This window comes from Pteropus medius, unplaced genomic scaffold (assembly GCF_902729225.1).
Source record: "Pteropus medius unplaced genomic scaffold, Ma_sr-lr_union100, whole genome shotgun sequence".
NCBI classification, from domain to species: Eukaryota; Metazoa; Chordata; class Mammalia; order Chiroptera; family Pteropodidae; genus Pteropus; species Pteropus medius.
The window spans coordinates 14415965-14477265 of record NW_024355205.1 but is presented as its reverse complement, the minus strand read 5'-3'; the positions used below and the strand labels follow the sequence as shown (position 1 = coordinate 14477265).

General features: G+C 43.3%; 1 protein-coding gene, 1 long non-coding RNA gene and 1 pseudogene across 4 annotated transcripts; 1 reads left to right on the top strand and 2 right to left on the bottom strand.

Annotated features, from left to right (window-relative positions):
• Positions 1–5982: 5982 nt before the first annotated feature.
• Positions 5983–35311, bottom strand: RARRES1 (retinoic acid receptor responder 1). Its single transcript, XM_039857536.1, has 6 exons — positions 35015–35311; positions 18206–18268; positions 15666–15849; positions 13006–13142; positions 7005–7067; positions 5983–6924 (listed from the first exon to the last, which is right to left on the bottom strand). The coding sequence occupies exons 1-6, from the start codon at positions 35294–35296 to the stop codon at positions 6775–6777; spliced, it is 879 nt and encodes a 292-aa protein (XP_039713470.1). The 5' UTR covers positions 35297–35311; the 3' UTR covers positions 5983–6774.
• On the bottom strand, positions 21566–21684 carry LOC120599226 (uncharacterized; annotated as a pseudogene).
• Positions 35312–38303: 2992 nt separating the features above from the next.
• LOC120598715 (uncharacterized) lies at positions 38304–48447 on the top strand. Of its 3 annotated transcripts, none has more exons than XR_005651724.1 (3): positions 38304–38813; positions 40669–41922; positions 47620–48447. It is a non-coding gene; the product is annotated as an uncharacterized LOC120598715 (long non-coding RNA). The 3 variants fall into 3 exon arrangements; XR_005651722.1 differs by having other exon boundaries at positions 38304–39870; XR_005651723.1 differs by lacking the exon at positions 47620–48447 and having other exon boundaries at positions 38304–39870; positions 40669–43966.
• Positions 48448–61301: the final 12854 nt, after the last annotated feature.

The following is a 61301-nucleotide window of genomic DNA, read 5'->3' as shown; positions in this document are numbered from 1 at the left end:
ACATTTTCAAGGGACTTGCTAAGCGCTTTAAATGCATTATCTAATTTAGTTTCACTACCCTATGAAAGTAGGTACTATTATGTTCATTTTGTCATAGAGGTGACAAAAGTGCAGAGAAGGTAAATGACTTGTCTAAGATCACACAGCTTGCTCAATTTTCAATCAATAACTTAGTTATTATCATTTATCATCCCAAGTACATTTCCCCATGAAAATGTCTGTTGCTACAATGGCATCAAGTCTGAAAAATGTTGTTGCTTTGGCATTTCATCAGTATTTCATGCTATTCATGATGATGTAGAATATTGCTCCTGATAAGGAAATACTTTCGTAGACCTTAGTACGGTTCCTATGGCTTTGGCCAGCAGTCAAAGATATTAGTACTAAGATGGATAAATTTTGATGTTTTTAACTTGTTAAACATTCTGGTTATAAAGATAATAGTGTCAGGAAAGAGCTTTGGTATCCAGTCCAACACCAAGATTTCATAGGCAACGACACAGGCCCAGTTGGTTGGAGTAAGTAGAGTAGGATCACATAGGGACAGATCCAGGACCAGAATTCACACCTCTTGCTAACTTAGTTTGGCTACAGTTCATAAAGACCACATGCCAACCAAAGTCTAGCAAGAAAGAAATTATAGAGAATATCCATAAACGAGGATATTTTTATGCTACTGTTGTGAAGGATAATTGTCGGCCAATATAAGGAAAGACAGTCTTGCTTGTGTTGGAGTGGTAGCAGCCCTGGGCAGTGTTGCCCTGATTCCCATCCCGGGTGGTACTTTATTTTTTATTTTTTATATTTTAATTTTTAGGCGAGGCAACCCTTGGTTGACCTCACAAATTGCAAGGACCTTGTCAGCTTACAGTCCCCTTATTTTTTTATTTATTTTATTTATTTTATTTTTTACGCCTATAGCAGTTGGTCTTCTTAGGTGGTTCCCCATCCAAGTACTAACCAGGCCCGACCCTGCTTCTAGGCGGTGCTTTAAAAACCACCTGAGAAGCTTTAAAAAGAAACACACAGGCCAACCCCTAGATAATCTTTATCTCTGGCTCAAGATCAGAAGCTTTCCACATGATTATAATACACAGGTAAGGTTGAAGACCACAGTGGTACTGCCCTTACCCCTAAGACATGAAAGGGAAGATTTATTCAGATATGTCTTATTAATATTTTTAAATAGGTTTTTAATTATAGTTGGCATACAGTATTAGTTTCAGGTATACAACAGTGATTAGAGATTCTTATAACTTACAAAGTGATTACCCCGATAAATATAATACCCATCCGATACTGCATGTAGTTATTACAATATTATTGACTATATTCCTTATGCTATACTTTACATCCCCATGACTATTTTATAACTACTAATTTGTACTTCTTAATCCTTTCCTCTTTTTCACTCACTCCCCCAAAACCCCTCCCATCTGGCAATCCTCAAAATGTTCTTGGTAAGAGTTTGTTTCTATTTTATTTATTTCATTCCTTAGATTCCACGTGTAAATGGAATCATATAGCATTTGTTTTTCTCTGACTTATTCCACTTAGCACAATACTCTCTAGGTCCATTTATGTTACTGCAAATGGCAAGATTTCATTCTTTTATTTTTATGGTTGAGTAATATTCCATTGTATATGTGTATCACCTCTTTATCCATTCATCCTTTGATAGACACCCAGGGTGCCTCCGTATCTTGGCTATTGTAAATAATGCTGCAATGAACATATGGATGCACATGTCCCTTCAAAGTAGTATTTTGGGTTTCTTCAGATAAATACCCAGAAGTGGAATTTCTGGGTCCTTCTTTGTCTCTTGTTATAGTCTTTGCTTTCAAGTCTATTTTATCTGGTATAAGTACTGCTACCTCAGATTTTTTTTACCCTTTTCATGAAATGTCTTTTTTCTTCCCTTTCAATCTGTGTGTCTCTTTTGATCTGAAGCGAGTCTCTTGTAGGCAGCATACATAAGGGGCTTGTTTTCTTATCCATTCAGCCACCCCTATCTTTTGAATGGAGCATTTAATTCTCTTTCATTTGAAATAATTATTGATAGATATGTAGTTATTGCCATTTTATTATGCATATTTTTGATACATATTTTTTTCTTAAGTCCCTCTAACATTTCCTGTAATACTAGCTTGGTGGTGGTGAACTCCTTTAGCTTTTTCTTGTCTAGGAAGCTCTTTATCTGTCCTTCAATTCTAATTGGTAGCTTTGCTGGGTAAAATATTGGTTGTAGGTCTTTGCTTTTCATCACTTTGAATATTTTGTGCCAACCCCTTCTGACCTGCGAAGTTTCTGTTGAAAAATCATCTGACAGTTTCATGAGAGCTCCCTTATGGGTAACTGCTTTTCTCTTGCTGTTTTTAAGATTCTTTTTCTTTAACCTTTGGCATTTTAATTATGATGTGTCTTGGTGTGGGCCTGTTTGGGTTCATCTTGTTCAGGACTCTGAGCTTCCTGGGCTTGTATGGCTATTGCCTTCACCAGATTAGAGAAATTTTCTATCATTATTTCTTCAAATAGGTTTTCCATTCCTTACTCTCTTCAACTCCCGTTATCCCTATGATGTGAATGTCATTATACTTGATGTTGTCCCAGAGGCCCCTTAAACTAGCATCATTTTGGGAGGGTTCTTTTTTCTGTTTGCTGTTCCTACTGGGTGTTTTCCGCTACCTTCTAAATTGCTGATTTGATCCTTTGCTTCATCTAATCTGTTGATTACCTCTAATGTATTCTTCATTTCTGACTGGTTCTTTTTTGTTTTCCATCTCTAGTTCTGTTGTCTCTTTAAAGTTCTCACTGAGTTCCTCTACTCTTTCCCTAAGCTCATTGAGTATCCATCCTTATAACACAAGTTTTAAACTACATCTGACAGATTGCTTATCTCCATTTTGTTTAGTTCTCTTTCTGGAGCTTTGTTGTCTTTCATGTGGGACATGTTTCTTTGTCTCCCCATGTTGGCTGCCTTCTCATATTTGTTTCTATGTATTAGGTAGGGCTCCTAAGTCTCCCAGTCTTAGTAGAGTGGCTTTCTGTAGTAGGTATCCTGTGGGGCCCAGTGATGCAGTCTTTCCTGGTCACCTGAGCCAGGTGCTCAAGGTATGTCCCTTATATGGGTTGTGTGTGCCCTCCTGTGGTAGCTGGGCCTTGGTTGCTGTTTTCATGTCAATAGGAGGGATTGACCCTTGGGCTGATTGGTTGTGAGGATTGGCCCGTGAGGAGCTAACCCTATGGAGCAAGATTCACTAGCAGGGCTCTAGTGCCTGCTCTGTCTGCCCTTCAGTGTGTCCTCAGTTGCAGCTCTTGGTGGTGCTCTGGCTCTGGCGGAAGCAGGCCACTGGGTATGCCAGCTTAAGGGCCTTTTGGGAGGAGCCCAGCTGCAGGCCAGGTTCAGCCACAGCACTGTTTGGGAACACCTGGCATGAGCCACAAAGCAATCTGCAGATGGCCTCCACCTGTGCTGGGCTTGAGGCGCCTCTAGAGGCCAAGCCAGGAACCAAGGCAAGCTGCCACTACAGGGTTTGAGGCTGCTCAGCAAGAGGTACAGGCACACTGAGGCCAGATATTGTTTTTTGAGTTATGTGAACTTTTGAGAAATTTTAGGAAAGTCTGCAGTATGAGCTAAGAGAGGCCATTTGTATGGAAAAACCCCCTCGAAGCGGCTTGGCTGGACCTGCAAGTTCAGGGGGCGGGATCTCGGAATCACCTAGGCAGGGCGACCGGTGTTAACCAGGTTGATGGAGACTCAGATGTGGCGGTTGCCTGCGCACACTGGGAGATGGAAGGCTCAGGAAAGGAACAATGGATTCTTCCAGCATTTCTGTCTTGGAGAAAGCTGCCTCTCTAGCTCTCGCCTAAAACCAGACAATTCAGTTCCTCTTCTGTGTCCCTGGAATTCTTCGAGCAGCTCCCCCGGCACTGAAGCTCAGAGTGAGTGAGTCTGTCACTGAGTAAGTCTGCATGGGCCCTTTAAGAAGAATGTCTGTGACTCCCGCAGCCTTCTATCTCACTCGACCACAATCTCTGCTGGTTTTCACAGTCAGAAGTTGTGGACCCTTCTCTTCTTGGCACGAACACTGGGCTGGGTAGTCCAGTGTGGAGCCAGGACCCTTTGCCCCTCCGGGGGGACCTCTGTAGCCAAGATAACCCTCCTGAGTCTCAAACACCACAGTTTGAGACCATCCTGTTCTGCATCTCTATCCCTCCTACCAGTCTCAAGGTGGCCTCATATGTGTCCCCAGTTGTAGAACTTCTGTTCAGCCAGACCTTGGGTGACTCCCAATGATGGTTGTTCTGTAATTTTGTTTTAATTTTGATGTGGTTGCAAGAGGAGGCGAGCACAGCGTCTGCTTTCTGCGCCATCCTGACTGGAAGTCTTATTATTTTGTGTAGTGTTAAGAGTTTGGGCTAGTGGTTCTAAGTTTGATAACTTTACCTTTGAAGACACACAGTCAATTTTTTCTTATTCTTGTCCTTGCGCACACTCAGATTAATTATAAAAATCACTAAAATTTAACTATGAAGTTTAAGGATTTTTCATATTTTAATATTTTTGAAATATGGATGAGTGTTATTGCCAATAACACTAGGCAGTAACCAGGTAGTAGTAAATTGTGACATGTAGGAATACATCCCTTTGTAGAAAACAACTATTTGCATTACTAAAACTATAAATTATTCAATTAGAACTCTAATTACTGCTTAAAGTATCTTCAAATAAATAACTCTGGAATGTATCATTGAATAGTTAATTGTTTCAAAACAATTTATTGTCTTCATCCATTCATTTATCCATTCAAATAAGTGCCAGGCAGCATGTTAGGTGATCGTAGCACTTCGAAAGCTAGGAAAGGTCAAAGAACAGGTTCTAAGCTGAGAAAAAATGGTGTAATAAACATATGTGATGAAGAACTAACATTCGAGGGCAAATATAGAAACTTCCAACTGACTTTCAAAAACAAATTGTTAAACTTGTAACAATTTATAATTTAAGTAGGAAAAATGAAACAGTAGGATCAAGTGGAATGTAGACAAAATCCTGGTACTATTTTGTATGTCTTAAAATCCTGAAAGCTCTAAAGAGGCTAAAAATATGAATGTGATGCTGTGTATGTCATTAGTTCAGAGCGATAGAGAAGAATTTAGGCTCATTATGAAAAGAGGGTTTAGGGAATTTAGAGTTTCTCATTTTATATCAAGATAGATGAAGTAATTTTTCTCTGTTGTTAGCTAGCAAAATCAGTAGTAGTAAAACTCAAATCAGCAATTCTAGAGTTTGTGCCAGAAAAGATGTTCTAGTGGTGATAGTATTGAGAAATTTTTAGTTGGTTTGACTTTTGTGGGTTTTGTAAATTTATAAATTAGGTAATTGTTTGTTTGTATGTTGTTTGTATGTGTAGAATTCCCCTTCATAATCTATTATACTGAAACAAATCTGTTAAAGGGTTACCTTAGAGTCTTATTTGTAAGTCTAATCTTACTAATTAAAAATGCCTTTATGAGGATGAACTGAGACTCTGGAAAACTAAAACCCCATTTCTAGGCCTTAATGTGACACTAAAAAAGTGATTAAAGATCACAGGACATTGAATATGCTATTATAATGCTCTTGGCGCCTTTTTTGAAGATTATTTAGAGAACTTCAGTTTGAGGAGTTTATCATTTGGTTTTGGCATGATTTAATCATTATAGATTGATATTTTAGAAAAAGCATTTTCTCTGCATTATCACATAGCTGGGAGATCTGACGTTTTCTTTAAATGATTGTTTCCAGTGCTTCAGAATGCCTTTTACAGTTTTTAAATCAAGTGGATGTTGGAGAAATTAATGCAAAGGGTTGCAGTTTTAAAAAGAAAAATATATAAAATGGATCTACTGAAAAGTAACAATATCATCCATCTTATTTTTATTTTGTAAAAATGCACATCTTTAAAATTTTCCTCTTCAGTGTAAACTTTTCCAATTTTCTAATAGTGTAGACTCAAAAGCGTTTGTTTTTTTGTGGGTTTTTTTTTTTTGGTATATTTTAAGGCTAATACTTGCTGACCAATTACTTATGGCCAAGGAACTTGGCTAAAGGTTTTTAGACACAGAGATAAGTATTCCATTAAATGATACTAATTTTGAGAAGCAAATGATGGCCACGTTTCCAGGATCAATTCTTCCTACTTTAGGAATGTACTCCACTGAATCTGATTTTAGAACAGATTGTGTTTGCTTTTATAAATTACTTAGGCCAACACTAGGTCCACATTGTCCTTATAAGTGAAAATTGAAAATACTTGATATACTAATTTTCAGTTATTTCACTGTTCCATTTAATACATGTTTGCAGACATTCGCCTTTATCTGTGAGACACTATATTTTTATTTTTAAAATATGAATTAAGCAATATTAGGAGTTTGTTTAATTGCAGGTTAGTACAGATTTTATCTACATAGACAAATCTAGAAGCACATTTAACACATTTTATTTAGAAATGTATAAACATTTAGTTAAAAGTAGCTATCAAGTTAAAAAAGAATACTTGCTTGAAATCATAAAATATAGTAAAATTCCTTTTAAACATATAATATTCCTATAATTTGCTTTCGTTGAAATATATTATCTTTAAAAAAGCCCCAACATCTTTTAACTTTTGAGTATCACAGGCTTTCCCTAATTATTAGAAGGCCTTATACCTTAATTACGTAATAGAATAATGATTTAGGCTACTTAGTACTGTCATTTTGTTTAGAATTTGGAATAAGCATATCTTCTTTTCAGAAATTACTAAGCTCTGTCGGTGCCACAGCCGATCCTTCTTCAGTTCCAGAGGCTTCTTCTGGCGTCTGTCGCTCTTGACAGTGGTACTTCACTTTAAGTGCTTTGCTAGGGTACCAGACCAAGCGAATGCGACAGGGAATGAGTTCCTAGAAATAAGAGTTCAAAAATACTATCATCTGCAAAAACTTCTGGCAAGAACAATTCTATACATAAGTTTGTGTTTTACCTGTGTTGAGAATTCATGGAGTAGAACAGTATAATCAAATTCAATTGCATCATCATTTGTTTTCTAGAGGAAGGAAAAAAAGTGAGTATAATTATTAATTGTAGGTTTATATTAGATCAGAATTTGGAAGGCTTCTCTTATATAAATTCTTGTGTTGAACGGATGCTTTGACTCTCCTGCCGCCTCTTTGATTTTAGCCTCCCTTCCCTTTGGCAGTATCCTGCATCAAGCTACCGAAGTCATGTATTCTTACTGTTGTTTTGTCACTGAGTTCTATGAAAGTCTAGTGGAATGGCCATCACTTTTAATCATATTTATGGGTTTTGATGGAGGCTAAGATCAGTGGGGATAGGGAGAATCTTTTTGACAAGCTTAGGAATCTAGATACTGTATACACATCTCAAGCTGACATGTTAGCCCTGATAAGCCAGGTAATAAGACGGGCAGGGCAACTAGTACTTCTGGAATGCCACCATTGTGCCGGGTTCTGTGCTAGGCACTATATACATGTTTTTCATTGTGATTTTCCTGACTGCCTTGCAAGAGTATGTATTATGAGCCTCGTTTTACAGGGGAGGGAACCTGAGTATACAGGTGATAAGTGACATAACAGGGATTCAAACCCAGATCTACTGACTCCTCACTCATATTCTTCATGCTCTACCACACTGCCCCTAAAACCAGTGCACTAGATATTCATAGGGAGGCTGGCAGTCTTTTCATTTCTCTTAGTCACTCGATTTCTCTTAAGCTTTACTAGTGACTAAACAAATTTCCTATTTTGTTTTCAACACTTCTGGTTTGTGGTGGGGGTGGGTGGGGTAAGCAAGGATGCTTATCCCTTTCTAGTAAAAATGGAAAGAGAGAAAAACAAACTCAACTTGGATTATAATTTTAACCACCAGGGTTTTATTGAGACTATTAAAGAATATTAAAAAGCAAAGATAGACAAAAGGAGTAGATAATTAAGTTTTGTCTTCCCTTTGCTTACTTCGATGGAGCTTTTGACAAGCCATGAAATTTCTAGCAGGTGGGGAGGGTGCTGGAGGGAGAGGAGAGAAGTGAGGGCCTGGATGGATCAGAAATCGACTGTTTTTCTATGGTGTCTGCATTGTTGGGCAGGCTTCCCTCCTGCCTGGCAGTGAACGTTCAAAGCAAACCTCCGAGGCAAAAGCTGCAAAGTCAGAGAACTCATGAAAGAAAAATCAGTATCTCTTCTATAAAGTAACAGTTTCTGGAGGCCTCAATGATCAGTTGGGCATTGCTGGGTTTGGGGCTGTACTTAGCCTTGCTCGACCCTCATTTGGTGACTCTCTTGACCTTGGAAGGAAATGGTTATCTCAAGATGGCCCACACCAGCAAGCTGCTGCGTTGTACGATTTTTGTCTCAGACTTCTGTGCTGCCTGCACTATATCTCAAGACCTGACTGTATTTCTATAATTTAAAAATTGGTTTTACCTAAAAACGTAAAGTGTTTTTTCAGGTCAATGCCTTCGTATTCAGTTTTTGAAAATACTGAAGGAAATCATATGGCAGTCTCCAGATTTTTGGCAAAAACGAGGCAAGTCGTGAAACAAATGATGGGACTCCAACTCCATTTGACAAACTATCCTGCTGAATATACAGAATGCCACCCAATTTTTTCATAGGAAAATTTAGATTATTATAAATCTTGGAAACCATGCGCCATTTAATGAAAACCTTTCTCGGTAAAGTTATTGAAATGGACCCTTACATTTCCATTTTTATGGATTCTTCTTCCTTCAGGAGGATATATCCTTAAACCAAATAAAAAAGCAGTGCATATTAAAGAACCGCGGAGGGGACAGTACACATCCCAGCCTGGTAAGGTGTTCCAGGGCTGGACTGCCCTCGCCAAGTCCAGCTCTGCCAAGAAGTCATTATTTTTAATATTATTCAGAAATACTCTCCTTGGCTTCTAGTCAAGTCATCACAAGTGCCAAATTTGTATAGTCCAAATTGATGATTTACTGTTATGTTTTCTGGTAGCTCACACTTTCATTTTCCTAGAGACAGACTGGAAGTGTTAACATTTGTTCCCTTTTACTTACTTGTTACCCACCCCACCTTCCTTCGCCACCAAAAAGAGAACGGTCCTTAGCAGAACCAGTGTGGTTTAAGTAGAGAGTAAGAAAGCTTAGGTTCTTAATATATGCTATCAAAAGTAGATTTCTTAGCTGAATAAATAAGGTAGATAAGATGGTTTCTATCATGTATCCTTGGCCAGTGGGGGCCCCTAGTTAGGGTATGACTTGAGCTGACTGATAATGATGTGCTACAGGTTAGATAGTGTTAGGTGCTGACAATATCTGGTAATGATTGATAAGAGTTGGAACAATGCTCAGTTTTACTTTTCTCAGTTCATATTAAAGGCTAGGAGTGTAGAGAAAGTCCTTATCCTTTTTTTTTTTTTTCTGTAGCTAGAAATATCTCCCCTGCTCTTGGCATAGTCCTTAAGGTATTGAGAATGACATTCATTCTTTGATTCTAAAGCAATAATTGCGCCAGCAAGATGGGTCTCATTTTATGTTTGTATTCGGTCCTTTCTTTAGAACTTATATATTTTTTCGGTCCTTTCCTCAAGCGTTGCTCCTTTGAGGCTGTGAATTTATAAGTCTGCACTTCCTTACACAGTTGCACTGAAAGGTGAGTTTAACCCTGACTCTAAATATAGTAATGCCCACCCAGAAGGCATTTGGAAAAACTAAAATCCCTGTACTTGCCTGAGCTACCTTGGGCCTCAGAGCTCCTTCATCCACTTCCTGCTACTGTGCTGGGCAGCCTTGGTTTTATCAGCCCTACTATTCTGCTTCTAGGCTTGAGGACAGTGCCTAGATTTTAGTGATTTTTTAAAATTGTTGCTTGTTTTGCTTGTTGCGGTGTTGCTTCTTGGCTGAAAGTTCACGGGAATCTTCAGTGGACAAGGAATAGCAGAATTTGCAAATCTGTAGATATGTCCATACTTTAAGAGAACTCTAAGCTGAAATGCTTGTCAATCTTGAAACCAAATTTTCCAGTCGCTTCAGTGATTTAGATTTATGTGAGTTTCAAGGGCTTCAATAAGTTGGTTAATCCTCATTTAATAGGCCCTGAGAGATGAAGTGATTTGCCATGGATGACCCAGCAAGTCAGCTGCATATTCATTTATTATTTATCTAAAACCCAACTCCACAAGATAAAAAGAAAAAAGAAAAAAGGAAAAAAAACTAAACTAAAACTCCTAAGTCGTGACTTTGCTTCTGATCAATTGGCATCTTTGTTTTCTTAACTCCACAATTACATATGTTCCTACTTTCCCACTCAAAGGTTGGTTGAGGGATATTAATGGACAGGTGATGGACTGTCTAGGATGAGAGAGAAATAAGGCTGCTGTTTCTGAACTGTAGTATGTCTTGGTGATTAGTCTGGTAATATATCATGTACAGCTGAAAAACAAACAAAAACCACTGACATTAAAAGATCCTAATTTTTTCTCTATTGTCTCTGTTGATCTGTTCCTATTGAATTTTCTTCTCACATTCATTACGATTAGTTTTAAATGATCTTGACAGCATTTTCTATACTGTAAAGAAAAATTTCCCTAACTTTTCAGTTTAAGGTAAAAGCCTTTTGAGGATATATGTGATATGATCATCTTGGTAGATTAAAAACAGAGAAAAAGAGAGAGAAAGTTTGATCTAGTTACACAGCAACAATAAATAGTAATTTCTATTAAAAAGCACACTCTAAAAGGAAAGAAATATGTCCATTTAGAGGAGTACAGAGAAAACCTATGTTTTTAGTTGTCTGTTTTACAAGTGGCCTTTGGCAAGCATACCAAACTATTATGGGTTTTACTAATGTGGACTTGATACTGGCAAATCTTCACACTCAGAAGATACTCTCTGATGAGCCATCTATGGGTGAAACCATCACTTCACACGCCAATGAAGGCAACGATTTTAGAAATTTGTACTTATGGCTGGCTCAGCTTGCCTCTCTCAGAGGAGTCGATTTTGCTTACTCTGGAAATGCTCCACTCTCTACATCACACTTGCCTGACAAAATCTCCAACCCCAGCTAAATCCAGCTCTCTGCCTTCTCCATGTGCACAGCACAGAGTGACTGGTCCTCCTCCAAGTTCATGACCACAGAACTTTAAGGGGCCTGCTGTGCTGCACGATGCTCAACACCTCTCTCAGCTGATGACTTGGCCTCGTCTTTCACTGAGAAGACAGAATTGGTTAGAATAGAACTTCCGCAAACTGCCAACCACCATATCTACCTCCTACGGGCACCTGGGGCACTCTTCTCTGCCTTGCCCCAGGTGACCTCTCCCGTTCCTGTCTGAGAGCATCTCCTGGATTGATCTTATCCTCTCTTGCCTACTCAGAGATATTAACTCCATCACCTCTTCCTTCTCTTTCCTACAGGCCCTACTTCGCCCCTCTCTACTGGATTTTTCTCATCAACATATAAATATACTGTTAAATCTCCCAACCTAAAAATACAACAGGAAACAAACCTTCTTTCAACCCTATGCTTATCCATCCCCCAGCTATCACCCCCTCCCTTTCTTTTACTTCCCTTTCTATCCAAAATTTTTTAAGAGAGATGGAGCATCCAACTTCCTCTTCTCCCATTCTTTCCTGAACCTACCCCGGTGAGACTTTGCCCACACTGTGCCGGGGAGATAGCACTTGATAAACTTTCCATTGACTTCCAACTGCCTAAATCAAATGGTCAATTCTCAGTCCTCATCTCGCTTGAGTTTCCAGCATCATTTAACACAGTCTGTAGATCCTCATCTTTGAAACTCTTTTCTCACATCCTCAACCTCTAAAGTTAGAAGTGCTCCAGGACTCAATCCTTACACAACTTCTTTTCTATGTAACACTCATTCTGTGATCTCCACTCTCGTGCCTTTAAATTCCATCTACATGGTAATGACTCCAGCCCAGACCTCTTCCCTGAACTTGAGACTCTTATATCCAGATGACTATATAAATTCTCTGCTTGGTTAAAGAATTTAGTATGCCCAAATCAAGCTAATTTCCTCCAAAATCTGTTTTTCCTATAGTCTTCCCCAATTAGTAAATGAAATCTCCCTTTGCTAAAATCCTATGAATCATCCTTGACTTTTCTCTTTCTCTGCTATCGACATCCAACCCATCAGCGAATGCGATTGGTCTATCTTCAAAATGGATCCTGGATCCAAACACTTCTCATCACCTTCACTGTTACCGCCCTGGTCCAAGGTACCACCAGGCCTTGCCTAGGTTATTGCAATACTTACCTGGTCTTCCTGCTTTCACCCTTGTCTCACTACAGTCTGTTCTTATCAAAGCAGCCAGAATGATCCTACTGTAAATCAGATCATGTCACTCTGCTACAAACCCTCTAATGAGTGCAAGAGAGGTCCTTTTAATGGCCTCCAGGTCTTACATGAGCTGGTCCCTTCCATTCGATCTCACCTGTGGCATACTCCCCTCATCACTCAGTTCAGCCACTCTAGCCCCACTGAGATTTCTCCAGCCCATCAGCTACATTGCTTCTTCAATCGCCTCTGCCTGAAATGCTCTTCCCTCATGGAAGCACGGCTCACTCTCGCTTCCCTTAGGCCTCTGCTCCAGTGTCACTTCTGCTCAAATTAGAGGGACCTTATTTAGACTATATCAGTAGTAATTCTGAATATACCCTGGGTTCCCTTTTTCCTACTTATCTCCATAGCACTTACCACCATTGGATACATAGTTCCTTTTTATTAGTTTACTGTCTTCTCTTCTCTCACTAGAATTAGTCTCCGTGAGGGCAGCTACATGGTGTTTTTTTTTCACGGCTGTATCTTCAGTCCCTAATACAATACCTGGCCCCATTGCAGGTATTCAACTATTTATTGAATGAATAAAATGCAGTGACAACTCTCACCATGAAATTAGAAATTCACATCAATCAAATCTAAGAATCTTGTAGCACAAGTTACTTTTCAGTTTTTCTTACCCATTGCTTCACACTGCTGAGCTGTGCCATGTAGTAATGTAAAAACTGCGTTGTCTTTTCCCACATCACATAAGAGCTGCCAAGAAAAGCTAAATCCCAGATGGGTCTCAGAGAGGGATCAATATGACCATGACTATCTGAGAGGGAAAAAAAAATTGTATTAAGGCATTTTGGGGACCAAATTTCGGAAGTTTCAGTCATGAAATAAGGGCTTACATTTAGTCACATCAGGCATCTTTTTCACAGCAAGATCTTCAGCAAGATTTGTGTGTGTCTACACTTTATGGAGATTTATATGCTTCAACCTGCCTTGCTAAATAAAGCCACTACAAAACAGTTCCAGGGCTATTTGCTGTACTATATAAATGTAAAGTAAGAGTTATAATAATACTCAAAGTTATTCTAAAATCTTGTTAGCTGAGGCATTTTATAATTACATTGAAACATCTATCCGTTATCTTCACCACATTACCTTCTGGTTTGGGTCTATGGTCAAAGTGATGGTCTTTGTCCTTCTCTGACCTTTGGCGTTAAAGGTAATAAATGTATTAACAGCATCTCTACCACTTTTTTTGAACCATGAAGATATCAAGTGTTGTTGTTTTTTTTCCCTGTGGTATTGTTTTTGGACCTGCAATCTTTTCAATTCAGCAAACATTTGTACAAAAACGAAATTCGAAAACAAAAAAACAAAAACAAAAAAAACCTACTTAATATCAGCTATTGCTGGAAGTAAGGACACAGTGATTAATAAACGATCTCTTGTGACTTTAAGGAACTCAAATATTAGCACGTAATTTATGAGGTAACTATTCATGGACTTGTGAGAAGATAAGTTAGTTATACTAAATACTAGAAGGACATTTGAAAGTATAAATGCTGGTGGCACTGCTCTAGAGTCAGGCGACAGGACGTTAGCCCGCTGTTCCCTGGTCCTCAGTATTTCCTTTTGTGTGTAGTATGCTTGGGCTCATCAATAGGAAGTTTATTTCATTAGAAAAAGTAAAATTTATACTCATAAAAGCCAGACAACTTTTTTTGTTTTTTAGGGGAAAAACAGTGTGGAGCAAGGATATCCCGAAACGGATTAGAGTATCTCACTTATTGATTGTAGAGAAACTGTACTGCAATGGTCCCCTGCCTTGGACTGATTGAATCTGCTGAGATTTTAACCCAGAAGGAATGGCCACAGTTTTGATTCACTTTTATCTAAAACCAAACCTTTTCGGTTTTAAGAAGATAATTTTATATAGAGAGACAAGCTAAAAATAACACCATTAAATGTCTCCACTGAATTTAAAGTGACGAGAGAACTTTTGTTGATGAAAAAGTGCCTTTTATTGAAAAACTGTTTTTGAAGCTTTATAGTAGCCACATTGTTAGGTTGTCGTGGAATGACCCTTGTAGGCATTGAGGACTGATTAACTGAACATGATCCAGTTAACCTGCACTATCAAAAAGTGTCCCAAATCTAATGATCCTGTGGCAAATATTCAAAGAAAAGCTCCTATACAATTTCTAAAATATGTGTTTTAAGGAGACTATATATATATAAAACCCTATTTCTCCAATTAATGCTAAGGGGAGAAAAAAAAATCCAAAAATAACTATAAATTTTAAGTATTCATCATTAGCCCATTTATTTCAGGCAGTGCTCAATATAAACAAATTCTATAATATAAGATTTTGAATTGTTCTTCATAATTATTTGAAGCAATATTTAATCTGAGTCATCAGAGAGCTATAACAAGACTTATCCAAGCTTCTGAGTTTTAGAAACACAAGGAGCAGCATTCCACCCCCAGGTTTTTGAGACCACTTAGTCTGCATAGTTGATGGTGCACAGGTGCACTCAGGAGTGGAGACCATAGGTCTCCCCATGTTGACATGGATCTGTCCAGTCTCTGGGCAAATGAGTGAACTGTGGGATGGGAAGAGCTGTAGCAGTCAGATGTCAAGCTTAATACCCAAGTGCAAGTCCAGAGATGACTTTTGTGGTTTTGAAAATTGGATTTGCCGGTAAGTGCGAGTCTCAACGGCTGCCCACACACTCTGCTGAGTGCCAGAACGAATGAGCCCTGCTTCGCTTCAGCTGAGTCACTGCAAAGGTCAGAGCTCATTCCACATCAAATGGCACCACTGCCTGTTAGCTCTGGACCTAAAATAAGATAAACTTGACTCCACTGCAGCCTCCCAGCAAGGCACCGAGACAGTTGGCTAGCTCGTCTCTGGTGCAGAAAGCTGTGATGGGCACAGTGGAGGCCCTCGATGGTTATCTTATCACCTCGAGTTTTTAAAGCCACCACCAGAAACCTCTAGAAATGTCTTCTCAGGTTCTGCATTCAACCCAGAAAACTGCACTCATTCATGCATGTCCTATTACAAAGACCTCCACCCGTTCCTCGAAGATTCACCTCTTGCCTGGCCCTCATCTGGGATGGGAAGTGGGGAGATTTAAAAAGGTACAGATACGACATTGCACTGAAGGTGAAGAACAGGAAAATGATTCTTCTGAGTTTTGTTTAAATAATGAGGTCTACCACATTCTACAGCTGGATTAAAGTGCCATTTGTGGGATAAAAATTTTAATGATCGTTCTTTTTAAGATTTAGTAATTACATATGTTCCTGAATATAGAATTTCCAGATACTGGTTCATACCGGGTATGCCGACTACATCCAAGGGGTTTTTAAGTCGCTTCATGTGCTGGTACAGCAGGTGATCTTCTTGCTGTCTTCTGCTCTTCTCAACGAACCGTGTACAAGTGACATTAACGGCAGGTCTGGGTTTCTCACTCCTGAAAAACACTTGAGCAGAACAATTCCCCAAACGTTCTTCACCTTCCTGAAATAAAGATGAGGGATCAAATAGATTGGTTTAAATAGAATTAAATAGATTTCTTCCTTATCCCTCCCCAGCCACCCCAGTACATAAACTAAAGACACACAAGACAGAAGTTCCTTGGACGTGGCCGGTACGTGCTGGCATCGATCGATGTCGTGGTCTTTGTAGGAAGTGATTTTTGTGCTCATAGCTGAGCGCGATAGTCCTTCACTCTTTGCTGTCACTTAAACTGCTGTCTGATGGTGCCCTTATAAAATAATGATGGGCTTATTTCAAAGAAACACCATCGATATCTCTTAAGCATTGCTTGGTCTGAACTAGGATGGTGGGTCCACCACTGTGCACCAACATAATGCTCAGGCGGACCTCAGACTTGCTAACTTGAACCAAAAGATGAAGCTGGTTCCTATTAACAAAAACGACATCTTCATGCTCACTTGTAAACTTGGTCTTATTCCAATTTTACGATTAAGACATTAAAGTTAAAGAGGAGCCTGCTCCATGTCTCACACTAGTAAGTGGGAAACCGGTACTTGAGCTCATGTCTGTCTGACATCAAAGCGCTGGCTCTGTGCTAACTCCATTTCTGCTCTCAGATCTCATCTGGAGGACGTGGAGGCAGAGGTCACCCAAGTGGGGCTGATTTAACTATCTCAGTGACCAAGGGATGTTTGTTTGCTTTAACATCCAAATGTACATGTACTGAGAATCCTGACATTGCCCTTATCTTCCAATCCAGGGACATCTGGAGCTGGACAGGAGATGCTTCAAGCAGACATCAAATGTATGACTCATTTCTAGGACAGGGTTTCCCCATCCCTTAAGAAAGGTCACATATTCCTTAACCTGACCATAAAAGCCAGGGAACCTATTCCCAGGAAAATTGTACAGGTCAGTCATTTAAACTGGGTAAAGTCCCAATTAAAACGACGACCAAAAATAAACTTTAAAAGCCCACAAGGAAACAAACTGTAATCAGAATTGGATCTGTGTATTAAGCCCATTTCTAGAACTAACTCAAAAAAAAAAACTGAAATTGGCTTTCCAACAGGCAACCCCCACCACCACCACCACTACCCAGTGCCTGTTTTGAATTTTGAAGGAGGGGCAATTTCAGCAGTACAATCCTAATGGTGCTGCATAGAGAAAGAGGTGAAGGGAGCATCAGAAAGAGGCTTATCAAAGGCAGAAGACGGGGCTGGTTGCTACGCATTCTCCTTTGATGTCAAAGCCATTTCCAGGGATGAGAAAACCAGGTATCTCCCCCTTTTGTTTTCCCTTCCTCCCCCCTCCCCAGTCAGCGCCACAGAATCAAAGCGGTCATCTGAAGATGAAACAACCCCCTCGCCCTGGAAATGGAACATTGCAATTAGCTAGCTGTGCTCTTCAGAAAAACATGTTTTTGGTCAAAGTAATCTAGTAACTGTTTTCCCTTTGGTTTTAATCTAACACTTTTAGTTTGCGACACTAGAAATCAAAACCATCTTTCTTATGCTTTAAGGACATTTTTAATTCTTAGGTTAATTAGCGAAGTCAGAGTATATTATTGTCTTGTTAGGACTTGTTTCTGAGCACTGGGTAAGCACTCTTTCTACCAGCGGCACTGGGCGCAGGGGTCAGAGCTTGTCCTCCCCCCCCGCCCACCCCCAACCCTGCCACCAGGAGACATTTCAATGCTGGATGTGGGATGTGGCCTGCTCATCCCTTCTGCTCAGCCCCACACAGAGAATTCAGGCTGGTCTCTGCTCCACCTACTTGGCTGCCTCCCAGCTTCGCCCAGCACACGGAAATTCATCTGGCTCTAATTTCTGTATGAATTTTCTGTTTACTCTCTTCTTGAGAACAGAGAAAAGGAAATTGGCACACCATGGCCCACCTCATCAGAACCGTAGCAAAATAAATGATGCCTGTGGCATGCGTTGGTCCTGCTCTGTTTTATAGAATGCTTCTATGTACGGAAGCTTCTGGAAGTGGTCTCATGCTATGCCCTCCTGCTAACAAGAAATGTCACCAGCTGACGGGAAGAAGAACAGGTTGGCATTTGAGACTGAGTTGTTAGGTGTTAGGGAGGGGTACCAAAGGGAGCTGTGAAATTCCCTCCCGGGCGAAGGAAGAAGGAAGTGATGGCTACGTGGGCTGGTTTAAATGCAACCCTGCAGAAGGCCATGGTGTCGAGAAAGTGAAATCTTGAGTTCTTGCCTAGCTCTGTTGTTCAGTGCTTGAAAACAAAAAGGAAACAAAAACGGACAAAAACAAAACGAAACCTATAGGTCACTAAACAGTAACATTCTCACTTTTTAAAAAATAAATGCATACAAGTTGCTCATAAGATACTTCGTGAATTACAGCAGCTTACCTCTGGGTTAAAGCATTCTGTGGTGAACGTCAGGTCAACTTTACATTCTTTCTTTGAATTAATCTGGAATATAGAAATTGAGTCTTAGCTAGTGGACGCTCTGCTAACATCTTCATAGCCAAGAACCACACTCTTGGGATAACATGACACGCAAATGGAAGCTGTAGCATTTACACCTAAAAAAAGTGCTGTTTTAGAAGGGGGAAAGATCTCATAGTTTGGTCTGATCATGCCATTTCGCCTGCTAGTTGACACCTACTCACAAAGCGGGAGGTTGAGAAAGGCAAACAGTTGTCTTGCGGCTAGAAGTTGATTCTGAGAGAGCAGCAGGCTAGGAAAAGGACATATGTATGCATGCAGGGCCGTGGAGTCCCTTCGCTCCCCAGCTGTTCAGTGCCTCTGCGTGCCCGTGCTTGGCCCTGGGCTGCTTCAGTCAGGGAGACAGACTCTCCCAGTGCTGCTCATGTAGAACAGGGGAGCCGGCAACGAAGGTGAACCCAGCAGTAAATCATGGTTTTTCAGGTGGTGATAAGTGAAGAGAGGGGTTGGGGCAGAAGTGTCTACTTTTATTAAGGTGGTGAGGAGGAGGGACTGTTCCATGATGTGACCGCTGTCCTCCCGGACTGAGAGCTAGACCTGGGCCAGAGCAGAGGTCGCTTCCCGTAAGTCCCCCGAGAGCCGATCACTTTCCCGGCAGCAGCTGGTTCCTGGAATAGGCTGTTGCCCCGAGCGAGCACACAGGCGGTTTCCCTTAACCGTAACGAGCCACTGCTCCGGTCCCCTCCATCCTGCCCTGTTCTGTACAGTTCTTCAGCACCTGCCAAGTGGCGTGGAGGATATGCACTTTGTCTTGCCAACGCCTAAGACTTCTTCCCTTAGAAAACTCTGTCAGTTGCCAGACGGGAGTGGCCTGCCCCTTTCTTCGCTCTTTCCTCGCCCTCATCTTTTGGAGATAGATTTTGGAAGGCGCCTGGGGGAGGAGATTTCAGCTGAGATCTAAAGGACAGTAGGGAACCAGGTGTAGCAGGTGGGACCTACAAGTGAGGCCCAAGGTGGGACTGGCCCACAGACCTGTCGACCGGGACAGGGTGAATTACCAGCAGTGAAAGAAGTCCTCAGTTGTCAGGGTCCCTCCTCCCCATGAAGCTTTCACAGGCAGGTATACTTCTAAACTTTGGAAATGCTTATTTAGCCTTTTTAAACTTTTGAATTGATTCCCATGCATATTTTTAGAGTATACACACCCATATCCTAAAGCAATTTAAACTGTTTAGAAGAACTTTATATTATTTGCCATCATCTTTTTCTTTTTCTTTAAAGAACATAATGATCATTCAGTACGAGGAGTATTTTCTAGAGAAGAGAACTTTCTGCTGCATGAAGCTGAAGTTATTTCATATCATCTTAATTAAGTTAGACTCTGGAGATATCAATTTCCGTTGACTGTTAGCCCAGGAAAACAATAACCAAAGAGGATTATCTTAAATAGACCAGATATCATCCATTCCTGTTATTCTTAAAAAGTTCTGGGAAACTGGAGAATGGAGAGATTGGATTCCCGTGGCAGTTGTTTATGTAGAGAATACTTAAACACGTGAACGTAGAGATGTTGTGGGGTGCTACGGGGGGTGGGGGCGGTGGGGAGGGTTGCAGAACGCAGCACAGGAGCAGTTGGCTTAGGGCTCATTTTCAATCTTGTCACTGGTTCTGGAATAAGTTGAAACATTGATTTCTATGTACAAAATTCATACACATAAGTCCATCTTCTCATTCACTGTTTGTCAGGCACCCAGGAGATAACAAAGAAATGTAACTTCCAGTCCACCCTTCCCAGAAACCTACTTCTAAGGTGGGAACGGGCAAGTCACCAGCCGCATACTACAGCTCATTCGTCTAGCCAAATGCAGTCGTACGTGCAAGGTGCTAGGTTAGGGAGGCTTCCTAGAGTAGGTCTGAACTAACTCTCTGAGAAGCAGGTGCTGGCCTGGCAAAGGTGTGAGAATGGAGTGTGGGGGCTGACGATCCAGGGGAGGCCGTGAAGCTAGAAAAAAGGCTGTCTGGAGAGGCTGACTCGAGATCAGGAAAGGCTTTTTTTTTGAGGAAGAGGACTTGAACTTGATCCCAAAATCTGTGGTAGCCCCCATAAAGTAAACCTGACTGCAGTGCTCAGGGTGTTATGAAGAGTAGGATGTGACATAAAAAGGGCTAAGACAGTGCCTGGGTCAGGGTAAAAGTTCAATGTCTGTTCACTATTTTTATCATTACTAAAATCTATAGACATAAGGGAGAGGATGAACTGTACTAGAAACGAGAGTCTGGCCCAAGTGCGAGGTTTGGGAAGAAGAGTAACACGAATTCTTATCAAGGTTGCTTTCGCTGCATGACAATAGCTAGACGAGGCAGCTCCCCACAGCTCCTGAAGCTTGGTGTCTTCACCATCCCCACCCACATTAGAGGAGCACACAGAACTGGGGGCCTGCTGCCTCTGCCACCCTCCGCCACACTGGCTCCCCCAGACAACTAATACTCATAGAACGCAGCACTTCCACTTGCCAGCAGGTTCTAAGCCTTTACCTGCTGACTGCAGCCACCCCAGGGCCCTCCCGCCTGGCAGTCTGCCGTCCACGCCCACTGGGGCCCCTGAGTGCAGGGCACTGGGTCTGCGGCGAGGCCGGTCATGAGAAGAGGAGGGGAAGCAGAGCGGGCAGGCGCAATCTTTGGCGCTGGGGGACATCGGAGACATCCAGGAGGCAGCTGAATGTCTAGAAGTAGATTCAGTACAAGTAGTAGTTGAGGCCACGGACTAGGATGCTATCTAGGGAAGCATGTGTACTCCAAGAAGAGCCCTGAGGGCCACCAACTGTCACATCAACATTAAATCGCTTATTTTCTATACATGAGAATTCACACCGTATATGAAAAAAGGCTTCTAGGGAAAGTAACCTCACAGGGTAATCTGATCACAAAGTCCTAACTGGACAGGTCATGGTGAGGAAGAGCCCCGTTGGGACCCCCGTAGTAGAGGCCTCACGTTTCCTGACCCTATAGCTTAACAATAGATTGTGCTGTGCGGCTTGATCCAGAGCTTGGAACGTCCCCTGCCATACAGAGTTGCCTTGAAACTTATGATTAACGCCTTTATGCTCACTGATCACAATCCTGGTCTAGCATTCTTTCCAAACTATGCCCACCTTTGTTCCTGGGTTGCTCACGCCTCTGGAGGACCACATTGCCAGAGGAACGGCTCCGTAAGCACAACAGACCCCCCAGAACTGTCATGCAGCCCCTAGAATAATGCCCAGATTTTCCCTTAAATACCCTAAGCCAAACTGAGAAAGGAAGGCAGTTGTTTCTTTTAAACGCCTACAGCACCTGGTCTTCCTAAATGGTCTCCCATCCAAGTACTAACCAGGCCTGACCCCGCTTAGCTTCCGAGATCAGACGAGATCAGGCACGTTCAGGGTGGCATGGCTGTAGATGAGGAAGGCAGTTTTGAAGGTGTTCACCTGCTGCCTCCTCAGATCACCGGTACTCTGACAATAAACACTTATTCTAAATATCCCAACTCCTGTGTCAGTCTATTGGCTGAGCAGCACAGACAGCTGGCACCCGGACTCAGTTGCCCTCTGGTTTCAGCCATGGATAGTCATGCCCTGGGCATATAACTTTTAGTAAAAGGTTTATCAGTCTCTTAAGTAAACCCTGTCCATTGTTTCTGTGCATCTAAGTTAATGCACCTTTGAAATATGCCTTAACCACCCTCAAGAGAGCACATAACCTCGTTAACTATCCTGTATTCCAGGGGTCCCCAACCCCTGGGCCATGAACCAGTACTGGTCCGTGGCCTGTTAGGAACTGGGCCACACAGCAGGAGGTGAGCGGAGGGCAAGCAAGAGAAGTTTTATCTGTATTTGCAGCTACTCCCCAGCACTAGCATCTCAGCCTCAGCTCCACCTCAGGTCATCAGGGGTTAGATTAGGAGCACCAGTCCCTGGTGCCAGAAAGGTTGGGGACCGCTGCCATAATCCAATTCCTGCCTTGCTTTCTCTGACCTCCATGTAATCTTGCTTACTCTCCCTCCTTGATTTCAAATGCATAAAAGAAACTGCAAAAGTTTCAGTTAGGAGTATTTGAGATCTTGCTTCCAACAGTCATTTTGGCTCAAAATAAATTGAGATCTTGCTTCCAACAGTCATTTTGGCTCAAAATAAATTGATAAATAAACTTACAAGAATTCTCTACAGGTTTGGATGTTTCTTATGTTGACAACTAAAATAGTCTATTAAATTAATGATACAATTGTGCTCATTTTAAATAGAGTCCTTTGAGATATTCTTTGACTCAACAGGTTTTTTTGGAAACACAAGGAGGCAAAGTGAGGTGCCAATACTATTCTTTGTAGAGAAAGAGAATCCCACAGCACATCCTGTGAGCTGAGTCAAAATGGAGCCTGTCCTTTTGAAATGTTCTTTTCGTCGCTGATTTGATTTCCTTATTTTGTTTTAATTGGGCAATCTTAAAAGCGTCTACATTTTATTCAAAATAAGATTTTTACTGTTTTTTGGTTGTGCTATATCTTTTATCAAGATGCAGCCTTTTTATCTCCCACAAAGGCCTCCCCTTTCTCCCTTCCTCTGAGTCACAGATTCCCCGAGGCAGCTTTGCTGGGTCTCCTGAGATAAGCAGAGCGGACACAGCCCCCGGGTAGAGGCAGAGGCAGCTCGGCCACGGCCTTCATCTGGGACGAAGTGGCTCGTGACCCCGCAGCTTTAGGATCATGTTTCGCTTCAGTTAAAATTATTCTACGATAAAGAAGTCTTTGTTCTTCTGCATTCACTTTAGGATTTGTTCAACATGTAACCCTTCTGAGCACTGTGCCAGGAGCAGGAGTACAGGGAACAAAACAGTCACAGCCCGGCCCTCAGGGCAGTCAGGTGGCGGAGGAGGACTACAAATATATGGTTGCAAATTTGGTTATTTGATTATAAATGACTTAAGATCTATGAAAGGATAACTGGAGGATTGATCTAGTCTAGGAATTGGAGAAGCGACATTTGAGCTGAACTCTGAAGATTAAGAAGGAACTGGCTTTGGGGATTATGGAGGGGGACAGGGGTGGGGGGGGCCCAGGGAGCAGCCATCAGGGCCAGAGAATCAGGAGGAGGCAGACGGAGGCAGCGGGCCCTGAAGGCTATGGTGAGGGTTCCGTCCTAAGAGAAATGGGAAGTTGTGGCCAAGAAGGAACGATTTTGAAACGATCCCTCTAGCTGGAGCGAAGAGAACTCGTGCTGGAGTGAGGAGGTGTCCAGACCAAATGCAGTTTGTAGTAGGCTAGTTGACTGGGCAGGTGAACCTGGGTGGAGACCGTGGAAATGGAGAGAAGTATGTGGTGGACAGATAGGAGTCTTGCCAGAAGGGAAACAGCGAGGAGTTATGTAATTCGAAACCAGAAATTATCACTAGAATACAAGTTTCCTATTAAGACAATATTATTGCATTAGCCACATTTAAGTGATGCTTGTATTTACAGAACAACAACAGCTACCCATTTGGGCCTGTGCTAAGCACTTCACGTGTCTTCATGCTAACAGAGCTCCGAAGGCTTGCTCATACCCAGGAGTAATTGGAGAAATGCAAATTAAAGAAGCAATGAGGTATTCCCTTACAACTATTAGACTGGAGATACATTAGAAAGTAGACAGGGCCCATCGGTGGCCAGGTTTAGGAGTTTAAGACTGCTCCTGCGTGCCTGGAGGGAGGGTGCGGGGGGCAGCTTGGATGGGGGTTGGTCTGGCCCACTGGGTCAAATCAAGCTAACCTACATCCTATGATCCAGCAGCCCCACTGCTGGGCCTGGATGCAGAGAAACAGGTGCAGGTTATAGGAGACCCATAGGAGGATGTTACCTGAACCCAGGATTGCTCCCTCAGCTTTGTACCTGGACCAACAGGCACATGAATGAGCTTTTAAAAAGAAAGTCATTTAAAATGTTGAGTCCAAAGTTACTCAATATAGATGTCCCCACCCCATATCTTAAACGCTTGTCTTTGTCACATTGTCAGCGCGATTAGATTTGAGGAGTATGATAACTGGTTCACTAAGTGGCTGTGAATCCGGAAGCTCAAGGTCAAGTAGTCCTCCCTCTGTGGCTTGCACATAGGTTGCTACAGCCACATAGTGCAAAGCTTTTATTAAAAAATAAAAATAAAAAAGCTAAAGAGACATTTTTGAAAGGGTCGAAGCTGATGCTGGGGAAGGTGACAAGCACTTCCTCTTTCCCGAGGTCAGGCAGAACAGGGTGCTTAGTTCTTCTCATCCCCCTGCTGCCTGAACTGTCCATCTGCAAAACAGATTAGGAAGCTTCATCTCCCTTTCTTAAAACACAGCCAGAGGCACAGCACAATGTTCTAATGTCTTCCAGAATAAGGCTCTTTATATAAAGAAAAAGTCAGTAAACAAAGCAAATGCCCGTGTGACTGCATAATTTTAAGGAATCAATTAGTAGCTCTTTGCTACAGAGGTCTTTTTAATTCAGTCATCCCCACTGATCTAAGGGGCATACTTCCAAGACCTCCAGTGGATGCCTGAAACTGTGGCTACTACTGACTCCTACATATTCTATGTTATTTCTATATATACATATTTATAAAATTTTATTTATGTTAGGCATAATAAGAGGTTAACAACAATAAAAAAAGAACAAATATAACAATATACTATAATAAAAGTAATGTGAATGTGTCTTCTCTCTCTCTCTCTCTCTCTCTCTCTCATTCTCTTTCTCTCTCTCTCTCAAAATATCTGATAAGTGAGATGGCTCCTAAGTGACTAACGGGCAGGTAGCATATACAGCTATAAACGGATGATTCATGTCTCTGGCAGAGATTTCATTACCCTACTCAGAATAGCATTCAATTTAAAACTTACGAATTGTTTATTTCTGGAATATTCCATGGGTCACTGAAAATGCAGAAAGTAACACTGTGGATAAGGGGGGACTCCTGCATGTGTATAAAGAGGGCTTATGGACTACAGCCTAGAACTGGTTGACAATCGTGGACCACTAATGACCTGGTTTATGTTCTAATCTGTTTTTCCTGGTGTGTTTTATTTCTTTTATAGGTTTCTTGCTTTTTGCTGCCATAATCCATGGAGAAGGGCAGAATCCCCCCAACCACCCCCACCACAACCCTCCCTGCATGTGTCTTCCACAGGCCATGCCTCATTACTGGCTCCTCGTGGCAATGATCAACACTTCGATTTGGGCTTCCCTTGCAGTCAGTTGGAAGGAAGACAGGCCACTTTTAAAGTCCTGTTTTAGAAAGACTAATGAAATGCCGACAAAGGACTGAACTCATTACTGTGTGCGTATGTGTGCGTATGTGTGTGTGTGTGTGTGTGTGTGTGTGTGTGTGTGTTTTGGTAGAAAAAAATGCTCCTTAAATCTTTACCAAATCAATATCGAGCATTTATTCACTGCTTGCACATAAAGCATCCTGCTAGCCACTGGAGAGGAATCATGATAAAAATTATAACGTATACAGTGAGCTCTCACACATGCTTCACGTGGTTCTACACATTGCCTGTGTATCACTCATCACAAGGGCTTTTTGAGGTAAAGAGTGTTGCTATCCCCATTTTAAGGATGGAGAAACTGAGGCATTTGCCCAAAGTTAAGGAATTGCCAGTCACAGAGCTAGCAAGTAAGGCCCCCAGGCTCCGAAGCTGCCACTGTCCTCTTCTATGGCACAGAGGTTGCACAGAGCCAGCAACCTCTAAGAGAGGGCGGAGAGAAAGTGTGGGTGAGGGGGACTGTGCTTAGAACCAGTGTCTGTAGACAAGATCATCCCAAATCTTCTGGAAGGCAGACAGCCAGGTAGCGCCTGTGTATTGTGCTTGAGTTTCCTAGGACTGATAACAAAGTACTACAAACCGGGAGCCTTAACACAACAGAAGTGGATTCTCTCACAGTTCTGGAGGCTGGAAGTCTAAAACCAAAGTGTCATCAGGGCCTCACTCTCCCTGAGACTCTGGGTAGATCCGTTCCTGCCTCTTCCTAGCGTCATGGTGCCATCAGGCCTTGGCTTACGGATGCATTCCTCCCATCTCAGTCTCTGTCTTCAAGTGGTGTCCTTCTCCCTGCATCTTCACATGGTCTTCTTATAAGGACACCAGTCATAGGATTTAGGGTCCCTGCTAATCCTCTTTGGCCTTATCATAACTTGATTACATCTGCAGAGAATGTTTCTAAGGAAGGTCATATTTACAGGTACAGGGCGTGAGGGGCTTGAGACTTCAACACATCGTTTTGGAGGACACAACCCACAACAACATGGAGGTGAAGGTGATCTGAGACTTTGGAAGGAGGCCCTGGATGCACCCTTTCAGGCGAGGTATAAATGGGAGCCAGAGCCAGTGCAGGTGGGGAAATCTCCAGGCAAGACTAGGGTTGGGACAAGTGGAGAGAAAGGGAGGGGGTGTTCAGGACAAGGGAGAGAGCGTGAGTTAATGGAGAGGTATACTCAGCACTGAGGTCTGGCTGGTGGATGGGGGCCAGGTTAGAGAAGGTTTGTACAAGGACTTTAATCCAGAGCAGTGGGTCTCACACTTGAGCTGCAGCAGAATCTCCCAGAAGGGCATGCTGGGAGATTCAGTGAATCTGGGGTGGAGCCTGGGAAGGAGCATTTTAATGAGTTCCAGAGCTCGCTGATGCTGCTGGTCAAAGAACTGTCTAGATGCTGAGTGAAACCCCTAAAGTTCTGAGGGAGGGCTAGGAAATGACAAGTAGTTCCCGTGACAGTCACTAGAATGCAGCCGAGTAGGGGACTGAGGACAGGACAGTGAGTTCCCGCCAAAGGCCTGAGGATGTCATGAAGGCTGGACAAATGGAGGAGTGTTAGTATCTCAAGGTTTGGTGACCTGGAGTCTCTGGCAAATCAGCCCATGATGCCTTAGTAAATAAGGAGACAAGTCTACATTCTGCTTCAGCGGGTGCAGTCAAGAAACTCTGGGGTGATGCAGCATTTGCTCCTTTTCAAGCAGGAACATTTGAAGAAGGCAGCCTGACTTAAATTGTTTTTGAAGAACATTCGCTTCTTGCTTCCTGTTACATAGACAGCCATCTTGCCATGCAAGGACATTTATATATGCAGCAAGAAGTTAAAACTGCACATTTTAACAGCAACTCTGCAAAGTCATGTCTCATTTTCAGTAAAAAGCTGTTTAATGTAAAACATCAAGCTTTGTTTTTGTGTCAATGGATCAAAGATTTTTCCTCCGGTGTGTGTCTGGACTATCTTTATATAGATACAATATGTTTGTTTAAAAGTAAAATCGTTGAAATATTGGGTGTGAGTATTGGAAACAAACTGGAGGAAACTGATGAGAAATGGAGAATAGGTATTCATTCTAAGAACATATTTCTGAAACATAATACCCCCTTTAAACTCACCCCAAACCTTGGAGCGAATGGAAAAGTGGGGCTGATGCTCCAGAGAAGTCTTGCTGTCACTGGCTGCAGGAAGGCCACAGAAACACTGTGACTCTGGGAGTCTCGACTAGATTCTGCTGGACGCTAGTCAACAGAAAGAAAACCCCGTGCTCTGGGGAAACTCTGTCCCTTGTTTCCCTGTCCCTGACACTGGTCGCTAAGCACGGTCCCCTCATGTTGCCTTCCAGCCAGGGCTGACGACTTGAAACATCATGTTTTCAGGTGGGGGAGGGGGCGGGCACAATGCTAGCTGTCAAGAGCTCTGAGGTGATTTTAATCTCCCCTCTCTCGCACTCTGGGCCCCCCTGGCAGAACAGACTCGGCTTCTAAATGTCCCTTCCAGCCTTCACATTTGGGAAGAAAACATAAATGTCATGTCATTCCAGTAAAAGCAAACGTGTTCATTTTATAAGGTTAGTTTTATGAGTCAGGCTTAGTTGGAGACAAGTAAACAACTCAACGGTGGATAAAAATTGCTGTGCTGTTCTTACGTTCTGGCGAGGAGAGAGCATCATTGTATTACATTATACCCCAGGATTATCTTATTGCATTTCCCTTCTCTCAGGCAACGACAGATAAAGCGAAAACAGCTTATGGAACAAAACGTCAATGACTTTCAGATCAGGCCCCGTCCAGTGGGGGCCAAGGAGATCTTTGCACGTGCATGCTTTGCTTTAGTGGGTTGAGTAGTAGAGGGAAAGAGACAGAACGCTGTGTTCATCTCTGTTTAGTCAGCTCCTGGTAGGAGTCCTTGACCCTTTGAAAGGAGCCAGAGTGGACATGGCCGGAAGCGCTGTTCTCCTCTGCTTTGCCTCTAGCTGGGAGCAGGGCTAATTCGAAAAGGCTGCTTGTAAGAGAGCTGTGAGGAGCTGAGTCTCCCTCCCTCCTCCAGAAGGGCTGGGAATGGCCTGGCCTCCTGTTCCAGGTGCCCAGTGGGCCCAGCACCCTCACAGCTACCTCTGTTTTCATTTAAAAAATATTTAATATTTGTGTCTTGCAGGGCCTTATGCTAGGTCAGAGGAAGAGATAAAGAGACACAGGGATCCACTGCCTTTGCCTTGCAGAAGCAGACATCCAGGCAGAGTGGAAATAAAGTGGGCTGTTGGGGAGCAAGCACAAAGCAGCCCACCATCGAGTGCCAGGACAGGGTGTGGAAGGCAGGCACGTTCAGAGGGAACATTACCAGGCCTTCAGAGACCAGCCAGGCAGGAGGTGGAGCAAGCGCTGCTGATTCTTGGGTACAGTCACTTGTCCGGCCGTATACTTGCAGGAGTTCAGAGCCACCCAGGAGCTGGGTGTGGTAGGCTGAGTAATCACCCGCAAAGGTGCCCATATCCTAATTCCTGGAGCCTGTTAATGTTACTTTACAGGGCAAAGGGGTCTTGACCAATGTGATTAAGTTAAGGATCCTGAGATGGGCAGAGAAACCTGGATTACCCAGGTGGGCCCACTGTACTTGCAAGCGTCCTTACGGGGAGGAGACAGTAGTTTACATTCAGGAGATGCTTTGCTGCCGGGTCTGAAGATGGAGGACAGAGCCGTGAGCCAAGGTATGCTTTTAGAAGCTGGAAAAGGTAAGGAAATGGGTTCTCCACTAGAATGTCCAGAAGGAACGCAGCCCTTCCAATACCTTGATCTCTTTTTAGTCCAGTGAGACCAACCCATTTCAGAATTCTGACTTCCAGCATTATAGGAGACTAAATCTGTGGGGTTTTTTTTTTCACTTACCAAGTTTGTGGTAATTTGATACAGCAGTGAAACTAAAACAGATACCAAATTACTTGTGATCCTAAGCGTCCTGTTCTGTGTGGGTGCATCCCCTTGGGGCCATCCTGGCATCACACACATCACACACACATATAGCGACGGTACAGGACCCTCTCTCACAACTTGACTTTACTGACTAGAGGCATCCTGAACAACCATGAGAAGCAACCCAGAGTGGAGGCCTGCTCTGGGTACTGACCCAACCACTCACTGTGGGACCAGCTCTGTAAAAGCCTCTTCAATTCAGGTTCCATCGCAAAAGCAATTAAATGCCAAGGCTGCATAAACCTCTAGGGTGATTCATTGCCGATACAGCGAGATCAAGGCTGGATTTGGGAGTGTGTGTGTGTGTGTGTGTGTTTGTACATGCAGTGTGTGTGTGGCTTGTGTTGTGTGTGTGTGTGTATTTAAAATTTCATGTCTCGTTACTATCAGTCATTTTAGAGCTGGGTACTCCTTCTCCAGCAGAACAGCCTAGGTCTTTCAAGACAGAGTGTACAGCCAAGCTGGATTCCGGGTGGTTAAATTCACAAACCGCCACCACGGGTCTTTATTTGAAGACACTGCTGATACCCTGTGATTGCATGCATCCTTGGCTATGACACGACATGTGGCAGGACAAGTGGAAAATGTTGTGGGCTGGTAAAAAATGTGTGTGGTTTTCAAAACCAATTCATTACAAGCTGGTTAAAAGTATTCCTACTTGCTGGGTGCAGTTGGCTTAGGTGACTGCCGAAGTGCCAAGGAGGTCTAGACCAAAGTTTACCCCCATAGCCAGGTGGCCTTTTCCCACCCCATGCTAGATCCAGACTCTGCAGTCAGCGCCTGCAGAGCAAGTGAATGCTGTGGCAGGAGGCGAGGCAGAGACCTTGCGTGTCAGCAGGAGCAGTGCCTGGGGAGGAAGGAGGGCAAGTGGTTCCCTGTTCTGTGCTTTCGGGATCTTTGTTTCGTCCCTAGGCAGTGTGAGGGCACCGAAGGGCTCTGCAATTCCTACCCCACCTCGATTCTTTCCGAGGACTGCAAAGGCACTTAGGGCCTTCCTTGAGAGAAAGTAAGGATGATTTCACTTGAGTGCTTTATGACTCATCTTTCCCCTCCCTATTCACTGTGGCCTTTTCCATTCCCTGGCTTTGCTTCTATGGCCTGCTTAATGCACTGCTTTCCTATTCTTGTGAACAACCAGCTCTGAATTATCGACAGTAATGAAGAGAAGACTTCAAGAGGAGTGGTAATTGCATGAATTATGTTGTATTTTAGTGCTTTATAGATCGAAAGGTGATAAAAAGGTTTTTCTTAGTAGGGTAGGTGGTCACCTGTCTTGTGGCTCCACTGACAGGCTCTGGTCTGCTGTCAGCCACACGACAGGCGCCCACAGGAGAACAGCCCACCCGCACCGGGGAAGCCTGATGCTTACCAAAAGTCAGTTCTTTTGCTCCCAAACTTGCTTAAGCCAGGTGTACTTATTACCTAATTGCATAATTAAATGTTATGTAAACTGGTGAAGAGTGGGTATAAAAAAAAGGTGTCAAAGAAATCCAAGTTAAATGCTGTAGAAGGACTTGATAAAGTCGTCTCTAAAACTCTTGCTGTTGAATTGGGTGTGGGTGTGTCAAGACTGGGCAAGAAAAAAGGAAAAGTAGAGGATTGTGCACTGTACTCTTTGCAAATGATCCCTCCATTTGCAAAGAGTATGTAAGTAAACCAAAATGCAACATAGGTGTGTCTTTTCATTAAAAAGATTGCAACGCGTGCCAATTAAATGTCCTTGGCCCTATACCAAAAGATAGGTGATACATTCACATATATTGTGATTTTAATTTAAATTGAAGCAATTAGGGTATGAACATAATATTCCCCCTACACTTCAGGTCAGTTGTTTTAATTATGTTCCTTACTGGTCCAGTCCAGGCCAGAGGGCATTCATCTTAAGTGACCATTCTCAGAGCAATGTCTGAAAGGGCTGACTTGTCACAAAGTGTGGCCACAGAGATCTCAGTCAGTCTCTCCACATGTCAGGAAAGGGCTGGCCGTTCACCAGCTGCTTGGGGTGGGGGCCAGTGGTCCCAGGACTTACTGAGTGGCCAGAGAAGACTTGTCTCAGTGTAAGGGGTAGCCTTGAGTAGTGGGGAGTGGGGCCGAGCTCGTATATCCTGGGTAGCATAAGAACTCTCAACACCACTCAAAATTGCCCACCACTGATTCTGAGATGTGCCAGGTGATATCAGAAAAATTGAAGCCTCTTTGGTCATGAAAGGATAAGGTCAGGCCAGGAAGGAGATGGCATCAGGCGGGAGCAGTGAGAGAACGGAAGCTCAGGTCTGTGACCACTCCCTATAATTACTAAGCAAAACAAAACAGAATGTTCACTTGCACTTTTTCACCAGTTAGCACCGATTTCTTCTCAGTACTTCGTTGCATTTACTACCACAGCCATAACTGCAGTTCGCCACTAGAGGGCAACAGTGTTTCTAAAATGAGGGATTCTTGCAGAACCAAGAAATCACATAGAATCAAGGAATTTCAGAGCTGGAAGAGGTCTTTAAAATCATTTGGTTCACTAGCGCGCGCGCTCTCTCTCCCTCTCTCCCCCTCTCTGTCTCTGTCTCTGTCTCTGTCTCTCTCTGTCTCTCTCTGTCTCTCTCTCTCTCAAACCAACAGCAAGAACTGCATTCTTCATAATGACCTAATTCATACATACACATTTGAAACATTGTGAGGCACTACTTCCACTAATTTCTGAAAAATACTCTAATAGTTTCCAAAAAAAAAGAGAAAAACCCACAAAACAACCACAACCTGCCATTAGTTTGTAAAAAACTCTGACTTGGCCCCAGCCTCTCACCTTGCAAAGTCGCCTGTTGACCTCGAGGATGGACAGGGATCCCCACCAGCTATACTTCTTTCCTACCCAGCCACCTGCTCACCCAAGGGTCACTCCTGGATGCATGACACTGTGCAGCAACTGAGTGCTCACTCTGAAAATGCAGTGATTGGATAAAGGTACAAACCCGAGCTTTGGGGATCTATCATTTTTCACTTCTTGTCAGTGCTACAACTTCTCTTGTAATTGCAGAAATTCCTAAGTCACTACAGTGAAAGTCCCATGTGGGTGGTGTCTCTGCTCCTCAGTCAGGCAGCTGAGTGACTGCTAAACTAGATGAATCTCAGAGGCCTTCCTGATGATCCCACCCCAGTCTGAATTAGGGCCACAATATCTAGCCCAAAGCCTAGCACGTAGTAAGTGCTCAAGAAATAACTAATGGATGAAGGGACTGCCCCTCAGGCAGTATAATGGTAACTAACATTTTTATACTTTACAATTGGTATTTATATCACCTTATATGACTCTTAAGAACACCTAGCATAGTTAGCAGAACATGTATTATTTCCATTCCAAATGAGGAAACAGCCAGAGACTTATATGACCTTCTCTAAGTCGTGTGGCTCATTGTAGGCAAAGCAGGGGCTGGTATCTGGGTTCCCTGCAACGCCCCACCAGGTGGCCTCCCACATTCTGGAAAGGGAGTCCATGGCAGTTCTCTAGAAGGAATCACACTCTCAGCCACTTCCTCCTCTGCTTCTGTCACCCCCAAGAACCCTGGCAGGCCATTCTCACAAGTTTAAAGCACACCCTGCCCCAGCTGCCTTGATCATTCTTGGAGATGAACTCTTCTTTTCTGGGGATATTTGGAGGAGGCAGAAAAATGGAGGAAAATAATTTCGGTGAATTCCTGAGAGGAAACTGAAACCACTTTAGCCTCTAGGGATTCTTGGCCCTGAAAATCACTAAACTCTTTTTCTTGGATACTTGATTTTATTTTAACTCACTTTTTTTTAATTGAGGAAATGATTTAAATTTTTTCCCCCCATCTACCTCCCCACTCACGGGTACTTGATTTTAAAACATTTAAAACCATTTTTTGGAGGAAATGTAAAGGTAAATCAGATGACCGTAGGAACTTAGCCTGTCTTGTGTTCAATGCCCTGGATTCTTCTACTTATGGCCTCCACCCTCTCATGCACACCTGCCTCTAATTTATTGACTTATTCCCACCCACCCCCCTTTTGGGCCCCAAAGGAGGGTCCCTTTAAAATTCAGGATCATTATACTATTTCAGATGAAAAGCAGTAACTGAGCTCTTTTTAGAAGAGAAAGGGAATTTTTTCTTAACTCGGGTTTTGAGAGCTAGTTTATTTTGTCAAAGATGCTGAGTGTTTTATTTTTTTCAAGAAGGTGACTCAATGTGTGCAAATACAAAGTATTTTATTTTACTTTAAATACAAAGTATTTTATTTTACTTTTTTTATGGTCTTAGAAGGAAGAGAAAAATTCCTGGAATTTGACAACTTGTACACCTTAAAATCTGAGCTTGGTTTTCTATAGGGAATCCTTTGGCTGGTAACCAGGGGGTGGATCTTCAGGAAGGCCCTCTTTGGGCTCTGGGAGGTAGCCGCTCTCTTCTGCTCTGACAAAAGTTCCCAAGCTCTGTTTCCTCCTTGTCTGTAGAGCTAGTAAAACTAAACTTTTTTCTCCCAAAGATAGCAAGGATCGTTAAAAGAGGTGACACGATACAGGTTGCCTCTTCTAAGGAACAATTTTTGATTTCAACGTCAATAATTTAGCCACCTGAGGTGCTGGATTAAGTCTTTGAGGAACCAAGGCTGAGTTTCCAAAAGGCCTAACCTACTCCTGTGTCTGACACCAGGTCTAGAATAATCTTAAACTGAAAACCTGCTGCCACTTTTTAAAGCTACCTATTTATACACTATACTCAATTCTAGATTCATTGAGGCTGAGTCTGCAGGCTCTGTGGAATATTTGAGAATTACTGGAAAGAGCAGCATTACTTTGGGGGCAGACTTAGTGTAGTTCCGTAACTTTTGTAATCTTCTATTTGATGAAGAAAACAATGTAGTTTCATTGACACAAAAGGAAGCCTACAGCCAGTTCCTTGAAATCAGCAACCAAACAACAGGTTGCAATGTTCTCATTCATTCTATTCGCATAGAATGAGCCCTGGTCTATTCACTCCCATTAGATTAAAGCAGACGCCAACATTACCAAGATCCCTACTCAGGCCCATGCATAAATACCAACCATATCCTGAAGCCCTTGCTGGGTGGTCCTTCACTGACAAGCCAGTCTGTCCGCAGTCGGGCGTGGGAACCGTCTTAGATTTTGGAAACCTCGCCCAGGGCTTCTGTGTAGCCACTGGTGGGTCGCGCCCGCTGTGACCACCCCAAATGCAACTAACTCAGGGTACCCGCAGTCAAGATCGAGCCCTGCCTTTTGGGCTTGTTTCTCAGTTTCCCCGTGCACCTCCTCCCCAGGTATGGAAGCTGCCCTGTGAAAAATCTACGGCCTTGTAAATGCCTCAAAGAACAAGCCCGTCTCCTGCGGACATTGCGCAGCGATGCTCCCCTTCCACGGGCGCTTCCGGGGCGCACGGGGACCAGCTCGGTCCCGGCCGCGGACCCGCCGCGGACCGGCCAGGCGCGCGCATCCCGGCGTCGCCGCCCACGCGGTGCGCGGCCGCGGCTCCCGCACTCACCCACGCGCGGCCCTCCTGCACGGCGGCCAGCACTCGCAGGGCGCTGGGCGAACCCGCGCGGAAGTTGAAGAAGTGCAGCGCCGCGCGCGCCGCCTGCTGCAGGAGCCCGCGCGGGGGCTCCGCGTCCTGACGCCACCCGGAGTCCTCCGGGCCCCCCGACCCCGCGGGCGCCGCCGTCGCCCCCTGGAGGGCGAGCAACAGCAGCAGCAGCGCGACCAGCGGGGAGGTGGGGCGCGGGTCCCCGGGCGCAGGCGCGGGCAGGGGGCGCCGGTGGGGCTGCATGGGCGCGGGAGGGCTGGCGCGGCGCTCGGCGGACTCGGGCTCGGAGCGCGTGACGCTGGCGCTCGAGGAAATAAGGCCGCGGCGGGCCCCTCCCCTCCGCCCCCGGGGCAGCAGGCTGCGGGGAGCCCGGCTCCCCGCTGTGCCGCGCCCCTCGGCGCTACCCGCGCCCGGGGCCCCTCCGCCCCGCCCCGCTCCGCATGGCCTTCGCTGCCTGGGCGCGGGGCCCGGGCGCGGCGGCGCCGTGGCGCGCAGGGTCGGGGTGTCAGGCCCCGGCCGCGCGGACACGAGGGAGGAAGTGGAGGCTCTTACCCCGAAGGGAGCGCAGCCCACCCGGCGCCACCCGGCGCCACCCGGCGCCCCCTGCCTGTCGTGGGACCCAGCTCCTCTCCCTTGCGGTTGCTGGGATTTCGAAACTCAGGGTTTCAGAGCGAACCTACTTCAGTTCTCCAAAACTTGGAGCAGTGCTTTCCCAGGAGATGAAACTGGGGGGACGAGTGGAGAAGGGGGCTGGCATTGATAGAGGTCACTGTAGCACAATGACCTTGGAAGTGGGACAGGTCGCTGGAGAGCTGGGGCTGGAGAGGAGGCTGAAGTGGCCAGTAGGGCAGAGTCAGATAAGGATCAAGAGGCCCCATTAGACTTAGAAACAAGTAGGTCATTGATAACCCTGGTGTGAGGCACATTTAAAGGTTGGGAGTGGAAGCTGGATTCCAGCGGGGTGAAGCATGGATGGAGCTTTGGGGCAGTGGCGGCAGCGAGTGTTGACAACTCTTTTTAGACACATGGCAGTGGAGGGATGAGATGGTCGTCTTTCACCCACAGACAAGAGAGAAAGCCCAGGAGAACCAGGGGTTAGAGGGTAGAACTTGTACTTCTGGACACTCCCAACGTGTTTCTTCATCTCTCTTCAATTTGCTTACGGGTCCACCCTTCCCCAACACCCACTGACCTCAGCTCCACTGTGGAGCTAAAGGAAATCCCTTCTCTTTGCCAGTGACTGGTTGAAGCCTGGCATGTGTGATTTTGGATGAGATGCTGGGGGAAGGCTAGGGGTGACAGATGGGGGTGCCATCTCTGAAAACATCCTCCCTCCCCTACTTCTTCCTGTGGCTGTCGCCCATCTCTTGTCTGCCTTTCCTTGCTGCTGCAGATATTTATGGGATACCTACTCTGCTAGGCCCCGGGACAATGACGGGGGACAATCAGAAAAGCATCTCTGTGCTCATGGAGCACACCTAGGCAGGTGGAGCCCAAACAAACAGGCAAGGGAATATGCCCTGTGTTGGATGCAGTTACGTGCTGTGGAGAAAAACTAAGCCTGATGCAAAGTGGTCATAATTATTTTAAATAGGGTGGTCAAGGCAGGCTTCACTGGGAAAGTCTATTTGAGTAAGAACCTGAGGGAGGTGGAGAGTCAAGTGGATATGTATGGGAAGAGCACTGTAGGTAGAGGGAAGAGCAAGTGCAGAGGCCCCAAGGAAGTTCACCTGGCATGTTTGAGGAAGAGCAAGCAAGGGCAGCTGGAGGGAGAAGATAATGGGGAAAGTGTCAGAATGAGAAGTCAGAGGGATAATAGAGATGGAGCAGATCATAAAAGACTCTTAGCCTTGTCATATCTGGATGTGCCACCTAGAAGTGCGTTCCTATCTTTCTAGCAGCCTGTGAGTGAAGCCCATTTGAAGAATGTCTGAGCAAAGAGAGGGGAGGAGCCTGCGTTCCTAATGACATTGTTGAGCACCTGAATCAATTGACCCTGGAGCTCATTTCTTATCATTTAAGTTCCTTGAAGTTGGAGTTTGTTTCCCTCCTTCAGAGGCAGCCTAACAGAGATCATGATCTCCCCAGAACCTAGTCATTTCCCCCTCCAGGGTTTATAGGAGTAGGCTTCTTGATAATGTAGCACTTCCAGTTCTTATAAAGATCAGATTTTGCTTATTTTTATTTCAGTGCTTTGTGCCAATCCCTCCCCTAACCCCACTCCCGTGAATTTAAGGCTGCTTTCAGAAGTAACAGGAAAACTGGTTAACACTGTGGACTATTCAGTGGTGTGGAGTGGGAGGTCACAGGGATGGTTTGGTAACTCAGTGATTTTTGGAAGGGTTCATGCTCTCACCATCCTTCTGCACAGTTATCCTCAGATGCTCAGCTTTTTCTCCATAGACTCGTTGCTTCATGGTAATAGAATGGCTGCCACAGCTCCAGACATCATATCTTCATATACGGCAACCAAAGGCAGGTAGCAGGGAGTAGGTTGCCAGGGTGGCAAGAGAGCTCTATCTCATACAACATATTTTCTTCTGGGAAAAAAATCTTTTCTAGAATCTCTTTCCCCCAACCCTTCTCCCCACCAGACCTTCCCTTACAACTCATTGGCCAGAACTAGGTAACATTGGCAACACTTAGCTGCAAAGGAGGCTGGAAAAGCAAACATCTGCCTTTTTTCAGCCTCTGTAGTGGTAGATTGGTCTATGAGTTAGGATTAAGTTTGACTACATAAAGCAAAAAAAAAAAAAAAAAAATGACATTGGCTTAAACGAAAGAAAAACTATTTGTAACACAAAAGAAGTTGGGTTGGGGGTAGTAGGCAATCTGTGGTTGGTATTTCCAGGTCCATGAAGTTGTTTGGGGTCCAGGCTTTTTCCAGATCCTTGCTCCCACATCCTCAGTGTGTGCCCCCTGTCCTAGGAGTCCAAGAGGAGCTCTGGCCATCAGCTATGGACTTCCTAGAAGTCCCACAGTGCATTTCTGTTTATATTTCATTGGCAAGAACTTAGTCATATTTTTAGTTGCCAAGGAGGCTGGGAAATGAAGCCTTTATTCAGGGAAGCCATGTGCTAGAATAGAAATCAGGATTTTGTTGCTGTGGAAGAAGATTATGTCTTATGTGGGGTGTCCCAGAAGCAGGCCCTGAGATGATTGTATGCAAGCAGTTTAAGAAGGAAACTCTCCCAGGAGAAACCAGTAAGAACATAGAAGGTGGGTAGCAAGCAAGGATCTCAGACAGAGTTACAAGAAAGGTATCTTCGCCAGATCTGAAGGGGACCTTTGGAATGTAAATTGCGCCCTAGATTTGTCCACATCCCCAGCAGGGGATCTGTGCTCCCATACTTCTCTGTCAGTCATTGGCTAAGGGTCCCCCTGGGTCACAAAGCCCAGGATCTTCAGACTCTCTCTATGTGGGTACAAAGAGGCAGTACCTCAAAGACAGCCCTCCTGAAAAGAGTGACAGGTACCTCAGGTTGGAAGCAAAAACATGCCAAGTGGTAGGGGCAGAATTCACGAAAGGGATCCTAGGGATCCAGGCAGAACCCCAGCGGAGTTGCTGCAGGGAAAGTAGACAGTGGCAGGCAAGTAGCAATCTCCTTCACAGGCTAGAAAGGGGAGGGGCGGGAATGGCTGACAGCAGCATTAGTACTAGGAGGCGGTGAAAATCCTGGAAGTTATAAACAGGAGGAAAGACAGACACAGAAAAGACCAGGGGAACAAGTGCTGTGTGAGCACGGAGAACCCTTCCAAGGTCAGTTGTTTTTAACAACTATAATAACTAAAATTGGGACAGCGATATTGATCAGGAACACCCATTAAAAAATTTTTAAATTATAGCATTCCTTTTATAAACAGATTTTCTGGTCCACAGGAGAATCTTTCCTTTGCTGAGAATTGTCTGTTTATGGCTCGTCCATTTATCTGTGGGGTGGTTGGATTCCTAACTGATTTGTAAAAATTCTTTAAATACCAGGGAAATCAGGCTTTGGTTTGTCATGAGTATCACTAATATATTTTTTCCCAGATTATATCCAGTGTTTGTGGGCGTGGACTGTACCACCTTGCCAGATACATGTGCATGAGTGATATTGTTAACTGCACACCCTATTCTCCAAAGGCCTGTTTTCTTGGATCACGTGTACCACCTCCCACCCCAGTCTTTCCTCTTTGGGGTCATCCAAAGACTTCTCCTTATGGTAGGAAGGAAGGTCATAGCAGAGTCTGGCCACCAAGCAGAAGTAGATGTGTCCCACCAACTGTGTCCCATGTGTTACATTTCGTAGTTCCTTAGTCATTGTGCAGGTTATCGTGAGCAATTTTATATAACGGGTTTTGTTTGAGAAACAATGGTATAAAAAAACCATAATGAATTTTAATCATATAAAAAGATATTCCGTGTAGAGGATAAGAGAGTAAACTGATACAACTTCTATGTTGGGCTAATTGCAGTGTCTGTCAAAACTAACAATGCCCACACCTTCTGACCTGGCAACTGTACCTCTAGGGTTTACAATAATGATAAATTCATACATGTACATGAAGAAATATATATATGGGAATGTTTATCTCTTCGTGTAGATTGTACACTCTTCAAATGCCTACCTCATTTTCCACTCTCTGTCCCTAGAACAGTGCCTGGCACACTATAGGCACCAATACATATTTGGGGGGAAAGAATGAAGAGTAAAAGGCTGGAAGAAACGCTAAGTTCCATGGCCGAATAGTTATGTTACCTCCATCTTGTGGGATATTGTGCAGCCATTAAGAAGGAGGGAGATCCGGCTTGTGGACACCTAATCCTCTCTCAGGTACAATGCTTTTGATGGATGGCAAGGTGTAGCAGAGGGCAAATTGTTTGTTTAACAATTGCTACAGTTTGTTTAAAAAGAAGCAAATACACATAAGCCTACATATGTAAATAGGAAAATATGCAAAGATGTCTCTGAAAATGTTTATAAGCTATTAGTAATAATGGGATGGGAGATGGGTATGAGAAAAACTTTTTACCATGTACTCTTTGGTGGCAGTTGATTTTTTTGTAATGTGTGTTATCCATTCTAAATAACTAAATAAATGAAATGCTCTATGAATGCACTTCAAATCAGTTTCTTCGGTGGAGGAAGATCCACCATTTCCACAGGGACTTTACAGTTCTATCATTCAGCATAGACAGGGCAAGCCTACCCTCAGGCTTATTTGCCATTAGTTCAGGCTTGTCTTCCTTCCTCTGAGCTTCATTTTTCCACGTTCTTCTTTTGCCTCAGGCCCAGTCACGTCCCCCCCACCCCCACCCAGCCCTGCATTAGACTGTCCAGGAAAGCAGTTGATGAGCTAATTTATACTGTGGTGTCAATGACTGCCATGGCTAACTGTATTGCTTCTCTCAGAAGTATTATCATTTTAATAGGGACAAAGTCTTGAGCGTAGAGACCTGGGTTCTGATTTAACAGCTTTCAGGCATTGGCAACTGCTCATGTGCTAAGCAGAGGCATTCAGGAGCCCCAAGCATCCACACCTGCCCCATCCCATCCCTTTGAGTAATAAGAGGCCAGAGAGCTCAGTGGGAGGGTTTTGAAAGGCGTTAACTATATATTTCCCTCCTCCAGGAAGAAGGAGCTGGGATGTGTCTTCCCTGGAAATGGCCACAGAGGCTTGCTGCTTGTTAGAGGCCAGAAAGGACTGGTCATGAGGGGACTGGCCTGCGGTGTGTGGAGAAAGACATGGTGACTCTGCCGTCATGGCTATCCCCAGCTTTCCTGGCTCATGGAGAGCGTGGTTGAGGACTCAGGAGCCAGTTTCATGAGCTGTAGGACCATGTTCCCTAGCCAAGCCCTGAGGCTACACCAAGAACAGGTGAGGTCCCATTGCCGAGCCTTTGAGAGGAACCCTGTGGTCCCAGAAACGGTTGGTGCCATCTTGCCCCGCTAGGAGAGTGGGCCTCGGGATGATGGCAGAGATGAGGCATGGAAAGAAAGCACTTCCTTGTGGGTCTTACTGACCTGCCGGCTCGCAAACTACCTGAAGCTTGCTCTATCTAGATTTCGGTTATAAGAACCAATAAGACAACTTTCTTGTTTAAGCCAACTTAAGCATAATTTTGTTATATCAGTTGAAAAATTCCTAACGGATTTCTGAGGCAGGTACTACTGGCAGGAACCAAAGAGATATAAGGCTGTCTCATGGCGGGGTCTGCCTGTGCCCAAACTGGGAAAACCTCAGACGTCTCTACCTTGAGAAGACCACATTGGCAGATTCCACCAACTTTGGGCTGAACCAGCTGGTGAAGGGGCGCCCTCCGCCAACAACTCCCAACCATTGCTACAGAACCGAGCCAACCACAGGGTCCAGGCCAGGCCATGAGTCCATATGAGAAGTGACTGCTCTCAGGCTGGATAGCTGTCAGCTGTACTCTCGGGATCTTTAAAAAAAGCAGGGTCAAAGGGAGGAGGAGTGCAAAAAAGACCCTGTGAGAAGAGTAGGAATTTCTAAGATAGACTGGGACGTGGGCCATAGCTCAGAGTCAGATCCAGGGGAGATGACAGCGTCATGGGAGTGGATCTTGCAAAACGCCTGGGTACCCCTTATTGACGAGTTTAAGTCTCTCCCACCATCGCCCCGTGGACACACACCTTTGCCTCTGGTCTCACGAGTACAAGCACTCCTGTGGGGGATTGGAAAACAAGGTCGATGTCAGTTATTAGAAGAGGTGAAAACATCTGCTATTTTTATGTGAGATCACAGGATGAAATACGACAACTCTTTCTCAGTACTGATCTTATAGACTTTCTCTGGAAGGATAAACTGCTACCAGTGGTTGGCTCTGGGGAGGAAGCTGGAGCTGGGAGGAGCTCACTCTAACTGTAAGTCTTTGGTTCTTTTTTTTTATTATCATTTGCAGGTAGCACAGAGACTCAGAGCCTGGACTTAGAGCCAGGCTGCTTGGTTCAAAGTACAGCTCCACTAGTGTGAGCCAAGGCAAATTACACACACAAACACCCACACTCAAGACCCAGCGCTTGGAGCTTTCAGCACCATGCCTACGCCCCACCAGATTCTCAACTGCAAGGCAAAGGCTGAAGGGCCAAGGACCCTAGAATGTAGGTCCGGGCAGCGGTGGGACCACTAATGACAGCTTTCTGAGTCTGTGAGGTTAAAGAGAGAGCAATTCTAGCTTGAGATCAGTGAGAATGAATTCTTTGTGGTGCAGAACTGGAGACAAGGGTCTTTATAAAAGAGACGTGATGAGAAACAGTGGTTGCATTTATTCCTGTTACCAAGGAGAGATTTCACACAACAGTTTAGGTGTATAGACTGAGAGGGATGTTTTTGAAAGCCTCAAAAATAAAGTAAATAAGGTAACCAGCACCATCCAATGAAACTTTCCGTTGAAAACGTTCTATATCTGCACAATCTGATATGGTAGCCACTAGCTGCATGTGGCTGCTGAGTGCTTGGGATGTGGTTAGTGCAGCTGAAGAACTGAAAATTTCATTTTATTGAATTTTAATTGATTTAAATATACATAGTCACTTGTGACTAGTGATCACCATATTAGACAGCATAGTATAGACAACTGATTTTTCACGACAGCAATGATTTGGAAATGTCCTCATGAGGAAAAGGAAAGTAATATTTTGGGGAGCTATGTTTCAGACAGGATGCCAGATGCTTTCTGTAACAGAATCGTCTCATCAAATCTCCACAATTTAGAGGTGTAAGTGACTTGCCCAGAGCTGTATCATGAGCGAGGGACAGGGAAGGGAGCCACACACAGGTCTGGCTCACCCCTTCTCCAAGCGCTGTCTCCTGCGTTCTACAACCAGAGACTCCAGGTGGACTAGAGGGGTCAGATCACAGCAGCAAAGCTGACTGAGGGCTGGAAAATCTGGCTTTGTGATTCGGGGAGTTGCGGTTATTTTATTTCAAGAGGAGAATGCTGAAGGAGCCACTTAATCTTTAGTACTAAGTTAAAAGATCATTTTTTAGAGGAGAGTGGCAGGCTGTCTCTGTCACCACTAGAGAAAGCTCTGTTTTATTCTGGTTAACACGGGGGACATGGAAAAATGTAGTAAAGCCTTGGTTCTGACATGAGGACATTTCTCTCCACATCCCAATGAGCCTGGATGGACCTCAGGACGCACGAGGCTGACTCTGGTCCAGAAGGAACTCAGCTGCCTGGGCTCTGGGACACTGGATGAGTAGCATTTCGGCTGGCCAGAAACTGGTGGCTTCTAAGAGAAAAGGCTATGTTGGAATTATTTGGGGATCTCAACTCTGGTTAGCAGAAGTACAACGTGTGAACAGCCTGTTTGCTCGTCTATCCTTGATGCAGTTACTGCTAAGTTTGAGCAGATGAATAGAACTGTTACGCAATTCTCCGCTCCACTTACCTGTGGGCAATTGTTTTAAAATTCACCATGTGTTCACATTTAAAACTAGAAGTAATTTAGATTGTGTAGCTTTGAGGAAAAAGTTCTTCTAGAAAGATTTGACAAGCCCATTTTGAAACATAATTGCCAACAGATGGTCTTTTAAATATAATGAAATGAACATGGTCAGTATTACATGTAATGGATTTTGTAGTTTTCCAAAGGGAGCCCTCGAAGTTGGCATGTCGTGCTGGTTAGGAACACAACATCTTTATAGGTCAATTATACATTTTCTGGTGAATTTGGCATGGCATTTTGTCTTTCCATCAATCACTCAAGATATTAGATTTGCCGTTCCAAGAACGAATTACTCTTCTACTTGGCAACCTATAAACTGAGACGTAAAATAAATTACACATTGGGACTCTTAATTTGCCAAGGGAAGGATGTTTAAGTAAAGCTTGAAATTGTAAAGTTTATTCTTTCCTGTTGAAGATGTTATAAAAATTAGAGCGTAATAAAGGATTTTAAAGTCGTTTTTTTTTTCTGGCAATAATACTTAGGATTTTATGTTCTTCAAAGAAAAATCCCTAATAGGTATTAATAGTCCCTAATAGATGTTAAGATTTATATACCATGAAGTTCCTGCAAAGATTGATCTGTGGAACACCGTTTATAATACTAGTGTACACCAGTCAAATGCATAGACTGTATGGTCAAGGCAAACCAAAACCAGTTCCACACACCACAGAGAAGGCATCTGCTCACATGTGGCAGCTAGATAACAGGACAATGTGTTAGAAAACCCACATTTTATTTTTTTTCCCTCTTCACCATTTTTTCCACAGAGTACATAACACAACATGTGTCTAATAGAACAAAGTACTGATAAGTAAATCTCCTGACTCATAGATACATGACACAATCACCTGGACAGTATACATACAGAGGTTGATTGAGCTCCTAGAATGTAGTGATGGAGTGAGTGGATCTTCACATTGGAAGGTTATTCAAGAAAAGCTGTTATCCGTGGTGGGCTTAGAAGAGTTGGCAAGTTGTGAGAACATCAAGGAGAAGACTCCCAGTCAGGAGGGGTGGCCTCAGTGAACAAATTATAGGGAGGATCAAACATGGGACAGCAGTGAGGCTGACTGGAATGGTGCCAGCGGCTACCTGAGGTAAAGCCAAAAGGCGGAAGACCTCGAAGCCCAGAAATGGGCATTTGTTTTTAGCGGTTCCTCAAAATCCCTGCACACCTAGGCTGAAGAGAGTTTACAGTGCACGAGGTGAGCTGGATTATAAGACCATCATTTTGCAGAAACATGCTAGTGCAAAAATGGTTTTCACTGGTAAAGAATGGAATTATGACTAGGCTTGAGGTTAAGGAGGTAGTATTGCTGGCTAAAATGAAATTCTATCTTTTGATTCTTGAAGGACCAATAAGTACAGCGCAGTGCACAGGGCTGAGTCAGGAGGAATGAGGTCTAGTCCCAGCTCAACCACCCAAACTGGCTTTAGCCTCTTCCGTGTAAAATTCTGGGTGTGGGATGAATGAGATGGTATAAGAGAGAGCTGCCAGCTAGGGATGCTGTGGTCATTTGCTCCTTTGGCTGCGCCTCCCCAGTGCAGAGATACTTGCTGTGTTGTCTTTTTTTTTTTTAGACTAATCTCAGTGACACCTTTTCACTTTCTACAAGAAGCCCTGTGCCCTCTTCCCAGCATGCAGGTATCACACATGGCCTTATTACCAGATATTTCAGGTTTTTAAAAACTCAAACCACAAAAAAGATCAATAGTTTAGTTGATATGCCTATTATCTGAATCAAATGAAACAATTGAATATATGAAATTCGATTAATGAGATAACTCATATTTTAAATGGTGAATAAAACTGATGTAGCAGTCAGGATAGACTAAGATATGCTGCAATAATAATCAATGCCTAAATCTCAGGGTTTAAAATACCAGTGATTCATTTGTTGCTCTCACTACAAGTGCATCATGGGTCTCCAGGGAGTAGGCTCATAGAACAGCCTCTTCGGGAGCATTGCTCCTTGCCTTGGCTGAGGAGAAAAGGGAGCAGGAGGTATTGTGCTCAGGCACTTGAAGTTCCTGCCAGAAGTGACATGCTACTTCTGCTTACCTTTTATTGGCCAAACAAAGCATGCCACATGGTCATGCCTAACTTCTTCAGGGAGTGGGAAGGTACAATATTGTTATGTTCCCCTACAGGCGGAGAGCTGGAAATATTTGGAACAGCACAAATGCCTACCATAGCAGTCATTGCCAGGCGAGGCCCAACCTTGTCATGAGTCTTTTTACATATTGCATTTATTTGCTGCAGTTGCCAAAATGAAGTGCCACAGACTAGATGGGTTAAACAGCAGAAATTTATTGTATCAAAATTCTGGAGGCTAGAAATCTGAGATTAAGGTGTTGGCAGGGTTGGTTATTTTTCAGTCATCTCCTTGGCTTGCAGATGGCCCCCTTCTCCCTGTGTCCTCACGTGGTCTTCCCTCTGTGCATCTGTGTGTCCTAATTTCCTCTTATAGGGACACCAGTCACTGGATAGGACCTACCCTAATGACTTCATTTTACCTTATCACTCCTGAAAGGCCCTATCCCCAAATACAGTCAGAAGTTTAGGATTTCAACGTATGCATTTAGGATTTCAACATATGCATTTGGAAGGACACAATTCAGCCCATAACAGATATCATGTTAAAACTGGGGCCTATCTCCCTAATTGGGGCTATTACAATGGGAGGAATATACAGCACTTTTTGATACATCTCATCCCTATACTTGGTGCCAAAACTCTCAACAAGATCCATTTCTGCAAATTAGTTATTTCTTGGTATGACCTTCAAGACATATAAAGAGATGCTGTGATTAGAATAATAAAAAATATTTAAGAAATTTAAATTTAATTGCAGGCCTGTAGAGGGTTTTCTTAATTCATCTCATATCCTATACTCTCTCAGAACATATTAGTGCAGAATTCAGAAGACCGATTGAACTTTTTACTGGTTTCAATAATTCTCTTGTGATATGTGTTAAAAAACCGTAGACTGGTTGGTTACTTTTATTGACTATTTCCCTGCTATTGGACATTGATCTGTGCTCGTGGTTCTCAAACTTGAACATATATCAGAATCCCAGCGGGTCTGAGATGGGCCTGAGGTTTTGCATTTCTAACAAGTTCCCAGGTGATGCTGGTGCTGCTGGTCCAGCTCCAGGGACTGGACTTCGGGTGACACTAGTTCAGGAAGTGGCAGTTGGGATGATGGAACACCATCTTATGCTTCCTCGTCTGGGTGCCTGTGTGTGGGTCGCCAAAAGACAACCAGGTTAATTCAGGTATACCCACTGACACCTTAGAGGCATAGGTAGACAGCAAACTAGAAAGAATTATAAATCATCCAACTAGGACTAGCTGTTTTGTATTTCTTAACCACGACATAAACCATATAAGATTACCCGCTCTGCACAAGGCCTCCTCTTGGCCTACTGTTCAGTCAGTTTGTTTTTGTTTTTGTTTTAGAACAGAGGGTACAGTGGAATATTCTTTTGGACAGTTATGCCAATTCCACCAAAGTCTTGAGAAAAAGAGACTACTCAATCCTTTCTGCATTTCCATTTCATAAACAAGAAGTCCCAGGGTCTCATGTAAACTGTGACCACTTCTGCTTTGAGAGTCACAGAGCTCCTTGCCCAGACGCAGCACTGCACCCCGTACTCATTCTCTTCTCGACGTCCTCGCCTGCCTGCACACTCGTCCTCGGCTGCACACTCAGGCCCTGCCATTAGGACTGGTGGTTTCTTAGTTCCCCAAGAAGCAGAGACAGCTGGAGAGATGACGAGTGTATGTGCCCAGAGGAGGGAGCTGAGGCAGACACTGCTGTCTGCCTTCCCAGCACCAGTTCTCCTTTTCTTCCTTACTAACTGGCTCCTAGTGTTGTTCAGGGTGGCGATGTGTCCACGATGTATCCACTAAATACTGTGCCGATGCCCTTGTAGCTGGGGGTGGCTGTGTGACCTGTTGCTGGCCAATGACATCTGAGGAGTTTCTGTGTGGGGCATGCAGGAATGGCTTTTAAAAGGGGTCTGGCTCAGCTGAGGTGCTCTTATCACCCCTCCCTTCACCCCTCCCTTCACCCCTTCCTTTTTTTTCTTCCTGGAATGCAGACTTGCTAGGCTTGGACGTGCAGCAGCTACTTCGCTACAACAAAAGCTATGCACCGAGAAACTTGGAGCAGGAAGAAGGAAGGAGCCTGCCTCCTTCATGACTTTCTGAGCAGCTGCTGGCCTCCAGACTTCTCTCAGACGAGACAATGAGCCTGTTACTTCGGTTACTCATGAGGGCTCTGCCTCAGGCAGCATGGGGTCTGGAAAGAAAGAGAGGTGATTGGGGGAGGACATGAGCATGTTCTCTACCACGAGTGATGGTGAGAGCAAGCATCAACCAACACTTCTTGAGCACTTGCTCTACATAAGGCACGATGCCAAGCCCTGGACGGCTCATTTTACACATGAGGAATCTGAGTGGTGGAGCTGGCATTCTGGCCTGGGTCTGTCTACCCTCCCTATCGCTCATCGTGACTCTCAACGCCCCCCAACCCCCATCTCTGGTCCTAAAGCCTCTCTGCCTTCCATGTGTGGAGTTGGGTCCCCAACTTCATGGCCCTGGCTTCGAAGGCTTGTATCTCTCAGTTACGGACTGAATGTTTGTGTCTCCTTCAAATTCATATGTTGAAACCCTAACCCTCAATGTGATGGTATTTGCGGGTGGGATGTTTGGGAGGTAATTGGGTTTGGGTGAGGTCATGAGGGTGGGGCTCCATGATGGAATAATGTCCTTAGAAGAAGAAGAACCCAGAGTGCATCCTCTCTCCACCATGTGAGGGCACACTGAGAAGGCTGCCATCTGCAAGCCAGAAGGAGAATTCTCACCAGGAACAGACTCTGCTGACACCTTGATCCTGTCCTTCTAGCCTCCAGACTGTGAGAAATAAATGTCTGTTGTTTAAGCCACCCAATTTATGGTATTTTGCTATAGCAGCCTGAGCTAAGACATCATCCTGAGGCTGGGTCCCCTCCCCACCAGCTTCCCTCACCCCTTCTCTGGCAGATGCAGCCACTACTCCAGGGCTGTGCTGGAAGTGGCCCCACCCTGTGAGCCGCTCCTCTCCTCCCCGCTCCATACTCTCCTCCCCGGTCCCTGTGGTGCAGTGGTCACTCTCGCAGAGGACAGTGCTCATGAGCCCTCTTCCCAACATTCTCCTCCTTTGCCTTCCTCGTCAGAATGAGAATAGGCACAGGGCCTCCTCTTCTCAGAGTTTCACTTATCAGAGTTGCAAACACATTGGCCCTTCGCATTGTATCCTCCTTTTGTTTGATGTCAGTTTCTAGAACACCTAAAATGCTCTTATGTAAATGTACCACAGGGAAATAATATCAGGAATAAATTACATGGAAAAATATGTACCATGTTTACAAATTATAAAACCTTGGATTTGAAAGGAATCTGGAGCATCATCCAGCTTCACCCCTTCCCCTGAGGACGGCAGATTCGGGAAGTGGGCTGGGGTGGGGAGGATGTCAGAGGACTTTCGAGGGTGCCAGCCAGGAGCCAAGCATTCTCTATAGAAAGAATAAATTATGTTTCCCACTTTCCAAGTGTATCAAGACACAGTTGTGATTCTATAATAAGGATTCCTTTAAAAGTATTACTGAATTTGGAGGTTTGACAATGACGAATTTGAGAGAGAGAGAGAAAGAGAGAGAGAGAGAGCGTGCTTGCATGTGTGTGCGTGTGTGTATGTGTAGAGGGTTTTCATACCCCAGGAGTCATGAGCTCCTCCTCAGGCAGACCTGCCATGTGCTGCTCATTCTCCTGAGAAAGCTCCTGGGGAACCTCCGTCTTTACCTTGAGTTCAGTTCTGCCTCTGGGTAACATCGGCTGGTGCCCTGATCCACTTTCGTGCAACTGGGAATAAGCCCCTCCATCATTTAGGAATCAGCAGTCAGGTATCCTGGTACCTCTTAGGCTGCTGTCACCTCAACCTAGAGTGACAGGTTGTCCTGGTTTGTCTGGGATTATCCTAGTTTTAAAACAAAGTTCTTTGTTTGGTAACCCCTCTCAGTCCTGGGCAAATAAGGAATGTTTTTCAGGCTAAGCAATGCATTTCCTAAAATGTTTGCAATAGAGTGCGGTATCTACATCTCCTTCCAGCCTGGTCTTCCTCTCTGTCACACACTCCAGTTTGTCAGTGTCACTCTTCAAATGCAGCACCTGAAACCAAGGGAGAAAGTCAATGTTGAGTTTAGTGGACCCGTAGTTCAGTGCGTCAGTTTTAAAGCAACTGTATCACATGCGATTGGCTTATAATTGCATGTGTGGTCAGAAAAAAACCACAGGGCTTTTTTCTGTTAAGTCAGGTTTCCCCACTTCCACCCTAGATTTAGCAGTTGGCCTTTTTGATCTCATGGCAATTTTTTTTTTTAAACAATTTATTCTAGCTGAATTTTTGGCCTGGGCCCAGTCATTATTCCTGCTCAGATGATGTGAATTATGAGGCTATGAACCATCTTATTGGTGGTCTCACCTGTGTGCGTAGCTTCTGAACGTTTGGTAAACACGACTTCTATGCCTTCATCCAAATTGTTTGATTAAAATGTTCTAGGAAGAGCAGTGGGGCACACGGCTGGAGACACACATTTAGCTTAACATCAAGCTGTCAGTCAATCAATAATCCATAGTTTTCTTGTTCAGTCATCTAGGAATAGACCCATATGTGTTTTGGCCCTCAAGGGCAACCCCAGAAGCTTTGAGCACATGCTTGTGAAAATTCAAGGTCCCTCAAGTCTTTTCCAGAAAGGCTAGGGCGTCATGGAGTCAACCCTACTCTGAATGAACACAGGTAGTTGGGGTGTTGACCTTATGATTATGTGGGTGGTTAACTTTCAGCAAAGGCCTAATCTTTAATTGACTCCCTTTTGCCACTCATACATCTCTGAGTCAGCTCCTCTCACCAGCAGTCATTTAGCAAACTCCTGGGGAGTCCAGATCGATTGCTTAGTGTTTCGAGATTTTATTCTGTCATGTAAAAAATGGTACAGAAATTGGTATTCTGTCACAAAGAAATTAGTACAGTGAATACAGTTACTTTTAAATATAACCTTTTAGAACTTGTTTTAACTTTTTTGTTCTTCTGCACGTTACTGTAACTGCAATTAAGATGGAGTTTATACGTACAGGGAAATGCCCAGGTCTTAAATGTAGAGTTCCATGAGTTTGGACAAATGTATGGATCTGTGTAACCAGCATCCCAGTCAAGACACAGATCACGTCTGTCACCCCAGAAATGTCCCTTTCCTTACCCTTCGCATGACCTAAGGCTCTAACACTCTATGCAATTATAATTGGGTTGGAATATCTTATAAAAATAAAATAAGGCAGATATACATGATTTGAAAATACCTAACAGCTTAAAATTTTCCGTTCCTCTCCATGGGACAGGTAACCAAATGTTTACTGCATTGTTTCCCACAATTCTCATTGCATAATTTTCTTCAAATAGTTCAGTATGTCATACCAATTAAAGCATTTATTGTGTGTTGTAACTTGTAGTATTTAAAAAATATGTGTATAAAATTGAACGTAAACATGGACAATCTGCCTGGACATGAGTGTCATTAAGTATACAAGGACCAATGTCATGGTCATCCTCCGGCAAAATTAACCCATGAGGCTTGCAGCCAGCAGATATGCACACAGGTGTAGGAGTGGGCGGTGGCTGGCCTCCACTGCAGGTTTGTGTAGGCTGCTGTTTGTGGAGATCTGCTTTTGTAAGCATATCACTGCTGTGGCTGACATACCTGCTGATGTGAAATGTGAGTGATTAGTGCATCCTGGCTTTAAAAATAATGAGGGCTTCTCTTGCTGCAGGAGATGAACTAGACTGGCCCATTCATTATAAGTGGACAGAAGACAACTCTGTAATTCAACTTGGTGAAGCGTGTTCAACATTTATTATAATAGCAACCTTAAGAAAACTCTGAGAAGTTCTTTAAGTCTGATAGCAAATTATGCTTTAACTATTCTGTCTTAGGTTCAGCTTTGGTGTTTTTGCCCAACTGTGGTTAGGCACTACTCAGATCACTGGGTAGTAATTGAAGACATGTTAGCAGTAACAACGATAACCCCTGACATCATGATAACAACAGCAACATTCACTGACTGCTCACTGTGCAGCATGCTGTGCTGAGGAGCTGATGGAGATCATCTTAATTAATCACTGCAGCAGCACCATTACAGATGAAGTAATTGGAGTCAGACAGCTTAAGTAACTTGCCTATTAGGGTTATACTGTGTTAAAAGCGGAATTTGTACCAGGTGTACCCATCAGTGTCGAACTTAATTTGGGCATTTGGAGGTGATTGGAATAAAGGTGTGGGCAGGATGTAGGGAAACCATAATGGCTGCTAACAGTGGGGGTCGTTGTGTCCCTAGGCTGATGGGACAGAGGAGGAACTGGGGGACAGTGAGGCTATGGGGAGAGGGCTTTTTTCAGGGGCTGTGGTCTGTGGTTGATAGTCGCAGCCAGTCATGGGGACATCCACGGATCCTGGGAGAATAGGTGCTCAGACCCTTATAACACTTGCCTGCCTCCAATCTCTCAGCATGTCCACTGATAAACCCAACGGAGCCCTCTTGACGTAGTTGGTTACATGTATTGACATGTATTGAAAATTTCTTCTCTCTGTGGCTTGTTTTTTTCACTTCATGTATATTGACCTTTTTCTACATACGTTTTACAGTTAAATGTAATCCAATCAATCTTTTCTTTCATGGTTTGGCCTTTTACATCTTAGGAAATTCCTTTCTCACTCCAAAATCATAACATAGCCTCCCATTTTCTTATAAAGGTGTTAAGATGTTTTCCAGATTAGATCTTTATCCATAATTTTATATATGAATGTGAAAAAGTGATTTTTTGCCCCAAATCGATAGCCTCATTTATTGATCTGAATTATAATTTTGCCATAAATGGAGTTTTCATATGTGTGTTCCTTGGTCTATTTGTCTGTCTGGGTTTGTTATTTTATAAATACCTGGCATTCGTTATTTTAGTGTTTCCAGCTTCATAGTAAGTTACATTATTCAGAAATATGAGTCCCCTTCTCTTCCCCCATCTTCCTCCTTCTTGCTCAATTTTTTTTTTTTTTTTGGCTGTACTTTTTCTTTCATTTCTTGCCATTAATTTTAAGATAAACTTGACTGGTTCCATGAAAAAAAAATCTATTGGGGTTTTGATAGGAACTGCATTGAATTTATTGATTAATTTGGAGAGAATTGGCTTATTTAAAATACTAAGTTTTATAACTTGTGACTCTGGTAAATATATATGTTCACTTGTTTAAGTGTCTTTTCATATCCTTTGTTATGTTTGATAAGTTTCTCTGGATCTTGTACTGCTTTTAAAGGATTTTTTCTTAGGTACCTGGTGGTTTGGTTTGGTTTTCTATTAAGATTAGAATCTTCTTTTCTATTACATTTGTATTAGTTGATTCTGACTTAAATACTTTTTTTTTTTTTTTTTTTTTTCTATTGATCTTGTATTTAGCAACCTGTTAAACTGCTATATTAGTTATAATAGTTTTTAAGGATCTCAGATTTTCTGTGCTATGGTAGGCATTATCCAAAAAAAGTCCCCAAGATTTTCACCTTCTGGTGTACAATAAGTCCTCAAATAATGTCGTTTCATTCAACATCATTTCATTATAACATCAAGAAAAAAACCCAAAACATTGATTTCCAACTGGGGCTGCTGTCTGTGTGGAGTATGCATGTTCTCCCCATGTCTGTTAATTGTCCCAGTCTGAGTGAGTGTGGGTGTGGGTGTGAGTGTGCCCTGCAATGGAAGGGTTCCCATCTGGAGTTGGTTTCTGCCTTACCAGGATAGTCTCTGGGCACCCGAAACCCTGAATTGGAAAATAATGGTCTGACTTGTTTTTAATCAATCATTCTTAAATGTATGTATAGCTCACATTTATTTCAATGCTTAATATTTTAAGTGTTTTAAGTCTTTATGGAGAAGTTTGGTGATATTTTTTGTGGTCAGAAATAGGCCATAGGAAATTAACTCTTGTTTGTATCAATTAGCCTATAGAAAATTGGCTTTGTTATAATACATCTTTTGGCTTAAAATTGCAATTTCCAAGAACCTACTGAGGACGTTAAGTGAGGACTTTCTATACACACCTCATATAATCAATCTCCTCTCCTGAGTCTGGGCAGCACCTGTGAATATGATGGAATAGTCACCCCTTGATTAGGTTATTTTATATGGCAAAAGTGATGGGATAGACACTCCTATTATTATCTTATACTGTATAAAACTCAGTCTTAGCCCTGGTGGCTTTGAATAAGTACCCTGTCACAGTGTTGGTCAAGTGGCAAGTGACTGCAGGTAGCTTCCGAGAGTTGAGAGCAGCCCCCAGGTGACAGCCATCAAAGAAAAGGAAACCTCAGTCCTACAACCACAAGTTGCTGAACTCTGACAACAACCAGATGAGCCTGGAAGAAGACCCTGACCTCTCCAGCTGAGATCAGAAGCAAGGCCCCACCTTGATTTCTGCCTTGTGAGACTCTGAGCAGAGAACAGAATTCTGACCTACGGAACTGTGAGATATTAAATGTGTGCTGTTTGAAGCTGCTAAGTTTGTGGTAATTTGTTATCCTGCAATAGAAAACAAATTCATATGTAAACAGTTATGTCATTTGCAATTAATTAACAAGATTGTTCCTTCCTTTCCAACCCTCATTCATTTTATATTCACCTCTGGTCTTATTGTGCTGGCTAAAACCTTGGGTTAGACAGAAGAGATGAGACTGAAAATCCTTGAATTTTTCTTGATTATGAGGAAGTTCTTGTAATGTTTCATCGGTAAGGAGCCAGGATCCCCTGGAGGATAGCCGATTCTATGTCTTGGCCCGAGAAAACCTTAGGATCGATCTGGAACAAAACAACAATGATTTCCGGGGCTTCAGAAGCCATGCTGAAAGGATACAGGAGTTGACTGTGAGAGGTTCCTGCCTGTCTTTGGCGGCACAAGTATCACAAAGAAAATGGTCATTATAGTTAATTAAATTTGTAAAAAGTTATTTGTAAAAGAGAAAATATAAAGTTAATACAATACTAGAAGAGTGAATGCCATGATATACGTTTAATTTTGTGTTGATCGTGATAAGTAGGAGAAGAGCAATACACGTGGGTCTTTTATGTCTTCTCTTGGGCTACCTCTACTTAAAAACACTGAGTATGGATACACACTTGTTTCTGACTGTGTAAGGAGGAGAAGCGAAAAACACTACCAGGTTTGGCTCTGGCACTGAAGGTGTGGGCTATGTCGGTGGGAGGGTGAGCTCCACTGCAAGGCAGTGGGGCACTTGGGAGCCTCACAGGCACTGTGGTTGTGCCCTCTGGCCACACCACCTTCCGCTTTGCTCTTCCAACCAAAAGGCGATGGTGTTGTCCCGCTGCTGGGTAAACGCACCTCTCCCTTTTTGTTCCTCTGCCGTTTTGGTGACCAAGTCTCTGTGTTAATTCCCCAAGTCTTACATACCCCAGTGGGTCTGGTTTCCTGACTGGACACTGAATAACACTGCCTGGCTCTTCTTTTGGTCTGGGATATTTGTTTTATACTTGGAAGTTATTAAATAGGTAGTACTGCATTTTGTATAACCTTAAGAAGGCATAAGAAGTATAGTAATAATTAGGAAATGAATTGGGTTGATATTTTAGAATAGTTTTAAGGATTTTGTAGTTATGTTTAAAGTATTCAAAAATCAGTTACGTGAAAATTTTAATTGTAGCTTAAATAATTTCAGGTAATTTAAGTGTACGATCTTTGTTTGAATGGATAGGAAAATTTGATTTTCAGTGTTTTGTGTATTAAACTGGTAGGTTTAATACATTGAGCATTAAACAAAATACAAATAACAGTGAGTGTCCTTTTTGTGGGGGGTTCCTTAAATATAAAGAATGTAATCATCTTTTTTATGTGCATGTGTTAGAGATATTTGTGAGTATTAAATGAGTTATGGTCTGAAAAGCAGGATGCAAACTTTATCTTTAAACAAATACTCAGCTTTTATTGTCTTTTTCTTTCTGGATGGTAAAGAGCTGTTTGGTCCTTTCTGGGTATGAGGGCAACTTTCTCTAGAGCTGAGAGGCACATGTCTGTTCTTTCCTTGGAGTAAAGATTAGACTATTGTGTTTGGTGACCACCACTTGCCCTTGAGGACAGTTGGGGCTTACCACTGACAGTGTGATTGAAAAATTTCTTAATGGGTCAACCACAGATATTGCAAGGGAAGAGAGGAGACCAAGTCTTTAGCTCAGCAGAGAAAGGGGATAATGGCTGGAAGACAAGAGAGGCCATGAACATCAGGAGAAACCAAGTACTCTGGAGCTGGCAGAATAATCCTTGAATGGAGGCCCTGGCCTGGAGGCAGTCCCAAGTAGGTCAAGTCCATCCCACGAACTGTGATGGATTACAGTCCTGAACAGGTATCGTCCAGGATTTACATTATGGGGATTTCTCATTCTTCTTTCAGCTACTCTGCCCAAAGGACCATGGCTACTGAAATGGAAGTCTTGGCACTATTCACACCAGTTATCATATCCATATAATATTTGGCAGATCAAGTTTATCCTTAACTATTCTTTTCAAACAAACTTTTTTTTGTGTGCCAGCTCCACAAAAGTTGAGAAGAAAAGCCATCTCGAATAAAGAAATTAAGCCAGAAAAGGAGGTGCATATTTTTAGAAATAAGGAGGCAAAGTATGTATCAACTATGCAAAGAGCTCTGTGAAGAGTGAGGAATGTACTCCAGCTATACTTGGTTGATCTTCATTTCCCAGACAATGAATCAGAGGGATAGCATGCGAAAAGCAAGCAGAAATTTTCTGTCTATTTGAATAAAGATTTAGGTGGCATTTGACTAGACTTCTGGGACAGAAAGAGGATTTCTAACAGTTACAAAAAATTGGAAGCTCAGTTATATTGACCACACTGCTTAATATTTGCTGCTTAATATTTGCCTAATGTTTAAACTGTTCAGTTAAAATAACTGAGTCCTATTTAGCACTGTGAGTCTATGATGATTTTCTTTCTTTTCGAAGGATGGAGATACATGAATTCAAATAATCAAAATACTATGACATTCTAGGGAATAAGATATGAGTAAACTTTCACTGTATTTAGGATAGAAATTTGCATGCTGATTATACCCTGTGCCGGAATGGTGGGAGTGAACCCAAATATTCCATTTATAAAGGATGGGAGAGCATACTCCAGTTATTCATGCATCAAGCATGTATTGAGTGCCTATGAGGTACCTGTGCCAGGCGTTAGGAAATAACACTGTGAGCAAAACAGATGTTGGCCTTGCCCTTATGGCGATCACAGCTTAAGCAGAGGAGGAAGACATTAATCAAACAATCAGGCACATGACTGAATAATAGCATATTGTGACAAATTCTTGAAGGAAAGATATTGATACTGGGAGAGGTAACCTAGTCTGGGACAAGAGGTTTATTGAGGAACAGACCTCTAATCTGAGATCTGAAATACGAGTGTGAGACAAGGCAAAGGGATAGGGAGGGGAGAGAGTTTCTGGCAGAGGAAACAGTGTGTACGGAGAGTTCCTGATGGAGGAATGGCCTGTACCCTCTGTGGTGGGAAAGTGCCCTCATGGAATGCTTGAGATGCTTACAGAAGGCCAGTATGCAGGAGCAGGAAGTAGAAGATAATGGTGGAGAGTTGGCCAACACTAGATACTGAGTCCTGAAGACCCTATTACGATTTGGTTTCTGCATTAAGATTGACATGAGGTCTGAATTTTTAAGCAGAGGCGGGACGTGACCAGACTGTCTGGGAGGGGTCATGCTGGCTGCCCTGCTATGAACATACGGGAACAGGCACTAGTGGATGCTGGCAGCTCAGTGAGCAGGATGTTACCATAACACTTGGTTCTCAGTATTGGTTTCTCTCCCTCCCTCCCCCCATGCTGGTTGCCCACCAGCATGAAAGACATCAGGTTACATGATATCTGTAGCAATGGCCTTTCTTAGCAACCCAGTACCCTGGGCCTATGGTAGAGCTTTGTGGGGCTTCCAAGTTTTCAAAAGCACCCCAGGAGTGCTAAATGTTGTTGTGATTACTGACTCAGGGGGCATTAGGTCTCCTAAATCAAAGCTGCCGTGTCCTGCTATACCCCACATGCTTTTTGCTGGTGTTTGGTTTGGGTTCTCTCCAACTCTAACTCCACTTTGCCTGGGAACATGACCCTACAAAGCTTGAGGGGTATGGCTTTGGTCCATACCTTGAGCAATCTTAATATTTTGTGAAATTCACTTCTATTTCCCTCTTCACTGACCTGCAGGGAACTTTTACTTATAACATTTGGGGACTAATTACGAATTTTGAGGCAATGCCCATGTAAACTGATATGCCATCTTTCAAACCTTAATAGGGAGAAATGAAATTATTTTTCTCTGGTGAAATTATTAGTGGAACTGTTACTTTTTTGTAGTGTTAATTTTTCATAAAAAATAATAAATGGTACCAACAAAATAATATAGTAACAACCTTCTGGAAATTAAAGCTAGTTTTATGGACTCTGAATAAGACTTAGGACTATATGTATCACATATCTTAGAATCAGAAATCAAAACAGTTTATTTGGGGACAGATTGTATTTTAAAAGTACTTCATTCTTCTCTAATTAGAGAGAGATTCTTATTCTATCTAAAGATATCAAATCCACTCTCTTCTATTTTGGAGCCTACAGAAGCCTGCTAGGAATAGGACTTATAAAGCAATAATTATGTCAGAGAGGCTGTGGTCTAAGGCCATTTTTCCTGGCTATCAGCAAGGTCTCCAGGGCCAGAGGGAGTACACAGCTCTTCTTAAAATTGAAGGTATTTATGCAGACAGGAAACAAACAACTTATAGTCGCATTATTCATAATAGCTAAAATGTGGAAGCAACAAAAATGTCCATCAACAAATGAATAGATAAGCAAAATGTGGTCTATAATTATGGCCATCAGAAACAAGGTTTCAATTTTTCATTCATTTAATAGTGTTCATGGAGGGACTATTATATGCCGGCCCTGTTCTGGACAAACATAGTTAGAACTGAGCACTCCAACACACACAAACAACCAGATCCCTAGAAAGAGCCATCCTATGGAGTGCGAGAGCTTTTTAAAGATTGTACTCCTGTTGTAGGTATCTTATTTCCCAAAGTCAGGAACATTTAAATGCCAAGGGCAGGCATTTGGCTAAAAAAGAATATTTACAAAACCGAAAGAGTATTGCACCCCCTGATATTTTTACAAGAATGAATCAGAGCAAAGTAGCCAGAGCTAAAAAAAATGCATTTGATGAAGACTCTGTACTTCAAAGTCTGAACAAGTGCAGAGTGAAACCAAGAATTCTCTTCTATTAGGATATTCTTCCTAGAACACATGAGAAAGGGGCTGCTATGATATGAATTGGTGAGGCTGGCACTGGACTTGGTGGATTCCTGAGGACACAAGAGTGTAGACACAGAATTCCAGAATTAGCAGACACCAAAGAAGAGACCTAGACCCTAATAATAGGCCAAACACATAGTAGGCCATTAAACCTCTAAGTGAATCAGAAAGAAGCAGTAAAGGCAAACTGTGTCTGTCCTAAAATTTGTTAAGCATTCATAATGCATAAAAATCAATGGGTTTGTTATTCATTCATTGATTCTTTCACTCAGTCAAACACGAACTGAGTGCCTGATAATTTGGGTGACTAGTGAGGCCACTCAGAGTTCTTCATGTTGGTAAAAAATGTAGATACAAGACCCTCTGCACTAATACCCCACATATCCCTGTGGGCTCTGGCTGCTTCCCTATTTGTTATGACACTTTTGGCTTAGGATGAACAAAGTTCAGTGAAATTCATTATGCGTGTTTGTGTGTTTCCTTAGAGCTTACATTTGGCAGTTCTCAAGGGAGGACTTTGGTTGAACCCAGTGAACTAGGGGGAAAAATCACAAAAGTCTGGGGTTTGTTGACCAGAAAAATTCCCTGTGGTCTGACAAATTACCATTTCCCACACAGCCCTCATGACAGAATTGAAAATCTCACTTTCGATTGGCTCAGCTGCTTCTTCTGGATGTTTCTTCCATGTATCTAAAAATATGCTTCTGTAATGATTTTTCCAGATTAAAATATAAACTCTTGACTTCTTCCCGTGAAGGACTCTTGTTCTCTCCATTCTTCCAAAGTAATTAGATCATAATTTTTAGTTAAATCAAAAATTAACATTATTGTAGGTATTTTTTCCCAGCTAAGGCATGCAGCATGCACTGTTTTCTTTGTTATACAACTTTTTTCCTCCCCTGGAGTTCAAAATTATCTTATGTTTTGATTTATACCTATTCTTAATGCTACTTCACCGCTTTGCCAGAACAATTGATTTTCTCTTAACAGTTCAAACGTGTCAGGTAATCTATTGATTTTCTTAAACACAGCCCCTCTGGAGCCCACTGGCTTCCTGCTCTGATATGTCATCCACCCCTCCTTTGTTGGGTTCCTGTTTCTTGAGTTTTCTGTCTCTTTTTTCTCCTGGTTTACTCCCTCATTTTGGTGGAATATAGTGTCCAATAGCTTCCTAACAAAGCATGCTTGGATTGGATTGAATTTTTTCCCCTTATTGTTTAAAACTGAGAACTCATTTTAGTTCTATGAGTAGTCTGTTCTTTTTTCATCGGTGCAATTATGTTCTATTACCTCTGAACACTTAATTATGGTTTTCCTGAAAGTTTATTCTGCTGTCTGTGCTCTTTATTTCCTCTGAATTTCTATGTTTGATAAGGATTCCCAATAATCATTGTAAGTCTTTTCTTTGATGATCTCAGTTTTCCTAGAGAGGAGACTTCCAGCCTTCTGTCTCAGGTGTCTAAGCTGGGCCACCAGGATTCTCAGATGCAATGGTGAAAAGTTGCTGTTGGATCTCTGCATTCATTCAGCATGCTGACTTACCTGTAATCTCCTTCTCCAGTATGTTTTCTGTTGGATGGGGGAGATGCCTGGCTAGTGGGATAGAGAAGCAACCTAGGAATCCCCTGCATTTAATATAGTCTTTTAACCAACACTGCACCTCCTGAGAGGTTCCTGGTACGTCCAATCCCATGTATTCCAGGGGCTCTATGGGGACAATCTGTTAGCCTCCTTCCTCCTCTCTGCAACCCATGCCTAGTCTCTAAGTCATCCATCACCGCTTTCCGGTTTCCAACATTTTGTTTATATGTCTCTCTCTCCATTCTTGTCACATTTTCTTTTATCTTTGCCCTTGAGGATTTTGTTGCCTTTAACATCTTTATATTATAATGAGGTTTCAAGGGGGAATGGAAGCAAAAGAGGGTGTTCAATCCACTGTGGTTCCCCATCTATCTTCAGTGGGAAAAAAAAAGTACTTAAAAGAGATTCTGTGCAAATTCCACGTAGTTTGAGAATGTTGCCGAATCCTCAAATCTCCAGGCCTAGTTCAAAAGCCTCACTGGGCTGGTGTCTGCCAGGGAAAAGGTGAGCAAGTACTGTTTGTTAGCCACTTGAATGAATGAATCAGTTGTTCATAGGGCTGTTGACTCCTCTGGAAGCTAAAGGATTCTGGAAACTCAGAAGAGGGGAGAGTACAGAAGATCCAGTGAACTTGGGGACAGTAGCTCCCACATCTGGTTGCAAATTAGGATCACCTGGGAGGTTTCTGGAATTACAGGTCCCCGGAGACCATTCCAAAACTAGTAGAATCCTAATC

Bases quoted from the DNA above. Each gene is read 5' to 3' on its own strand.
- RARRES1 (XM_039857536.1), bottom strand. From the start codon at position 35,296: ATGCAGCCCCACCGGCGCCCCCTGCCCGCGCCTGCGCCCGGGGACCCG. The intron at 15,850-18,205 runs GTAAGCTGCTGT...TCTTTATTTCAG, and splicing joins CAGAATGCTTTAACCCAGAG to GAAGGTGAAGAACGTTTGGG. The intron at 6,925-7,004 runs GTAAAACACAAA...TCTTATTTCTAG, and splicing joins TCCATGAATTCTCAACACAG to GAACTCATTCCCTGTCGCAT.